Here is a 69,294-nt window from a genome sequence, read left to right as displayed (position 1 = left end):
CGGTATGAATTCCTATTTTGAAAAGGGAAAAGAGAAAGAGGACTCTGTCGTTGTCCTAAACCCCATGGTGAAGGAGTATGAGCCTACATGCAGGCCTGTGCAACAAATTCACTGGGCACAATCATCATTACCACCTGACAAACCAACATCAATGGACGTGAGGCCAAAACAACCTGTGCAATTGTTAGGAAACATCATAGCAACATCACAGCATGCACAGTGCCAGCCTACAGTTGCTCAGTCAAACGATGAACCAAGACAATATGGTAGTCATCAAAATCTTCCTGGCGACATAATTAATATCATGAGCAGACAAAATGAAATTACTGCTGCTCTGGTGCAACAACAGCATTGCTTGTCTCTACCACCGAGAGATATTCCTACCTTTGAAGGACACCCTCTCACATACAGGTCATTCATAAAGGCATTCGAGCAAGGAGTGGAAGGAAAGGCAAGCAAAGCTGATTGTCTATACTATCTGGAGCAATATACGAGAGGACAGCCGCGAGAGTTGGTGCGTAGCTGCCAGCATATGGATCCTGAGAGTGGCTATGGAGTGGCTAAGGGTCTTCTACAAGAACATTTTGGCAACCACTATACGATTGCAACTGCTTATATGGAGAAAGTTTTGGCCTGGCAATCAATTAAACCTGAAGATGTGGATGCACTCCAAGCCTATTCATTGTTTTTGCGTGGTTGCTGCAATGCCATGGAGGACCTCCAGTACTTGCAAGAACTTGATATGCCAGTTAACATGAGGGCCATTATTTCCAAACTACCATTTAAAATGAGAGATCAGTGGAGAGCCAGAGCTCATGATGCAATGGAAAGAACAAATGACAGAGCACTATCAAAGACCTAGTGTCGTTTGTTGAACGCCATGTTAGAATTCTGTCAGACCCATTGTTTGGTAACATACAGGATCCCGGTTTTGGAGCTGCAGGGCCAAAGACTTTCACCAGGTTTACCTCACAGCCTAGGAACAGAGTTAAGGAAAGTATTACTGCCACCACAGTAGCTTCTACAAACGTCACTGAAAGAATTAAAGAACAAACAAAAATGGAGAAAGCTGGATGCCTCTGCTGTTCTCGTGGGCATTCATTGGACGAGTGTAAGGAGCTCATTGGAAAAGGACACAAAGACAAAATTCAATTTTTGCGTGAAAAAGGAGTTTGTTTCGCATGTTTATGCGTGGGTCACATGAGCCGTGACTGCGAGAGGCGCATGATATGCAAGATCTGTGGTCAAACTCACCCTACCTTGCTTCATATAAAACGGCAACCAGCTCTGGACCAGCAAGAGGAACCTTCCAATGAACAGCCTGCTATAGTTACAACATGTGGACATACAGGGGCCGGTAGAGACCAGTGCGCTTTGTCTATCCTTCCTGTAAGGGTGAAAGCTTCAAAGGGAAATAACATCATAACAACATACGCCTTTCTGGATCCCGGCAGCTCAGGCACCTTTTGTTCGGAAAATCTAATGAAGAAACTGAATGCTGCGGGCAACAAAATCAGCTTCCTGTTACGCACAATGGGGCAAGAAACAGTGAAGACTGCTTACTGCTTAGCTGGGTTGGAGGTTGCGGGGCTTGACAGCAGTGATTTCTATGCACTTCCAGATGTTCTCACACAAGAGAAGATGCCAGTGACTGACGATGACATAGTGACACAGGAAGATCTGTCTCAGTGGCCATACCTAGAAAAGGTACACATCCCAAGCATCAAGGCAAATGTTGATCTACTGATTGGAACTAATGCTCCAAGGTTATTGGAACCATGGCAGGTCGTCAACAGCTGTGGGAATGGCCCATATGCTATTAGAACTGTGCTAGGATGGTCAGTAAATGGTCCACTAAATCGAAACTGTGGCACCATGGAGGAAAAATTTCCCTCTGCTACGGTTAACAGGATTGCTGTGCATAAACTGGAGGAAATGCTGGCTGCTCAGTACAACCATGACTTCAACGACAAGAATCTTGAGGACGAACAAATGTCAAGAGAAGAAATTAGGTTCAGCCATTCAGCAAAGCTGGTTGACGGGCATTACAGCCTGAAAATGCCTTTCAGGAAAGAGCAGCTCATGCTCCCAAATAATTTGTTGGTGGCCAAGCAAAGGATTTTGGGACTCAAGAGAAGGTTTGAGAAGGATGAGCAGTTTCATCAGGAGTATGCAAGCTTCCTCACTGACGTCATTGACAGAGGTTATGCAGAGAAAATACCTCCGCACCAGTTGTGTTGTGAAGAAGGAAAGGTGTGGTATATCCCCCATCATGGCGTCTACCATCCTAGAAAAAAGGCCCTGCGAGTGGTGTTTGACTGTGGCGCAACATTTAAAGGAAGATCATTAAACAACGAGCTCTTCCAGGGTCCCAACCTTACAAGCGGTCTGCTCGGAGTGCTCATTCGGTTCAGACAGGAGCCTGTAGCGTTAATGGGAGATATCCAACAGATGTTCTATCAGGTAAATGTTGCAGAAACAGACAAAAACTTCCTCCGTTTCTTGTGGTGGCCTGAGGGTGACCTGAGTCAAGAAATTGCAGAGCACAGGATTACGGTCCACCTATTTGGGGCGGTTTCATCACCCAGCTGCGCTTGCTACGCACTCAGGAAGACGGCAGAAGACAATCAGGCGTCATTCCCTGCTGAGGTGATTAAGACGGTCAGGCAAAACTTCTATGTCGATGATTGCTTAAAAAGCACATCCTCAGAAGAAGAAGCCATTCAGGCAATTAAAGATCTCACAGCTCTCTGTCAAAGGGGAGGATTCCATCTGACTAAGTGGGTCAGTAACAGCAGGACGGTGCTGCGTACAGTGCCAGAGGAACACAGAGCAAAGGACTTAAAGGCATTGGACTTGGATAGAGACAATCTTCCCTTGGAGAAAGCCCTTGGTCTCCAGTGGTGCATCAAGAGGGACTCCTTTCAGTTCAGGACGCTGATGAAAAACGGTCCTGACACTAGACGTGGCATGCTGTCCATGCTTAGTACAGTGTACGATCCTTTGGGGTTTATTGCACCAGTCACATTGCCTGGCAAAATCTTGTTGCAGGAGCTGTGCAGGAGAAACTCTGGATGGGATGCCAGCTTACCTGGTGACATACTGCAGCAGTGGACTAAGTGGCTGGAAGAGCTTAGCAGGTTGTCAGAATTTATTATCAGAAGGTGCATCAAGCCAACAGAGTTTGGACAGCCTACACTTGCCCAGCTGCATCACTTCTCCGATGCAAGTGAAGGAGGATACGGTATCGTTAGTTACGTAAGGTTGGAGAATAACAGGAACGAGGTTCACGTGGCATTCCTGCTTGGCAAAGCACGGGTAACACCAATAAAGCCGATCACCATTCCACGTTTGGAGCTTACTGCCGCAGTTCTTGCTGCTCGTGTGGACAGATTGTTGAGAGCGGAGCTGCAGCTGCAGTTGGAAGACTCGTGCTTCTGGACAGATAGTACTTCAGTACTGAAGTACATAAGGAATGAGGACCGGCGCTTTCATACCTTTGTAGCAAACAGGGTGACAACTATCAGAGACGCTACAAAGGTGTCACAGTGGAAGTATGTAAACACAAAAGATAACCCAGCTGATGACGCATCCAGAGGTATGAAAGTCGAAGATCTACTGACTCGCAGCAGGTGGATCGAAGGGCCCAACTTTCTTTGGAAGCCAGAAAGGTATTGGCCAGAAAATATCATAGAAATCAGCATCCCACTGGACGACCCTGAAGTTAAGAAAGACTTCATGGTGAATGCTGTTATCACCAAGGAATCAACGAATGCGACTAACCAACTAATTACATACTTCTCAGACTGGAGGAAGCTCAAGGTTGCAGTTGCCTGGTTCCTGAAGGTGCAAAATACCCTCTTGAAATTAAGCCAAAGGAGAAAGGAGCTGCAGGCCTCTGATGCAAACAACCAACCCGCTCATGTACAGTTGGAGATGAGGAAGGCAAGAGGTGCAGTTGGGGATCAGAGCATAACGTTGGAGGATCTTGTGGAGGCAGAGATTGTGATTGTTCGCTTCGCTCAGCAGCAGCGGTTTAAGGCGGAAATCGATGCACTCTCATCAGGAAAGTCGGCAGTCCGCAAAGAAAGTCCTATTTACAAACTGGATCCTTGTCTGGAGGACGACCTGCTTCGAGTTGGAGGAAGGCTCAGTAGGGCAGCACTGCCAGAAGAAGTCAAGCATCCACTCATCCTCACTAAAGACCAGCATATTTCGACTCTTATTCTCAGGCATATTCACCAGCAACTGGGTCATAGTGGTAGAAACCACACACTATCCAAACTCAGGAGGAAATACTGGATCACAAAGGCTCCTTCAGCAATAAGAAAGGTTATAAATGATTGTTGGACGTGCAGACTCCACGCTGCAAGAGCAGGTGAACAAAAAATGGCAGACTTGCCTTTAGAAAGTACTTTGCCTGACCTACCTCCTTTCACAAGTGTTGGTGTAGACTTTTTTGGACCTATCGAGGTGAAGAGGGGAAGAAGCCTCTGTAAACGCTACGGGGTGATTTTTACCTGTTTGGCAAGTAGAGCTGTGCACCTGGAGGTTGCAAACTCGCTGGATACTGATGCGTGCATTAATGCTTTGCGGCGCTTCATAAGTAGAAGAGGCCAAGTTTCTCATATGCTATCCGACAATGGTACCAATTTCGTTGGAGCAAAGGAGCAAAGGAGGCTCACGCTGCACTTAATCATGACCAGATTCAAAGATCTCTCATTCCAGCAGGAGTGGACTGGAAATTCAATCCTCCAGGGGCATCTCATTTTGGCGGAATTTGGGAGCGCATGATTCGTACAATAAGGTGTGTTCTCAAATCTGTATTGCACCAGCAGCAATTGGACGACGACGGCCTCCACACGGTTCTCTGTGAAGTTGAGGCCATAGTAAATGACCGGCCCATCACCCAGCTGTCCGAGGATGCCAATGATCTTGAACCTCTCACACCAAACCATATCCTCCTCCTGAAAGGCAAACCTGCATTACCACCTGGGCTGTTTGTGAAACAAGACCTGTATGCAAAGAGAAGGTGGAGACAGGTTCAGTATATATCTGATCTGTTCTGGAAACGGTGGGTTCAAGAGTACCTCCCTCTGCTGCAAGAACGGCAAAAATGGAACAGAGAAAAAAGAAATCTTGTGCCAGGAGACATTGTCATAGTCATGGATTCGGCTGCCCCTCGTGGCTCTTGGCTGCTCGGACGAGTAGTGGAGACCTTTCCCGACAAAAACGAGTTTGTACGGTCCGTTCGTCTTAAGACGAAGTTTAACACTGTGGTAAGACCAGTGACCAAATTGTGTCTGTTAAACGCAGCTCAAGATATCTGATGATAATGCAGTAATGCATGATGGGTATTAATGGCTCTTTGTTTGTTTTGGTTTAATTGTTGGCTCCATCTGTCGCTTACATTTAGGGGCCGGAGTGTAAGAGCCATTTTCCTGTTTTCCATTTATGTTGTAATGTCTGTGTTGACCACTGAGTGGTGCTGCCGTATTGTGGGTACAGGTATAAAGGGTACGTCATTTGGGTTACCTCTGTTGTTTGACCCCGGAAGGGCATACGGTTTTTGACCGCTAGAAATACCAAATACTACCAGTTGTTGTTATGTCACTGAGGATCTATATAAATGTATTCCGTATTCCCATGCAATTGGTGTCATGGTGAGAAAATAAACGGGTTGTAAACCGGAGACGATCGCACGGATCAATCATTGCTTCACGTAGCTGCATAGTACTGGAAACATCAACACAGCGCGTCAACCAGGTCACCCGGGAGTCAAACCACACGGAGCACATCCATGGATGTGGCTCCTATATTGCTAATGCGAATGGATTGATTTGAAGACCAATATGGACAATGAGAGTGAGTCGTGTCTACTGAAATGCGACTACTCGCCCTAACACAAACAACCACAATCTAATCTGCATTCCAGCCCCTCGCGGCAGCTGCCCTGGCCAAGGTCGCTGCTGGAACAATTCCTCCAGGAGATGCTTGCTGTGAGAGGCTCTGCAATACTGCGTTAATATTCCTCCCTCCCTTCCTACATGGACACCTGTTGATTGTTGACTCTGTCTGGGATCAAGGACTTCTCCATGGCAACTTGCTGTGTTATTTCGATGGGCGAGGCAACTCTTCAGGCTTATGAATCACACACACATTCATGGACACGTTACACACATGGACATTTGCAATACACCCCCCCTAGCCAGCCCTCCCAAGCACTCGCAGCTTTCACCCCCCGGTGCGTCAGGCGGGGTCCGCTGGCGCCGCCTTATGGCTGCGGCTGGCCGCCTGTCTGCGTTGGTACACCTCCCTCCCCCTTACCCCCTCCCGTCGCTGAGTCCCACACTGTGCTCCCCCACAGGAACACAGTCTGGGAGCTGCCTTTTTTTCCTCCTCCCCTTTCCTGTTGTTCTACCCACTTTTACTGTGGTGTCATCCCGTTATGTCTGTCTACTATATGTACTGTATGCTGTATATGTATGTATACGGACGGGGTGATTCTGTAATTTCGCTGTATTCGTATAGTGACAATAAAGTTATACCATACCATTCAAGGATAAGTTGCTGTGTAATAAAATAACATCAGACTTATCATTTGAAGAGTCCCCTTATCTAATTACCCAAATTCGTTGACCTAGCTATAAAGACACGTTGAACCTTGAATGACGGGGCGGACGTAGAAGTAGTGTTCATCCACTTTATTTGTATCAATACAAATACACTGTTTCTACTTCTACCAACCAGACAACAATTATGTGATCATATTATAGCACAAATACAGACGTTAAATACATCACATGTCAAATGTATGTAATGAATCTCATTAGCCATCCAAAATATATCATGAAACTTATTGTACAAATACATAGAAAAAGTATAGAAATAGAAACTATGACAAAATATGGGCCACATTAGTGTTTCTAGGAATACAGGCTGATTCAAGCAGGCAATTAACCAGAATGTGTCTTGATACTTATAGCATAGAAATGAAAATTGAATCAATGGATATAATCTTTTGGAAGGATGATCCCAGCTGATATTGGGCAAAGGCATAGGACACCTTGGTCAGGTCACCAGACCATCAATGGGCTGTCACAAAACTTGGCCTCATTGCTCCAGTTGTTTCACCGTCAGTGAGAAGACTCTTAACTGAAAGGTTTCTCTCCTGTGTGAATTCTCATGTGTTTCTTTAACGCTCCACTATATCTAAAACATTTCTTACAAACTGAGCAACTGAAAGGTTTCTCTCCTGTGTGAATTCTCATGTGTTTCTTTAATGCTCCATTATATCTAAAACATTTGTTACAGACTGAGCAGCTGAAAGGTTTCTCTCCTTTGTGAATTCTCATGTGTTTCTTTAAATGTCCACTATCTGTAAAACATTTCTTACAAACTGAGCAGCTGAAAGGTTTCTCTCCTGTGTGAATTCTCATGTGTTTCTTTAAATCTCCACTCTGTCTAAAACATTTGTTACAGACTGAGCAGCTGAAAGGTTTCTCTCCTGTGTGAATTCTCATGTGTTTCTTTAAATGTCCACTATCTGTAAAACATTTCTTACAAACTGAGCAGCTGAAAGGTTTCTCTCCTGTGTGAATTCTAATGTGTTTCTTTAAATGTCCACTTTCTCTAAAACACTTCTTACAAACTGAGCAGCTGAAAGGTTTCTCTCCTGTATGAGATCTCATGTGGACCAGTAAACTTGAACGTTGTGTAAAATATTTCATACAAACTGAGCAGCTGAAAGGTTTCTCTCCTGTGTGAATTCTCATGTGTTTCTTTAAAGGAGTCATCACCTGGAAATCGCAATTTCTCTTGTTAAAACATGCATATCTGTGTTTGACCTCAGTTGAAACTTGCCTGAAAGGCTGGAGTTTGAAAGTGGCGCCGTTTTTTCGCTTCTGCTCTTTTTCCGAACAGGAATAGCACACAAGGGTGTGCATTCCTAAAGCACGAGATTTTGATTCTGCGCCTTCGGTGACGTCACCGTGGCGGCTACTTGCATAAGCCCACCCGTCTTTCACCACCCAACCCCGCCCCGTCCGCTACCTGAAATCGCCGAAGCGCCGCCATTATGTTTTGGAGTCTGCATGCAGGCAAGCCCCCCCGGCTCTGTCCTTCCTGCGGCGAATCAACGCGCGCCTCATTACATATTATACAATGCACATCCGGACCAGTCAAAACCTCGCGCGTAATCTCGCGTGATAAAATCGCGGTACGAAAAAGGGTCAGAACAAGCTCAATGTTTGATTAAAATTTTTTTTTTTTTTTTAATAAGTTTTACGAATTGATCCAAAGCGATCCAAGGGGGGCTGGATACGTATAAAACCAGGTGATGACTCCTTTAAATGTCCACTATCTGTAAAAGATTTCTTACAAACTGAGCAGCTGAAAGGTTTCTCTCCTGTATGAGTTCTCATGTGTCTTTTCAGATTTCCACGGATCGTAAATGTTTTCCTACACTCAGAGCATGTAAATGGTTTCTCAGTAGAACTACATCTAAAATCATTGTCAGGGATTTCGTCATTATTCAAAGCCCTTAAAGTTAACAGAGATTCTCGGTTCTCCTGCCAATCAGCACTGTCATCAGTCTCAGGATCAGAAGAGTCTCCAGTCTTGTCATCAGTATCTGGTTGTAAATATGAATGAGAGTTCCTGGCTGATTCTAGTCCTCCACAGTCCTCTTCATCAGCGTCTGTTTCCATGTGTTCAGTTGAGCTGTTGGTTGCAGCTGAAGGCAGCCCTGAGGACTGAGGCTTCTCTTCATCAGCATCTTCTTCACTCTTCACAGGGACAAGAGTCAATGGGAACTTGCTATCAGCCTCCTCCAGTCCTTGAAGTTTCTCTCCCTGCTGACTGGTCAAGAGTTCCTCCTGGTCCTCTTTAATGTGTGGGGGTTCAGGGTCCTCCTGGTCCTCTTTAATGTGTGGGGGTTCTGTCTGGCCCTCCTGGTCATCTTTAATGTGTGGGGGTTCAGGGTCCTCTTTAATGTGTGGGGGTTCTGTCTGGCCCTCCTGGTCCACACTGGAGCTCCAGTCCTGCTGCTCTAAGGGAACCTCTTCTTTTCTCACCAACAGCTGCTGAACATCTGTGGAGAGTAATGAAATTCATACATGTCTTAAAAACCTGTCATATCATCATTTCAACACTTCAGCTACATGATTTAATAGCAATAAACAGATCAAAAGTATGCCAAAATAACTACATGATTATGGTGATTAGTAAAACGGATTAAGTCATGATTTTTAAGTTCTGTCTTCAAGACAACAAGCTGACAACTTTTAAAATGCTTGTTTTATGAATGAAGTTTGGATCGATGGGGTGTCGGCTGTTACAGGACATTCAGTTTGGTATCAGACATAGGCGTAATTTATGGGGGGGATGGGTGGGTTGCAACCCACCCAATAATCCAAACCAGCCACCACAACCCACCCAATATGATATCATAATTATTGATATTGAATGTTAAGCATTATAATCACAACAGTGTGGTAGATTTTCACAATTTACCAGTAAAAAATAGCGACGTTTGTCTGTGCCCCCTCCCGCTCTGAGATTTGGTTTCGCCCACCTTGCTCGGACCTGCGCTTCTCTATTGTCTCTCCCTGTCTCTCCCCGTACGTGTACGAAGCATCAGCGGTGGTTTGAAGAAAGCACGCGAAAAAAAGCAAAAGAATAAGAGTATCAACAGGAGTTACGCTACTGCTAGGGCTCCAGTGCCACCACTCACGAGTCAAATCATGTTACTGAACAAAAGTTACCCCTCCCAGCCGGTGAGTATGACAGTGCGTGCGCGTAAAGCCCCGTTCACATACGTCGCTACTCGCCCGTCACTCGCTTTCTCGCTGAATTCTACTCGCTGGCAAAAAAGATTCACTGCCGCCGGCGGCGACTTCAAGCGGCAACTCTCTGTGGAACTCTCTGTTGACGGCAACTGTCAATCATCTCTATTCTACATTGTGATTGGTACCCACTTCACTCGCATCGCAGAAAGTTAAAATGATTCTATCTCCGATCGACCACATCGCATCGCCTGTGCTGGCCGCATTCCACTAGAACACATTCACATTCATTGACAGCTGTCGCTCAGAGATGGGCGAGTGGCGACGTATGTGAACGAGGCTTTAGTCAAAACCAAAACACCAAGGAAGGCTGAGGAAAAGTCACCCACTTATATTAATATTATTGTTATTAATAATATGAATATGAATATGAATAATAAACTAATTGTGTTTTAGTCATTTTTGTTCTCATCTTTTCTTGAATGCTTAAACTCCTCAACCCCATTTAGTATGTCAGCATTTGTATCAGTACCAGCAGTTTGTAAGAAATTGGTCAGTAATTGATATGTCATATTTTGTTTCTCAGAATTCACCAAATTGATGCATTAAAATGAAATTATTCAAAATTTTCTCCCGGGGGGGTATGCTCCCAGACCCCCCTAGAGGATCACAAGCCCCCCCACCATAGCCTCCAAAGATCCTGTGGGAAACACTACAAACCCATTTGTAATCGGGACAAAATACTTAAAGTTAGAGGCAATTAAGGACCACAAGTCCTAAAAAGAACACTTGCACACGCTTTAATGTGTATTCTGTACAAGTTCAAGAACCATTCTTAGGCATTTTCTGAGTCGATCACCTTTATTTTAGGGACAAACTATTTGGGCTGGTAAACCCAACCTGCCACAGTGGCTGGTGGCCAAATAATTTAACTTCAGGCCCTGTGTGTGTGTGCGTGTGTGTGTGTGTGTGTGTGTATATATTTTAATCTTGAATCAGATTTATGTTTTGTTAGATATAGAACAAAGGAAATTGACAAATGAAAGTTATTATTATTGTTATTATTAATATACTGATAAAAGGCAAAATACTTCAGTAGTATTATTTATTACAAGGGGGTGGACTAAAATAAGTTTATACTTCCTCCCACTCCCTTTCGGATATGTAAACAGAATTTATAGTTTTTAGTTTATGTTTACTCTGTTATATATTTTTATTTTTTTCTTTATGATAATTTTGTTTTTGATTTTTTACATGTTCGACATAAACTATCTATCTATATATTTTTATCTTTTCATATTTTTATCGTTTTATCCCTTTATCCCATTATTTGTCTTTCTTTGCAAGCACCTCACATTAATTTACAAGCTAATAATAATTTCCTCTGTCCTCTGTACATTTTGTTGTTGTTTTGCTTTTATTGTATTTGTGTGTACTGTGTCAAAGCACCTTGTTAAGTGCTGTTTTTAAAGGTGGTATACAAATAAAGTTATTATATATATATATATATATATATATATATATATATATATATATATATATATATCTGCTTCACAGGCGGAAATCTGTTTAGGTCGGTTAGTCGAACACAATGGACGTCGATTTGAGTTCAAACTGTATGCCGACATGTTCAGGTGAAGAAGACGAATACGTCTCTGGATTCAAGCTTTTTATCTACGTTTAAATGCGTCACAAACCATTTAATGTTGAAACACTTGACGTCATGTAGACGCTGAGAAACCCGGATGTGTTGATGAACGAACCTGCTCTATGAATCCGGACTTCCGGGAGGAAAACAGCGTCTAAGAGTCTCCGCTGTCGCTCGTTCTCCTCTTTAGAACGAGAAAGTTCCTCCTCGTACTCTGCTATCGTTCCTTCAAACAGCCCAAATATCTCTTCAGCAGCCGCAGCTAGTCGCTGCTCCACCAACGCTCTCAGCATTTGGACTTTACTCATTTTCTCTACAAACTCCGTTAAAACCGTCTACAGCTAGCATGCTAAGCTAACTAGCTTCGTATGCTACCGGGAGATGAGTCAGAGGTCAAACCTTCAGAATAAAAGGTGAAGAGTACAAAGTCCATCCAGACGGGTTTATCCAGACACACAGAGACTCTGATGGATCAGTACTGGTGAAGCTAACAGACACTTTCTCAACACCACGAAGACGCGCTGCTGGTTCTAATAAGGCCGGGCGCCATGTTGCTAAAAGAGTACTACATCCGGGTCCTCTGGAACTTCGTCATCGGGATTTTTAGCGGGAAGCAAACAACGAATCGTCGCATTACCGCCACCAGGTGTTCTGGAGTGTGGACCGGGCTGTTTACTTACATTATGTGATAAAATAATAATAAGAAAACATTTTCCAATAATATGTAATACGTTGAAGCCATTTGTATGAACATTATCATTCATTTGTTATTGAAATAATTTAAGTTATATAATATTTTCTAGAATTAAGAAATCCTGTGTTGCATTTGTTATGTTGAGATTAGAATACAATAGTTGACCAGTGATAAAATAACATAATTTGATTGGCTGTTAGATTTGGTATAAATGTGAAGAAACCCGTGAAGCAGCCAGAAGCCACTGGACCTCGGAGCAATCCAGTCTTTTTACCTACACTTAATTTCAGTTAATTTATCCAGAAAAGTAAAGATCCTAAGTGTTTTGTACACTGTATGTTTTGCAGCTCATAAATAAACAGACAAAAGAAGAACTTTGGATTGAAGACTTCTATTTTCTGATTTTCTGTGTTGAGTAACACTAAGCTAGTGAGGCAGCTGCGCTGCTGCACCCAGTTATTATAAAACACTGAAGTAGTATTCATACCACTTACTTCTGGGTAACCTCCAAAAAAAGCCTTCAACTTATGAAATATATTTTTATATGTAACAAATGTGGGTATGGTATGGACAGAGACAACTCAAGGAACTATTTTACAGCATTGACTTGCTCGGAGAGAAAACAAAATAAAACCCATTGGTTGAATCGTTCTTTAGATCAAACAGCCGACTTCATGATGATGTGAGTCAGTCAGAGCTGTTAAGAAGCCGACGGCAGAGTTAGAACAGAAGGAGCTGCAGGTGTGAGGGTGAACGATGATCATACAGTGATGAAGGTGCCGTGATGATGGTCAAAAAAACAGGTGGTGTTATGACTTGGTGGTAACTGAAGCCAGGTCCACTTAAGGGTGTTTATTAGAGGAAACCAAAATTATCTTTGTTTCAATGGTTATTTATTGACACATGGTCATTCTTTGAAGGAATTGAGGATGTACAAACTGGGAAATTATGAGAAAGGCCGAATGCCTGGCATTACCAGGATATGCTGGTGTTTCCTGGCTTATAGCTCCTCCATCTTCACTCTGCGTGTTATATTTTAGAAAATCATTTTGTCCTTCAAGATGAAGCACTGAGATCAATTCCCAGGTCACAAGCTGGGTGAGCGAGGAGACAAGGAGATGCAAAAATGGGAAGTAGAAAGGAATTTGTCAACACAACTTGCCTTCAGCAAAGCAAAAAGGCAGTGTGAGGGGCAGAAGAGGCTACGGAAGCTTAGGAGGTCCAGAACATGGATGTGATATTAGAACATGTGTGGTACAGAAGAGGTTATGTGCAGCAACATAATATTCATAACAAACATGGATGAAAACAACATTAACTGCTCTCAACGAAGGCGGACGCATCTCTCTCTCTCCCACTCACTTATCTTCCCTGATTGCTTGTCTTGGCTTTTCTCATACTTTGGGAGCCTCTGTCTGCATTTTTCTCCCAAATTAAATCATGGAATTGGTCAACTGGTCCCTCAATGCAATTGACAGAATCTCCTCGACGAGAAGCTCGGGTTCGGGGGAACCTGCCTGCCCTGACAGGACGTTCGCCACTGGTTACACCATCGACTCTTGGGAGCAGTGGAGGGTCATTTGTACATAGCTGGAACCATGATAACGGGCTTTTTGCTGTTTGGATTAGGACTGCCCTGGTGTATTGGACAATTCGGAAGACGGTGTCAGCAGTCCAAAGCCCAGTGAAGCTGCCCGGCATGATTGATGGAGTGAGTGGAGCCGCTAGTGCTCAGACTGTGGCTATAAACCACAACATGGATAACATCTTGGACAAAGCTGTCAGCACTCTGACTGTGGTTATTGACTTGGAGAAGCTTTCAGCTTTGCTAATGCGAATGGATCGATTTGAAGACCAATATGGACAATGAGAGTGAGTCGTGTCTACTGAAATGCGACTACTCGCCCTGACCCAAACAACCACAATCTAATCTGCATTCGAGCCCCTCGCGGCAGCTGCCCTGGCCAAGGTCGCTGCTGGAACAATTCCTCCAGGAGATGCTTGCTGTGAGAGGCTCTGCAATACTGCGTTAATATTCCTCTCTCCCTTCCTACATGGACACCTGTTGATTGTTGACTCTGTCTGGGATCAAGGACTTCTCCATGGCAACTTGCTGTGTTATTTCGATGGGCGAGGCAACTCTTCAGGCTTATGAATCACACACACATTCATGGACACGTTACACACATGGACATTTGCAATACACCCCCGCAGCCCCCCCTCCCACGCCTTCGCTGCTTTCACCCTCCAGTGCGTCAGGCGGGGTCCGCTGGCGGCGCCTTATGGCTGCGGCTGGCCGCCTGTCTGCGTTGGTACACCTCCCTCCCCCTTACCCCCTCCCGTCGCTGAGTCCCACACTGTGCTCCCCCACAGGAACACAGTCTGGGAGCTGCCTTATTTTCCTCCTCCCCTCTCCTGTTGTTCTACCCACTTTTACTGTGGTGTCATCCCGTTATGTCTGTCTACTATATGTACTGTATGCTGTATATGTATGTATACGGACGGGGTGATTCTGTAATTTCGCTGTATTCGTATAGTGACAATAAAGTTATACCATACCATTCAAGGATAAGTTGCTGTGTAATAAAATAACATCAGACTTATCATTTGAAGAGTCCCCTTATCTTATTACCCAAATTCGTTGACCTAGCTATAAAGACACGTTGAACCTTGAATGACGGGGCGGACGTAGAAGTAGTGTTCATCCCCTTTATTTGTATCAATACAAATACACACTGTTTCTACTTCTACCAACCAGACAACAATTATGTGATCATATTATAGCACAAATACAGACGTTAAATACATCACAAGTCAAATGTATGTAATGAATCTCATTAGCCATACAAAATATATCATGAAACTTATTAAATGTACAAATACTTAGAAAAAGTATAAAAAATAGAAACTATGACAAAATATGGGCCACATTAGTGTTTCTAGGAATACAGGCTGATTCAAGCAGGCAATTAACCAGAATGTGTCTTGATACTTATAGCATAAAAATGAAAATTGAATCAATGGATATAATCTTTTGGATGGATGATCCCAGCTGATATTGGGCGAAGGCATAGGACACCTTGGTCAGGTCACCAGACCATCAATGGGCTGTCACAAAACTTGGCCTCATTGCTCCAGTTGTTTCACCGTCAGTGAGAAGACTACATTTAACTGAAAGGTTTCTCTCCTGTGTGAATTCTCATGTGTTTCTTTAAAGCTCCACTATCTGTAAAACATTTCTTACAAACTGAGCAGCTGAAAGGTTTCTCTCCTGTATGAGATCTCATGTGGACCAGTAAATGATCACTCCGTGCAAAGCAATTCTTACAAACTGAGCAGCTGAAAGGTCTTTCTCTTGTGTGAATTCTCATGTGTTTCTTTAAATCTCCACTCTGTCTAAAACATTTCTTACAGACTGAGCAACTGAAAGGTTTCTCTCCTGTATGAGTTCTCATATGGACCAGTAAATGTGAACGGTGTGGAAAACATTTCTTACAAACTGAGCAGCTGAAAGGTTTCTCTCCTGTGTGAATTCTCATGTGTTTCTTTAAATCTCCACTCTGTCTGAAACATTTCTTACAGACTGAGCAACTGAAAGGTTTCTCTCCTGTATGAGTTCTCATGTGGACCAGTAAATGTGAACGGTGTGGAAAACATTTCTTACAAACTGAGCAGCTGAAAGGTTTCTCTCCTGTGTGAATTCTCATGTGTTTCTTTAAATCTCCACTCAGTCTAAAACATTTCTTACAGACTGAGCAACTGAAAGGTTTCTCTCCTGTATGAGTTCTCATGTGGACCAGTAAATGTGAACGCTGTGGAAAAGATTTCTTACAAACTGAGCAGCTGAAAGGTTTCTCTCCTGTGTGAATTCTCATGTGTTTCTTTAAATGTCCACTATCTGTAAAACATTTCTTACAAACTGAGCAGCTGAAAGGTTTCTCTCCTGTGTGAATTTTCATGTGTTTCTTTAAATGTCCACTATCTGTAAAACATTTCTTACAAACTGAGCAGCTGAAAGGTTTCTCTCCTGTGTGAATTCTCATGTGTTTCTTTAAATGTCCACTATCTGTAAAACATTTCTTACAAACTGAGCAGCTGAAAGGTTTCTCTCCTGTGTGAATTCTCATGTGTTTCTTTAAATGTCCACTATCTGTAAAACATTTCTTACAAACTGAGCAGCTGAAAGGTTTCTCTCCTGTATGAGATCTCATGTGGACCAGTAAACTTGAACGTTGTGTAAAATATTTCATACAAACTGAGCAGCTGAAAGGTTTCTCTCCTGTGTGAATTCTCATGTGTTTCTTTAAAGCTCCACTTTCTGTAAAAGATTTCTTACAAACTGAGCAGCTGAAAGGTTTGTCTCCTGTATGAGTTCTCATGTGTCTTTTCAGATTTCCACGGATTGTAAATGTTTTCCTACACTCAGAACATGTAAATGGATTCTCAGTAGAACTAGATCTAAAATCATTGTCAGGGATTTCATCATTATTCAAAGCCTTTAAAGTTGACTGAGGTTCTTTGGTCTTCTGCCAATCAGCACTGTCATCAGTCTCAGGATCAGAAGAGTCTCCAGTCTTGTCATCAGTATCTGGTTGTAAATATGAATGCAAGTTCCTGGCTGGTTCTGGTCCTCCACAGTCCTCTTCATCAGCTTCTGTTTCCATGTGTTCAGTTGAGCTGTTGGTTGCAGCTGAAGGCAGCCCTGAGGACTGAGGCTTCTCTTCATCAGCATCTTCTTCACTCTTCACAGGGACAAGAATCAATGGGAACTTGCTATCAGCGTCCTCCAGTCCATTAAGCTGCTCTCCCTGCTCACCGGTCAAGAGTTCCTCCTGGTCCTCTTTAATGTGTGGGGGTTCAGGGTCCTCCTGGTCCTCTTTAATGTGTGGGGGTTCTGTCTGGCCCTCCTGGTCATCTTTAATGTGTGGGGGTTCTGTCTGGCCCTCCTGGTCATCTTTAATGTGTGGGGGTTCAGGGTCCTCTTTAATGTGTGGGGGTTCTGTCTGGCCCTCCTGGTCCACACTGGAGCTCCAGTCCTGCTGCTCTAAGGGAACCTCTTCTTTTCTAACCAACAGCTGCTGAACATCTGTGGAGAGAAATGAAATTCATACATGTCTTAAAAACCTGTCATATCATCACTTCAACACTTCAGCTACATGATTTAATAGCAATAAACAGATCAAAAGTATGCCAAAATAACCACATGATTATGGTGATTAGTAAAACGGATTAAGTCATGATTTTCAAGTCCTGTCTTCAAGACAACAAGCTGACAACTTTTAAAATGCTTGTTTTCTGAATGAAGTTCGGATCGATGGGGTGTCGGCTGTTACAGGACGTTCAGTTTGGTATCAGACATAGGCGTAATTTATGGGGGGGATGGGTGGGTTGCAACCCACCCAATAATCCAAACCAGCCACCACAACCCACCCAATATGATATAATAATTATTGATATTGAATGTTAAGCATTATAATCACAACAGTGTGGTAGATTTTCTCAATTTACCAGTAAAAAATAGCGACGTTTGTCTGTGGCCCCTCCCGCTCTGAGATTTGGTTTCGCCCACCTTACTCGGACCTGCGCTTCTCTACTGTCTCTCCCTGTCTCTCCCCGTACGTGTACGAAGCATCAGCGGTGGTATGAAGAAAGCACGCGAAAAAAAGCAAAAGAATAAAAGTATCAACAGGAGTTACGCTACTGCTAGGGCTCCAGTGCCACCACTCACGAGTCAAATCATGTTACTGAACAAAAGTTACCCCCCCCAGCCGGCGAGTATGACAGTGCGTGCACGTATAGCCCCGTTCACATACGTCGCTACTCGCCCGTCACTCGCTTTCTCGCTGAATTCTACTCGCTGGCAAAAAAGATTCACTGCCGCCGGCGGTGAGTTCAAGCGGCAACTCTCTGTGGAACACTCTGTTGACGTCAACTGTCAATCATCTCTATTCTACATTGTGATTGGTACTCGCTTCACTCGCATCGCAGAAAGTTAAAATGATTCTATCTCCGATCGACCACATCGCATCGCCTGTCCTGGCTACATTCCGCTAGAACACATTCATTGACAGCTGTCGCTCAGAGATGGGCAAGTGGCGACGTATGTGAACGATGCTTTAGTCAAAACCAAAACACCAAGGAAGGCTGAGGAATAGTCACCCACTTATTATTATTATTATTATTAATAATATGAATATGAATAATAAACTAATTGTGTTTTAGTCATTTTTGTTCTCATCCTTTCTTGAATGCTTAAACTCCTCAACCCCATTTAGTATGTCAGCATTTTGATCAGTACCAGCAGTTTGTAAGAAATTGGTCAGTAATTGATATGTGATATATTGTTTCTCAGAATTCACCAAATTGATGCATTAAAATGAAATTATTCAAAATTTTCTCCCGGGGGGGTATGCTCCCAGACCCCCCTAGAGGATCGCAAGCCCCCCCACCATAGCCTCCAAAGATCCTGTGGGAAACACTACAAACCCATTTGTAATCGGGACAAAATACTTAAAGTTATAGGCAATTAAGGACCACAAGTCCTAAAAAGAACACTTGCACACGCTTTAATGTGTATTCTGTACAAGTTCAAGAACCATTCTTAGGCATTTTCTGAGTCGGTCACCTTTATTTTAGGGACAAACTATTTGGGCTGGTAAACCCAACCTGCCACAGTGGCTGGTGGCCACTGTTTTTTTTTTTTCTTTCTATCTTTTCATATTTTTATCGTTTTATCCCATCATTTGTCTTTCTTTGCAAGCACCTCACATTAATTTACAGGCTAATAATAATTTCCTCTGTCCTCTGTATATTTTGTTGTTGTTTTGCTTTTATTGTATTTGTGTGTACTGTGTCAAAGCACCTTGTTAAGTGCTGTTTTAAAAGGTGGTATACAAATAAAGTTATTATATATATATATATATCTGCTTCACAAGCGGAAATCTGTTTAGGTCGGTTAGTCGAACACAATGGACGTCGATTTGAGTTCAAACTGTATGCCGACATGTTCAGGTGAAGAAGACGAATACGTCTCTGGATTCAAGCTTTTTATTTACGTTTAAATGCGTCACAAACCATTTAATGTTGAAACACTTGACGTCATGTAGACGCTGAGAAACCCGGATGTGTTGATGAACTAACCTGCTCTGTGAATCCGGACTTCCGGGAGGAAAACAGCGTCTAAGAGTCTCCGCTGTCGCTCGTTCTCCTCTTTAGAACGAGAAAGTTCCTCCTCGTACTCTGCTATCGTTCCTTCAAACAGCCCAAATATCTCTTCAGCAGCCGCAGCTAGTCGCTGCTCCACCAACGCTCTCAGCATTTGGACTTTACTCATTTTCTCCACAAACTCCGTTAACCCGTCTCCAGCTAGCATGCTAAGCTAACTAGCTTCGTATGCTACCGGGAGATGAGTCAGAGGTCAAACCTTCAGAATAAAAGGTGAAGAGTACAAAGTCCATCCAGACGGGTTTGTCCAGACACACAGAGACTCTGATGGATCAGTACTGGTGAAGCTAACAGACAATTTCTCAACACCACGAAGACGCGCTGCTGGTTCTAATAAGGCCGGGCGCCATGTTGCTAAAAGAGTACTACATCCGGGTCCTCTGGAACTTCGTCATCGGGATTATTAGCGGGAAGCAAACAACGAATCGTCGCATTACTGCCACCAGGTGTTCTGGAGTGTGGACCGGGATGTTTACTTACATTATGTGATAAAATAATAATAAAAAAAAACATTTTCCAATAATATGTAATACGTTGAAGCCATTTGTATGAACATTATCATTCATTTGTTATTGAAATAATTTAAGTTATATAATATTTTCTAGAATTAAGAAATCCTGTGTTGCATTTGTTATGTTAGAATACAATAGTTGACCAGTGATAAAATAACATAATTTGATTGGCTGTTAGATTTGGTATAAATGTGAAGAAACCCGTGAAGCAGCCAGAAGCCACTGGACCTCGGAGCAATCCAGTCTTTTTACCTACACTTAATTTCAGTTAATTTATCCAGAAAAGTAAAGATCCTAAGTGTTTTGTACACTGTATGTTTTGCAGCTCATAAATAAACAGACAAAAGAAGAACTTTGGATTGAAGACTTCTCTTTTCTGATTTTCTGTGTTGAGTAACACTAAGCTAGTGAGGCAGCTGCGCTGCTGCACCTAGTTATTATAAAACACTGAAGTAGTATTCATACCACTTACTTCTGGGTAACCTCCAAAAAAAGCCTTCAACTTATGAAATATATTTTTATATGTAACAAATGTGGGTATGGTATGGACAGAGACAACTCAAGGAACTATTTTACAGCATTGACTTGCTCGGAGAGAAAACAAAATAAAACCCATTGGTTGAATCGTTCTTTAGATCAAACAGCCGACTTCATGATGATGTGAGTCAGTCAGAGCTGTTAAGAAGCCGACGGCAGAGTTAGAACAGAAGGAGCTGCAGGTGTGAGGGTGAACGATGATCATACAGTGATGAAGGTGCCGTGATGATGGTCAAAAAAACAGGTGGTGTTATGACTTGGTGGTAACTGAAGCCAGGTCCACTTAAGGGTGTTTATTAGAGGAAACCAAAATTATCTTTGTTTCAATGGTTATTTATTGACACATGGTCATTCTTTGAAGGAATTGAGGATGTACAAACTGGGAAATTATGAGAAAGGCCGAAAGCCTGGCATTACCAGGATATGCTGGTGTTTCCTGGCTTATAGCTCCTCCATCTTCACTCTGCGTGTTATATTTTAGAAAATAATTTTGTCCTTCAAGATGAAGCACTGAGATCAATTCCCAGGTCACAAGCTGGGTGAGCGAGGAGACAAGGAGACGCAAAAATGGGAAGTAGAAAGGAATTTGTCAACACAACTTGCCTTCAGCAAAGCAAAAAGGCAGTGTGAGGGGCAGAAGAGGCTACGGAAGCTTAGGAGGTCCAGAACATGGATGTGATATTAGAACATGTGTGGTACAGAAGAGGTGATGTGCAGCAACATAATATTCATAACAAACATGGATAAAAACAACATTAACTGCTCTCAACGAAGGCGGACGCATCTCTCTCTCTCCCACTCACTTATCTTCCCTGATTGCTTGTCTTGGCTTTTCTCATACTTTGGGAGCCTCTGTCTGCATTTTTCTCCCAAATTAAATCATGGAATTGGTCAACTGGTCCCTCAATGCAATTGACAGAATCTCCTCGACGAGAAGCTCGGGTTCGGGGGAACCTGCCTGCCCTGACAGGACGTTCGCCACTGGTTACACCATCGACTCTTGGGAGCAGTGGAGGGTCATTTGTACATAGCTGGAACCATGATAACGGGCTTTTTGCTGATTGGATTAGGACTGCCCTGGTGTATTGGACAATTCGGAAGACGGTGTCAGCAGTCCAAAGCCCAGTGAAGCTGCCCGGCATGATTGATGGAGTGAGTGGAGCCGCTAGTGCTCAGACTGTGGCTATAAACCACAACATGGATAACATCTTGGACAAAGCTGTCAGCACTCTGACTGTGGTTATTGACTTGGAGAAGCTTTCAGCTTTGCTAATGCGAATGGATCGATTTGAAGACCAATATGGACAATGAGAGTGAGTCGTGTCTACTGAAATGCGACTACTCGCCCTGACCCAAACAACCACAATCTAATCTGCATTCGAGCCCCTCGCGGCAGCTGCCCTGGCCAAGGTCGCTGCTGGAACAATTCCTCCAGGAGATGCTTGCTGTGAGAGGCTCTGCAATACTGCGTTAATATTCCTCCCTCCCTTCCTACATGGACACCTGTTGATTGTCGACTCTGTCTGGGATCAAGGACGTCTCCATGGCAACTTGCTGTGTTATTTCGATGGGCGAGGCAACTCTTCAGGCTTATGAATCACACACACATTCATGGACACGTTACACACATGGACATTTGCAATACACCCCCGCAGCCCCCCCTCCCACGCCTTCGCCGCTTTCACCCTCCAGTGCGTCAGGCGGGGTCCGCTGGCGGCGCCTTATGGCTGCGGCTGGCCGCCTGTCTGCGTTGGTACACCTCCCTCCCCCTTACCCCCTCCCGTCGCTGAGTCCCACACTGTGCTCCCCCACAGGAACACAGTCTGGGAGCTGCCTTTTTTTCCTCCTCCCCTCTCCTGTTGTTCTACCCACTTTTACTGTGGTGTCATCCCGTTATGTCTGTCTACTATATGTACTGTATGCTGTATATGTATGTATACGGACGGGGTGATTCTGTAATTTCGCTGTATTCGTATAGTGACAATAAAGTTATACCATACCATTCAAGGATAAGTTGCTGTGTAATAAAATAACATCAGACTTATCATTTGAAGAGTCCCCTTATCTTATTACCCAAATTCGTTGACCTAGCTATAAAGACACGTTGAACCTTGAATGACGGGGCGGACGTAGAAGTAGTGTTCATCCCCTTTATTTGTATCAATACAAATACACACTGTTTCTACTTCTACCAACCAGACAACAATTATGTGATCATATTATAGCACAAATACAGACGTTAAATACATCACAAGTCAAATGTATGTAATGAATCTCATTAGCCATACAAAATATATCATGAAACTTATTAAATGTACAAATACTTAGAAAAAGTATAAAAATAGAAACTATGACAAAATATGGGCCACATTAGTGTTTCTAGGAATACAGGCTGATTCAAGCAGGCAATTAACCAGAATGTGTCTTGATACTTATAGCATAAAAATGAAAATTGAATCAATGGATATAATCTTTTGGATGGATGATCCCAGCTGATATTGGGCGAAGGCATAGGACACCTTGGTCAGGTCACCAGACCATCAATGGGCTGTCACAAAACTTGGCCTCATTGCTCCAGTTGTTTCACCGTCAGTGAGAAGACTACATCTTAACTGAAAGGTTTCTCTCCTGTGTGAATTCTCATGTGTTTCTTTAAAGCTCCACTATCTGTAAAACATTTCTTACAAACTGAGCAGCTGAAAGGTTTCTCTCCTGTATGAGATCTCATGTGGACCAGTAAATGATCACTCCGTGCAAAGCAATTCTTACAAACTGAGCAGCTGAAAGGTCTTTCTCTTGTGTGAATTATCATGTGTTTCTTTAAATCTCCACTCTGTCTAAAACATTTCTTACAGACTGAGCAACTGAAAGGTTTCTCTCCTGTATGAGTTCTCATGTGGACCAGTAAATGTGAACGGTGTGGAAAACATTTCTTACAAACTGAGCAGCTGAAAGGTTTCTCTCCTGTGTGAATTCTCATGTGTTTCTTTAAATCTCCACTCTGTCTGAAACATTTCTTACAGACTGAGCAACTGAAAGGTTTCTCTCCTGTATGAGTTCTCATGTGGACCAGTAAATGTGAACGGTGTGGAAAACATTTCTTACAAACTGAGCAGCTGAAAGGTTTCTCTCCTGTGTGAATTCTCATGTGTTTCTTTAAATCTCCACTCAGTCTAAAACATTTCTTACAGACTGAGCAACTGAAAGGTTTCTCTCCTGTATGAGTTCTCATGTGGACCAGTAAATGTGAACGCTGTGGAAAAGATTTCTTACAAACTGAGCAGCTGAAAGGTTTCTCTCCTGTGTGAATTCTCATGTGTTTCTTTAAATTTCCACTATCTGTAAAACATTTCTTACAAACTGAGCAGCTGAAAGGTTTCTCTCCTGTGTGAATTTTCATGTGTTTCTTTAAATGTCCACTATCTGTAAAACATTTCTTACAAACTGAGCAGCTGAAAGGTTTCTCTCCTGTGTGAATTCTCATGTGTTTCTTTAAATGTCCACTATCTGTAAAACATTTCTTACAAACTGAGCAGCTGAAAGGTTTCTCTCCTGTGTGAATTCTCATGTGTTTCTTTAAATGTCCACTATCTGTAAAACATTTCTTACAAACTGAGCAGCTGAAAGGTTTCTCTCCTGTATGAGATCTCATGTGGACCAGTAAACTTGAACGTTGTGTAAAATATTTCATACAAACTGAGCAGCTGAAAGGTTTCTCTCCTGTGTGAATTCTCATGTGTTTCTTTAAAGCTCCACTTTCTGTAAAAGATTTCTTACAAACTGAGCAGCTGAAAGGTTTGTCTCCTGTATGAGTTCTCATGTGTCTTTTCAGATTTCCACGGATTGTAAATGTTTTCCTACACTCAGAACATGTAAATGGATTCTCAGTAGAACTACATCTAAAATCATTGTCAGGGATTTCATCATTATTCAAAGCCTTTAAAGTTGACTGAGGTTCTTTGGTCTTCTGCCAATCAGCACTGTCATCAGTCTCAGGATCAGAAGAGTCTCCAGTCTTGTCATCAGTATCTGGTTGTAAATATGAATGCAAGTTCCTGGCTGGTTCTGGTCCTCCACAGTCCTCTTCATCAGCTTCTGTTTCCATGTGTTCAGTTGAGCTGTTGGTTGCAGCTGAAGGCAGCCCTGAGGACTGAGGCTTCTCTTCATCAGCATCTTCTTCACTCTTCACAGGGACAAGAATCAATGGGAACTTGCTATCAGCGTCCTCCAGTCCATTAAGCTGCTCTCCCTGCTCACCGGTCAAGAGTTCCTCCTGGTCCTCTTTAATGTGTGGGGGTTCAGGGTCCTCCTGGTCCTCTTTAATGTGTGGGGGTTCTGTCTGGCCCTCCTGGTCATCTTTAATGTGTGGGGGTTCTGTCTGGCCCTCCTGGTCATCTTTAATGTGTGGGGGTTCTGTCTGGCCCTCCTGGTCATCTTTAATGTGTGGGGGTTCAGGGTCCTCTTTAATGTGTGGGGGTTCTGTCTGGCCCTCCTGGTCCACACTGGAGCTCCAGTCCTGCTGCTCTAAGGGAACCTCTTCTTTTCTAACCAACAGCTGCTGAACATCTGTGGAGAGAAATGAAATTCATACATGTCTTAAAAACCTGTCATATCATCACTTCAACACTTCAGCTACATGATTTAATAGCAATAAACAGATCAAAAGTATGCCAAAATAACCACATGATTATGGTGATTAGTAAAACGGATTAAGTCATGATTTTCAAGTCCTGTCTTCAAGACAAATAGCTGACAACTTTTAAAATGCTTGTTTTCTGAATGAAGTTCGGATCGATGGGGTGTCGGCTGTTACAGGACGTTCAGTTTGGTATCAGACATAGGCGTAATTTATGGGGGGGATGGGTGGGTTGCAACCCACCCAATAATCCAAACCAGCCACCACAACCCACCCAATATGATATAATAATTATTGATATTGAATGTTAAGCATTATAATCACAACAGTGTGGTAGATTTTCTCAATTTACCAGTAAAAAATAGCGACGTTTGTCTGTGCCCCCTCCCGCTCTGAGATTTGGTTTCGCCCACCTTACTCGGACCTGCGCTTCTCTACTGTCTCTCCCTGTCTCTCCCCGTACGTGTACGAAGCATCAGCGGTGGTATGAAGAAAGCACGTGAAAAAAAGCAAAAGAATAAAAGTATCAACAGGAGTTACGCTACTGCTAGGGCTCCAGTGCCACCACTCACGAGTCAAATCATGTTACTGAACAAAAGTTACCCCCCCCAGCCGGCGAGTATGACAGTGCGTGCGCATATAGCCCCGTTCACATACGTCGCTACTCGCCCGTCACTCGCTTTCTCGCTGAATTCTACTCGCTGGCAAAAAAGATTCACTGCCGCCGGCGGTGAGTTCAAGCGGCAACTCTCTGTGGAACACTCTGTTGACGTCAACTGTCAATCATCTCTATTCTACATTGTGATTGGTACTCGCTTCACTCGCATCGCAGAAAGTTAAAATGATTCTATCTCCGATCGACCACATCGCATCGCCTGTCCTGGCTACATTCCGCTAGAACACATTCATTGACAGCTGTCGCTCAGAGATGGGCAAGTGGCGACGTATGTGAACGATGCTTTAGTCAAAACCAAAACACCAAGGAAGGCTGAGGAATAGTCACCCACTTATTATTATTATTATTATTATTATTATTATTAATAATATGAATATGAATAATAAACTAATTGTGTTTTAGTCATTTTTGTTCTCATCCTTTCTTGAATGCTTAAACTCCTCAACCCCATTTAGTATGTCAGCATTTTGATCAGTACCAGCAGTTTGTAAGAAATTGGTCAGTTATTGATATGTGATATATTGTTTCTCAGAATTCACCAAATTGATGCATTAAAATGAAATTATTCAAAATTTTCTCCCGGGGGGGTATGCTCCCAGACCCCCCTAGAGGATCGCAAGCCCCCCCACCATAGCCTCCAAAGATCCTGTGGGAAACACTACAAACCCATTTGTAATCGGGACAAAATACTTAAAGTTATAGGCAATTAAGGACCACAAGTCCTAAAAAGAACACTTGCACACGCTTTAATGTGTATTCTGTACAAGTTCAAGAACCATTCTTAGGCATTTTCTGAGTCGGTCACCTTTATTTTAGGGACAAACTATTTGGGCTGGTAAACCCAACCTGCCACAGTGGCTGGTGGCCAAATAATTTAACTTCAGGCCCTGTGTGTGTGTGTGTGTATGTGTGTGTGTGTGTGTGTGTGTGTGTATATATATATATATATATATATATATATATATTTTTTTTTTTTATCTTTCTATCTTTTCATATTTTTATCGTTTTATCCCTTTATCCCATCATTTGTCTTTCTTTGCAAGCACCTCACATTCATTTACAGGCTAATAATAATTTCCTCTGTCCTCTGTACATTTTGTTGTTGTTTTGCTTTTATTGTATTTGTGTGTACTGTGTCAAAGCACCTTGTTAAGTGCTGTTTTTAAAGGTGGTATACAAATAAAGTTATTATATATATATATATATATATATATATATATATATATATATATATATATATATATATATATATATATATGTGCTGCTTCACAGGCGGAAATCTGTTTAGGTCGGTTAGTCGAACACAATGGACGTCGATTTGAGTTCAAACTGTATGCCGCCATGTTCAGGTGAAGAAGACGAATACGTCTCTGGATTCAAGCTTTTTATCTACGTTTAAATGCGTCACAAACCATTTAATGTTGAAACACTTGACGTCATGTAGACGCTGAGAAACCCGGATGTGTTGATGAACGAACCTGCTCTGTGTATCCGGACTTCCGGGAGGAAAACAGCGTCTAAGAGTCTCCGCTGTCGCTCGTTCTCCTCTTTAGAACGAGAAAGTTCCTCCTCGTACTCTGCTATCGTTCCTTCAAACAGCCCAAATATCTCTTCAGCAGCCGCAGCTAGTCGCTGCTCCACCAACGCTCTCAGCATTTGGACTTTACTCATTTTCTCTACAAACTCCGTTAAAACCGTCTCCAGCTAGCATGCTAAGCTAACTAGCTTCGTATGCTACCGGGAGATGAGTCAGAGGTCAAACCTTCAGAATAAAAGGTGAAGAGTACAAAGTCCATCCAGACGGGTTTATCCAGACACACAGAGACTCTGATGGATCCGTACTGGTGAAGCTAACAGACACTTTCTCAACACCACGAAGACGCGCTGCTGGTTCTAATAAGGCCGGGCGCCATGTTGCTAAAAGAATACTACATCCGGGTCCTCTGGAACTTCGTCATCGGGATTATTAGCGGGAAGCAAACAACGAATCGTCGCATTACTGCCACCAGGTGTTCTGGAGTGTGGACCGGGCTGTTTACTTACATTATGTGATAAAATAATAATAAAAAAACATTTTCCAATAATATGTAATACGTTGAAGCCATTTGTATGAACATTATCATTCATTTGTTATTGAAATAATTTAAGTTATATATTATTTTCTAGAATTAAGAAATCCTGTGTTGCATTTGTTATGTTGAGATTAGAATACAATAGTTGACCAGTGATAAAATAACATAATTTGATTGGCTGTTAGATTTGGTATAAATGTGAAGAAACCCGTGAAGCAGCCAGAAGCCACTGGACCTCGGAGCAATCCAGTCTTTTTACCTACACTTAATTTCAGTTAATTTATCCAGAAAAGTAAAGATCCTAAGTGTTTTGTACACTGTATGTTTTGCAGCTCATAAATAAACAGACAAAAGAAGAACTTTGGATTGAAGACTTCTATTTTCTGATTTTCTGTGTTGAGTAACACTAAGCTAGTGAGGCAGCTGCGCTGCTGCACCCAGTTATTATAAAACACTGAAGTAGTATTCATACCACTTACTTCTGGGAAACCTCGAAAAAAAGCCTTCAACTTATGAAATATATTCTTATATGTAACAAATGTGGGTATGGTATGGACAGAGACAACTCAAGGAACTATTTTACAGCATTGACTTGCTCGGAGAGAAAACAAAATAAAACCCATTGGTTGAATCGTTCTTTAGATCAAACAGCCGACTTCATGATGATGTGAGTCAGTCAGAGCTGTTAAGAAGCCGACGGCAGAGTTAGAACAGAAGGAGCTGCAGGTGTGAGGGTGAACGATGATGATACAGTGATGAAGGTGCCGTGATGATGGTCAAAAAAACAGGTGGTGTTATGACTTGGTGGTAACTGAAGCCAGGTCCACTGAAGGGTGTTTATTAGAGGAAACCAAATGTATCTTTGTTTCAATGGTTATTTATTGACACATGGTCATTCTTTGAAGGAATTGAGGATGTACAAACTGGGAAATTATGAGAAAGGCCGAATGCCTGGCATTACCAGGATATGCTGGTGTTTCCTGGCTTATAGCTCCTCCATCTTCACTCTGCGTGTTATATTTTAGAAAATCATTTTGTCCTTCAAGATGAAGCACTGAGATCAATTCCCAGGTCACAAGCTGGGTGAGCGAGGAGACAAGGAGATGCAAAAATGGGAAGTAGAAAGGAATTTGTCAACACAACTTGCCTTCAGCAAAGCAAAAAGGCAGTGTGAGGGGCAGAAGAGGCTACGGAAGCTTAGGAGGTCCAGAACATGGATGTGATATTAGAACATGTGTGGTACAGAAGAGGTGATGTGCAGCAACATAATATTCATAACAAACATGGATAAAAACAACATTAACTACTCTCAACGAAGGCGGACGCATCTCTCTCTCTCCCACTCACTTATCTTCCCTGATTGCTTGTCTTGGCTTTTCTCATACTTTGGGAGCCTCTGTCTGCATTTTTCTCCCAAATTAAATCATGGAATTGGTCAACTGGTCCCTCAATGCAATTGACAGAATCTCCTCGACGAGAAGCTCGGGTTCGGGGGAACCTGCCTGCCCTGACAGGACGTTCGCCACTGGTTACACCATCGACTCTTGGGAGCAGTGGAGGGTCATTTGTACATAGCTGGAACCATGATAACGGGCTTTTTGCTGTTTGGATTAGGACTGCCCTGGTGTATTGGACAATTCGGAAGACGGTGTCAGCAGTCCAAAGCCCAGTGAAGCTGCCCGGCATGATTGATGGAGTGAGTGGAGCCGCTAGTGCTCAGACTGTGGCTATAAACCACAACATGGATAACATCTTGGACAAAGCTGTCAGCACTCTGACTGTGGTTATTGACTTGGAGAAGCTTTCAGCTTTGCTAATGCGAATGGATCGATTTGAAGACCAATATGGACAATGAGAGTGAGTCGTGTCTACTGAAATGCGACTACTCGCCCTGACCCAAACAACCACAATCTAATCTGCATTCGAGCACCTCGCGGCAGCTGCCCTGGCCAAGGTCGCTGCTGGAACAATTCCTCCAGGAGATGCTTGCTGTGAGAGGCTCTGCAATACTGCGTTAATATTCCTCCCTCCCTTCCTACATGGACACCTGTTGATTGTTGACTCTGTCTGGGATCAAGGACATCTCCATGGCAACTTGCTGTGTTATTTCGATGGGCGAGGCAACTCTTCAGGCTTATGAATCACACACACATTCATGGACACGTTACACACATGGACATTTGCAATACACCCCCGCAGCCCCCCCTCCCACGCCTTCGCCGCTTTCACCCTCCAGTGCGTCAGGCGGGGTCCGCTGGCGGCGCCTTATGGCTGCGGCTGGCCGCCTGTCTGCGTTGGTACACCTCCCTCCCCCTTACCCCCTCCCGTCGCTGAGTCCCACACTGTGCTCCCCCACAGGAACACAGTCTGGGAGCTGCCTTTTTTTCCTCCTCCCCTCTCCTGTTGTTCTACCCACTTTTACTGTGGTGTCATCCCGTTATGTCTGTCTACTATATGTACTGTATGCTGTATATGTATGTATACGGACGGGGTGATTCTGTAATTTCGCTGTATTCGTATAGTGACAATAAAGTTATACCATACCATTCAAGGATAAGTTGCTGTGTAATAAAATAACATCAGACTTATCATTTGAAGAGTCCCCTTATCTTATTACCCAAATTCGTTGACCTAGCTATAAAGACACGTTGAACCTTGAATGACGGGGCGGACGTAGAAGTAGTGTTCATCCCCTTTATTTGTATCAATACAAATACACACTGTTTCTACTTCTACCAACCAGACAACAATTATGTGATCATATTATAGCACAAATACAGACGTTAAATACATCACAAGTCAAATGTATGTAATGAATCTCATTAGCCATACAAAATATATCATGAAACTTATTAAATGTACAAATACTTAGAAAAAGTATAAAAATAGAAACTATGACAAAATATGGGCCACATTAGTGTTTCTAGGAATACAGGCTGATTCAAGCAGGCAATTAACCAGAATGTGTCTTGATACTTATAGCATAAAAATTAAAATTGAATCAATGGATATAATCTTTTGGATGGATGATCCCAGCTGATATTGGGCGAAGGCATAGGACACCTTAGTCAGGTCACCAGACCATCAATGGGCTGTCACAAAACTTGGCCTCATTGCTCCAGTTGTTTCACCGTCAGTGAGAAGACTCTTAACTGAAAGGTTTCTCTCCTGTGTGAATTCTCATGTGTTTCTTTAAAATTCTACTCTCTCTAAAACATTTCTTACAAACTGAGCAGCTAAAAGGTTTCTCTCCTGTGTGAATTCTCATGTGTTTCTTTAAAACTCCACTGTGTCTAAAACATTTCTTACAAACTGAGCAGCTGAAAGGTTTCTCTCCTGTATGAGATCTCATGTGGACCAGTAAATTTGAACGGTATGTAAAATATTTCATACAAACTGAGCAGCTAAAAGGTTTCTCTCCTGTGTGAATTCTCATGTGTTTCTTTAAAGATCCACTATCTGCAAAACATTTCTTACAAACTGAGCAGCTGAAAGGTTTCTCTCCTGTATGAGTTCTGATGTGGACCAGTAAACGTGAACGCTGTGGAAAAGATTTCTTACAAACTGAGCAGCTGAAAGGTTTCTCTCCTGTATGAGTTCTGATGTGGACCAGTAAACGTGAACGCTGTGGAAAAGATTTCTTACAAACTGAGCAGCTGAAAGGTTTCTCTCCTGTGTGAATTCTCATGTGTTTCTTTAAAGCTACATTATCTGTAAAACATTCCTTACAAACTGAGCAGCTGAAAGGTTTCTCTCCTGTATGAGTTCTCATGTGGGAGCTGGCGGGCTTTCAGCGCAGTCTCAGCGAGGCTTTTTGCCACGAAACTTCCGCTACGCCAAGTTGAATCTGTGACGCCTCCCACTGCTGCGCCGCCACACCCATCTTGGCGCAGGCGATCCACCAAACTGACCGTGCGCAAGGCTGCGCGGGTCGAAACTTGCATTACGCCGGCTCCGCCGCCCTGCGCTGCGCCACGAAACTAGGGCCCAAACTGTTATAAACTTAACTTGTTGAGCGGAACACAGGAAGTAAGACACATTCCTTTACCCAACATTAGCGTATAAAAGGAACAACAAAACAGCTGCTCAAGCTCTTTAAGTGTAACATCGACTGTCTGTAAAAGACGTCTCACAAACTTAGCAGCTGAAAGGTTTATCTCCTGTATGAGTTCTCATGTGGACCTGTAAATGTGAACTCTGTGTAAAATATTTCTTACATACTGAGCAGCTAAAAGGTTTCTCTCCTGTGTGCGCTCTCATGTGGACCTGTAAATGTGAACTCTGTGTAAAATATTTCTTACAAACTGAGCAGCTGTAAGGTTTTTCTCCTGTATGAGTTCTCATGTGTCTTTTCAGATTTCCATTGGTCCTAAATGTTTTCCTACACTCAGAGCATGTAAATGGTTTCTCAGTAGAACTACATCTAAAATCATTGTCAGGGATTTCATCATTATTCAAAGCCTTTAAAGTTGACAGAGGATGTCTGGTCTCCTGCCAATCAGCACTGTCATCAGTCTCAGGATCAGAAGAGTCTCCAGTCTTGTCATCAGTATCTGGTTGTAAATATGAACGTGAGTCCTTGGCTGGTTCTGGTCCTCCACAGTCCTCTTCATCAGCTTCTGTTTCCATGTGTTCAGTTGAGCTGTTGGTTGCAGCTGAAGGCAGCCCTGAGGACCGAGGCTTCTCTTCATCAGCATCTTCTTCACTCTTCACAGGGACAAGAGTCAATGGGAACTTAATATCAGCCTCATCCAACCCTTGAAGCTTCTCTCCCTGCTGACTGGTCCAGAGTTCAGGGTCCTTCTGGTCCTCTTTGATGTGTGGGGGTTCAGGGTCCTCCTGGTCCTCTTCAATGTGTGGGGTTTCTGTCTGGCCCACCTGGTCCACACTGGAGCTCCAGTCCTGCTGCTCTAAGGGACAGTGGCGGTTCTAGACAAATTTTACTGGGGGGGCCAAGGTGGGGCCAATGTTTGATCAGAGGGGCACATTAAAAAATGGAAAGTGCCGTTCTCACTCTCATCTCGCATCCGGCAAGGCAGTGTTTGGGTGCGTCGCTCTAATTATTCCGTGTAGAGCGCTGAGTCACATTAGTTCCGCTTTTGGCGCTAGCGCATAAAATCGTAATAACTTGATCAATTTATTTCATTTTCATTTTATCATTCAGTCAGCTTATTCAGTCAGCTCTGGGGGGGCCACAGGGGGGGCCTGGGACATTTTTACAGGGGCACTGGCCCCTGTAGGCCCCCGTGTAGAACCGCCACTGCTAAGGGAACCTCTTCTTTTCTCACCAACAGCTGCTGAACATCTGTGGAGAGTAATGAAATTCATACATGTCTTAAAAACCTGTCATATCATCATTTCAACACTTCAGCTACATGATTTAATAGCAATAAACAGATCAAAAGTATGCCGAAATAACTACATGATTATGGTGATTAGTAAAACGGATTAAGTCATGATTTTTAAGTTCTGTCTTCAAGACAACAAGCTGACAACTTTTAAAATGCTTGTTTTCTGAATGAAGTTAGGATCGATGGGGTGTCGGCTGTTACAGGACGTTCAGTTTGGTATCAGACATCCTTTCTGGTCGCCCTGTGACCCAAATAGCCGTTTGCATGCTGGTCGGTTTAGGTCGGTTAGTCGAACACAATGGACGTCGATTTGAATCAAACTGTATGCCGACATGTTCAGGTGAAGAAGACGAATACGTCTCTGGATTCAAGCTTTTTATTTACGTTTAAATGCGTCACAAACCATTTAATGTTGAAACACTTGACGTCATGTAGACGCTGAGAAACCCGGATGTGTTGATGAACGAACCTGCTCTGTGTATCCGGACTTCCGGGAGGAAAACAGCGTCTAAGAGTCTCCGCTGTCGCTCGTTCTCCTCTTTAGAACGAGAAAGTTCCTCCTCGTACTCTGCTATCGTTCCTTCAAACAGCCCAAATATCTCTTCAGCAGCCGCAGCTAGTCGCTGCTCCACCAACGCTCTCAGCATTTGGACTTTACTCATTTTCTCCACAAACTCCGTTAAAACCGTCTCCAGCTAGCATGCTAAGCTAACTAGCTTCGTATGCTACCGGGAGATGAGTCAGAGGTCAAACCTTCAGAATAAAAGGTGAAGAGTACAAAGTCCATCCAGACGGGTTTATCCAGACACACAGAGACTCTGATGGATCAGTACTGGTGAAGCTAACAGACACACCACGAAGACGCGCTGCTGGTTCTAATAACGCCGGGCGCCATGTTGCTAAAAGAGTAATACATCCGGGTCCTCTGGATCTTCGTCATCGGGATTATTAGCGGGAAGCAAACAACGAATCGTCGCATTACCGCCACCAGGTTTTCTGGAGTTTGGACCAGGATGTTTACTTACATTATGTGATAAAATAATAATAAAAAAAACATTTTCCAATAATATGTAATACGTTGAAGCCATTTGTATGAAAATTATATTTTATTCGTTATTGAAATAATTTTAGTTATATATTATTTTCTAGAATTAAGAAATCCTGTGTTGCATTTGTTATGTTGAGATTAGAATACAATAGTTGACCAGTGATAAAATAACATAATTTGATTGGCTGTTAGATTTGGTATAAATGTGAAGAAACCCGTGAAGCAGCCAGAAGCCACTGGACCTCGGAGCAATCCAGTCTTTTTACCTACACTTAATTTCAGTTAATTTATCCAGAAAAGTAAAGATCCTAAGTGTTTTGTACACTGTATGTTTTGTAGCTCATAAGTAAACAGACAAAAGAAGAACTTTGGATTGAAGACTTCTGTTTCCTGGCTTATAGCTCCTCCATCTTCACTCTGCGTGTTATATTTTAGAAAATCATTTTGTCCTTCAAGATGAAGCACTGAGATCAATTCCCAGGTCACAAGCTGGGTGAGCGAGGAGACAAGGAGATGCAAAAATGGGAAGTGAGAAAGGAATTTGTCAACACAACTTGCCTTCAGCAAAGCAAAAAGGCAGTGTGAGGGGCAGAAGAGGCTACGGAAGCTTAGGAGGTCCAGAACATGGATGTGATATTAGAACATGTGTGGTACAGAAGAGGTGATGTGCAGCAACATAATATTCATAACAAACATGGATAAAAACAACATTAACTGCTCTCAACGAAGGCGGACGCATCTCTCTCTCTCCCACTCACTTATCTTCCCTGATTGCTTGTCTTGGCTTTTCTCATACTTTGGGAGCCTCTGTCTGCATTTTTCTCCCAAACTAAATCATGGAATTGGTCAACTGGTCCCTCAATGCAATTGACAGAATCTCCTCGACGAGAAGCTCGGGTTCGGGGGAACCTGCCTGCCCTGACAGGACGTTCGCCACTGGTTACACCATCGACTCTTGGGAGCAGTGGAGGGTCATTTGTACATAGCTGGAACCATGATAACGGGCTTTTTGCTGATTGGATTAGGACTGCCCTGGTGTATTGGACAATTCGGAAGAAGGTGTCAGCAGTCCAAAGCCCAGTGAAGCTGCCCGGCATGATTGATGGAGTGAGTGGAGCCGCTAGTGCTCAGACTGTGGCTATAAACCACAACATGGATAACATCTTGGACAAAGCTGTCAACACTCTGACTGTGGTAATGAACCACAACGTGGTACACATCTTGGAGAAGCTTTCAGCTTTGCTAATGCGAATGGATTGATTTGAAGACCAATATGGACAATGAGAGTGAGTCGTGTCTACTGAAATGCGACTACTCGCCCTAACACAAACAACCACAATCTAATCTGCATTCCAGCCCCTCGCGGCAGCTGCCCTGGCCAAGGTCGCTGCTGGAACAATTCCTCCAGGAGATGCTTGCTGTGAGAGGCTCTGCAATACTGCGTTAATATTCCTCCCTCCCTTCCTACATGGACACCTGTTGATTGTTGACTCTGTCTGGGATCAAGGACGTCTCCATGGCAACTTGCTGTGTTATTTCGATGGGCGAGGCAACTCTTCAGGCTTATGAATCACACACACACATTCATGGACACGTTACACACATGGACATTTGCAATACACCCCCCCAGCCCCCCCTCCCACGCCTTCGCCGCTTTCACCCCCCAGTGCGTCAGGCGGGGTCCGCTGGCGCCGCCTTATGGCTGCGGCTGGCCGCCTGTCTGCGTTGGTTCACCTCCCTCCCCCTTACCCCCTCCCGTCGCTGAGTCCCACACTGTGCTCCCCCACAGGAACACAGTCTGGAAGCTGCCTTTTTTTCCTCCTCCCCTCTCCTGTTGTTCTACCCACGTTTACTGTGGTGTCATCCCGTTATGTCTGTCTACTATATGTACTGTATGCTGTATATGTATGTATACGGACTGGGTGATTCTGTAATTTCGCTGTATTCGTATAGTGACAATAAAGTTATACCATACCATTCAAGGATAAGTTGCTGTGTAATAAAATAACATCAGACTTATCATTTGAAGAGTCCCCTTATCTAATTACCCAAATTCGTTGACCTAGCTATAAAGACACGTTGAACCTTGAATGACGGGGCGGACGTAGAAGTAGTGTTCATCCACTTTATTTGTATCAATACAAATACACACTGTTTCTACTTCTACCAACCATACAACAATTATGTGATCATATTATAGCACAAATACAGACGTTAAATACATCACAAGTCAAATGTATGTAATGAATCTCATTAGCCATCCAAAATATATCATGAAACTTATTAAATGTACAAATACATAGAAAAAGAATAAAAATAGAAACTATGACAAAATATGGGCCACATTAGTGTTTCTAGGAATACAGGCTGATTCAAGCAGGCAATTAACCAGAATGTGTCTTGATACTTATAGCATAAAAATGAAAATTTAATCAATGGATATAATCTTTTGGACGGATGATCCCAGCTGACATTGGGCGAAGGCATAGGACACCTTAGTCAGGTCACCAGACCATCAATGGGCTGTCACAAAACTTGGCCTCATTGTTGTTTCACCGTGATTAGTTCTAGAGTCTTACTTACAGTTTCAATCTTGATCAGTTTTGCACCAAACTCCCAGTACTTCAATCCTGCTGGGGGAAAAATTAACCCAACAAAAACCCCTACAGCTACGTCTTTGCCAAAAGACCTATCGGGGTGAATTTTGCATTGCAAACGATAAAACTAAAAGTTTCTCACGCCTCAATTCCTGTTGCTCAAACAGACCCTCTTCTTCATTATACATGTTGAATATTTAAACCTGAAAGACCACATGACATGATGACACCAGGCAAACCTTTTGTGACAAACTGTTACAAACTCAACTCGTTGAACACAGGAAGTAAGACACATTCCTTTACCCAACATTAGCGTATAAAAGGAACAATAAAACAGCTGCTCAAGCTCTTTAAGTGTAACATCGACTGTCTGTAAAAGACGTCTCACAAACTTAGCAGCTGAAAGGTTTCTCTCCTGTATGAGATCTCATGTGGACCAGTAAATTTGAACGTTGTGTAAAACATTTCATACAAACTGAGCAGCTAAAAGGTTTCTCTCCTGTGTGAATTCTCATGTGTTTCTTTAAATCTCCACTCTCTCTAAAACATTTCTTACAAACTGAACAACTGAAAGGTTTCTCTCCTGTATGAGATCTCATGTGGACCAGTAATTGATCACTCCGTGCAAAGCAATTCTTACAAACTGAGCAGCTGAAAGGTCTTTCTCTTGTGTGAATTCTCATGTGTTTTTTGAAATCTCCACTCTCTCTAAAACATTTCTTACAAACTGAGCAGCTGAAAGGTCTTTCTCTTGTGTGAATTCTCATGTGTTTCTTGAAAGTTCCACTCTCTCTAAAACATTTCTTACAAACTGAGCAACTGTATGGTTTTTCTCCTGAATGAGTTCTCATGTGTCTCTTCAGATATCCATTGTCACCGAAACATTTCTTACAAACTGAGCAGCTGAAAGATCTTTCTCTTGTGTGAATTCTCATGTGTTTCTTTAAAGTTCCACTCTCTCTAAAACATTTCTTACAAACTGAGCAGCTGAAAGGTTTTTCTCCTGTGTGAGTTCTCATGTGGATCTGTAAATTTGCTTTCTGTGTAAAACATTTCTTACAAACTGAGCGGCTGAAAGGTTTTTCTCCTGTATGAGTTCTCATGTGTCTTTTCAGACTTCCCCGGGTCCTAAATGTTTTCCTACACTCAGAGCATGTAAATGGATTCTCAGTAGAACTACATCTAAAATCATTGTCAGGGATTTCATCATTATTCAAAGCCTTTAAAGTTAACAGAGATTCTCTGGTCTCCTGCCAATCAGCACTGTCATCAGTCTCAGGATCAGAAGAGTCTCCAGTCTTGTCATCAGTATCTGGTTGTAAATATGAATGCAAGTTCCTGGCTGGTTCTGGTCCTCCACAGTCCTCTTCATCAGCTTCTGTTTCCATGTGTTCAGTTGAGCTGTTGGTTGCAGCTGAAGGCAGCCCTGAGGACTGAGGCTTCTCTTCATCATCATATTCTTCACTCTTCACAGGGACAAGAGTCAATGGGAACTTAATATCAGCCTCCTCCAGTCCATTAAGCTGCTCTCCCTGCTGACTGGTCAAGAGTTCCTCCTGGTCATCTTTAATGTGTGGGGGTTCAGGGTCCTCCTGGTCATCTTTAATGTGTGGGGGTTCAGGGTCCTCCTGCTCTTCTTTGATGTGTGGAGGGTCAGGGTTCTCCTGGTCCTCTTTAATGTGTGGGGGTTCAGGGTCCTCCTGGTCATCTTTAATGTTTGGGGGTTCAGGGTCCTCCTGGTCCTCTTTAATGTGTGGGGGTTCAGGGTCCTCCTGCTCTTCTTTGATGTGTGGAGGGTCAGGGTTCTCCTGGTCCTCTTTAATGTGTGGGGGTTCTGTCTGGCCCACCTGGTCCACACTGGAGCTCCAGTCCTGCTGCTCTAAGGGAACCTCTTCTTTTCTCACCAACAGCTGTTGAACATCTGTGGAGAGTAATGAAATTCATACATGTCTTAAAAACCTGTCATATCATCATTTCAACACTTCAGCTACATGATTTAATAGCAATAAACAGAACAAAAGTATGCCGAAATAACTACATAATTATGATGATTAGTAAAACGGATTAAGTCATGATTTTAAGTTCTGTCTTCAAGACAACAAGCTGACAACTTTTAAAATGCTTGTTTTCTGAATGAAGTTAGGATCGATGGGGTGTCGGCTGTTACAGGACGTTCAGTTTGGTATCAGACATCCTTTCTGGTCGCCCTGTGACCCAAATAGCCGTTTGCATGCTAGTCGGTTTAGGTCGGTTAGTCGAACACAATGGACGTCGATTTGAGTTCAAACTGTATGCCGACATGTTCAGGTGAAGAAGACGAATACGTCTCTGGATTCAAGCTTTTTATTTACGTTTAAATGCGTCACAAACCATTTAATGTTGAAACACTTGACGTCACGTAGACGCTGAGAAACCCGGATGTGTTGATGAACGAACCTGCTCTGTGAATCCGGACTTCCGGGAGGAAAACAGCGTCTAAGGGTGCAGTCGAATAGTCAAAAAATAAGGTCCTAACTCCTATTCCTATCTCCTATTCCTTGACCTCTGGGGAAAACGTCACGGGGTCAAGGAAAGGCGATAGGAGAACTCAAAAGGACTTAGGAATAGTCGACCGCGGTGTTCAGAGAATCCGACCGGACTTTCACTAAGCTACGTCATTAAAACGCGGCCGCTGATGATTGACAGCTGATGATCGGCACCGGCGATTGACGTGCGTCTGCGCTGGAGAAACTACAATAATGGACTACAAAAAGCGCATCTTCCACTTCTCCACATGTTGGTTTTATAAACAGCTGGTTCACTGACCGGCTTCAGGTCCAGCAGCTCCTCCTTTCTGTTTGACCGTTGTTTTATTTACTTTTCATTTGTGGTTTTAGTTTCGTTTTTGTCAAACATTTGTAACATGATTGAAATAAATAAATAAAAAAACATTAAATTATTATCACTGTCCACACATTTATCATCACTATTCCAATTACTCTGTCTGCATGAAAGTCATTGTTAAATATGTAAATGCACCTATCGTTTGTTTTCATGAACGGCCGAGGTGTGCGGCACTTTAAATGTTGCTCTCGCAAAGAATTGTGGGTCGGCGTAATCTCCTTTCCTATGGCATAGGAAGGTCCGTTGCATCCTATGCTAAAGGAGCTCTGAAAGGAAGCATTGGAGCTCCTTTCCTATGCATTTAGAGAATTCGAACAGCTCTTATCATGGCGGCCACTTGTTTACTTCCGGGTCACTTCTTCAGTTAGGAACCTTCCTAAGCAAAAAAGACTATTCGACTGCACCCTAAGAGTCTCCGCTGTCGCTCGTTCTCCTCTTTAGAACGAGAAAGTTCCTCCTCGTACTCTGCTATCGTTCCTTCAAACAGCCCAAATATCTCTTCAGCAGCCGCAGCTAGTCGCTGCTCCACCAACGCTCTCAGCATTTGGACTTTACTCATTTTCTCTACAAACTCCGTTAAAACCGTCTCCAGCTAGCATGCTAAGCTAACTAGCTTCGTATGCTACCGGGAGATGAGTCAGAGGTCAAACCTTCAGAATAAAAGGTGAAGAGTACAAAGTCCATCCAGACGGGTTTATCCAGACACACAGAGACTCTGATGGATCAGTACTGGTGAAGCTAACACACACTTTCTCAACACCACGAAGACGCGCTGCTGGTTCTAATAACGCCGGGCGCCATGTTGCTAAAAGACAAATACATCCGGGTCCTCTGGAACTTCGTCATCGGGATTATTAGCGGGAAGCAAACAACGAATCGTCGCATTACCGCCACCAGGTGTTCTGGAGTGTGGACCAGGATGTTTACTTACATTATGTGATAAAATAATAATAAAAAAAACATTTTCCAATAATATTTAATACGTTGAAGCCATTTGTATGAAAATTGTAATTTATTTGTTATTGAAATAATTTAAGTTATATATTATTTTCTAGAATTAAGAAATCCTGTGTTGCATTTGTTATGTTGAGTTTAGAATACAATAGTTGACCAGTGATAAAATAACATAATTTGATTGGCTGTTAGATTTGGTATAAATGTGAAGAAACCCGTGAAGCAGCCAGAAGCCACTGGACCTCGGAGCAATCCAGTCTTTTTACCTACACTTAATTTCAGTTAATTTATCCAGAAAAGTAAAGATCCTAAGTGTTTTGTACACTGTATGTTTTGCAGCTCATAAGTAAACAGACAAAAGAAGAACTTTGGATTGAAGACTTCTATTTTCTGATTTTCTGTGTTGAGTAACACTAAGCTAGTGAGGCAGCTGCGCTGCTGCACCCAGTTATTATAAAACACTGAAGTAGTATTCATACCACTTACTTCTGGGCAACCTCCAAAAAAAGCCTGCAAGCTTATGAAATATATTTTTATATGTAACAAATGTGGGTATGGTATGGACAGACAACTCAAGGAACTATTTTACAGCATTTACTTGCTCTGAGAGAAAACAAAATAAAACCCATTGGTTGAATCGTTCTTTAGATCAAACAGCCGACTTCATGATGATGTGAGTCAGTCAGAGCTGTTAAGAAGCCGACGGCAGAGTTAGAACAGAAGGAGCTGCAGGTGTGAGGGTGAACGATGATCATACAGTGATGAAGGTGCCGTGATGATGGTAAAAAAAAACAGGTGGTGTTATGACTTGGTGGTAACTGAAGCCAGGTTCTATGAAGGGTGTTTATTAGAGGAAACCAAATGTATCTTTGTTTCAATGGTTATTTATTGACACATGGTCATTCTTTGAAGGAATTGAGGATGTACAAACTGGGAAATTATGAGAAAGGCCGAATGCCTGGCATTACCAGGATATGCTGGTGTTTCCTGGCTTATAGCTCCTCCATCTTCATTCTGCGTGTTATATTTTAGAAAATCATTTTGTCCTTCAAGATGAAGCACTGAGATCAATTCCCAGGTCACAAGCTGGGTGAGCGAGGAGACAAGGAGACGCAAAAATGGGAAGTGAGAAAGGAATTTGTCAACACAACTTGCCTTCAGCAAAGCAAAAAGGCAGTGTGAGGGGCAGGAGAGGCTACGGAAGCTTAGGAGGTCCAGAACATGGATGTGATATTAGAACATGTGTGGTACAGAAGAGGTGATGTGCAGCAACATAATATTCATAACAAACATGGATAAAAACAACATTAACTGCTCTCAACGAAGGCGGACGCATCTCTCTCTCTCCCACTCACTTATCTTCCCTGCTTGCTTGTCTTGGCTTTTCTCATAATTTGGGAGCCTCTGTCTGCATTTTTCTCCCAAATGAAATCATGGAATTGGTCAACTGGTCCCTCAATGCAATTGACAGAATGTCCTCGACGAGAAGCTCGGGTTCGGGGAACCTGCCTGCCCTGACAGGACGTTCGCCACTGGTTACACCATCGACTCTTGGGAGCAGTGGAGGGTCATTTGTACATAGCTGGAACCATGATAACGGGCTTTTTGCTGATTGGATTAGGACTGCCCTGGTGTATTGGACAATTCGGAAGACAGTGTCAGCAGTCCAAAGCCCAGTGAAGCCGCCCGGCATGATTGATGGAGTGAGTGGAGACGCTAGTGCTCAGACTGTGGTAATGAACCACAACATGGAAAACATCTTGGACAAAGCTGTCAACACTCTGACTGTGGTAATGAACCACAACATGGAAAACATCTTGGAGGAGCTTACAGCTTTGCTAATGCGAATGGATTGATTTGAAGACCAATATGGACAATGAGAGTGAGTCGTGTCTACTGAAATGCGACTACTCGCCCTAACACAAACAACCACAATTCCAGCCCCTCGCGGCTGCTGCCCTGGCCAAGGTCGCTGCTGGAACAATTCCTCCAGGAGATGCTTGCTGTGAGAGGCTCTGCAATACTGCGTAAATATTCCTCCCTCCCTTCCTACATGGACACCTGTTGATTGTTGACTCTGTCTGGGATCAAGGACATCTCCATGGCAACTTGCTGTGTTATTTCGATGGGCGAGGCAACTCTTCAGGCCTATGAATCACACACATTCATGGACACGTTACACACATGAACATTTGCAATACACCCCCGCAGCCCCCCCTCCCACGCCTTCGCCGCTTTCACCCCCCAGTGCGTCAGGCGGGGTCCGCTGGCGCCGCCTTATGGCTGCGGCTGGCCGCCTGTCTGCGTTGGTACACCTCCCTCCCCCTTACCCCCTCCCGTCGCTGAGTCCCACACTGTGCTCCCCCACAGGAACACAGTCTGGGAGCTTCCTTTTTTTCCTCCTCCCCTCTCCTGTTGTTCTACCCACTTTTACTGTGGTGTCATCCCGTTATGTCTGTCTACTATATGTACTGTATGCTGTATATGTATGTATACGGACGGGGTGATTCTGTAATTTCGCTGTATTCGTATAGTGACAATAAAGTTATACCATACCTTTCAAGGATAAGTTGCTGTGTAATAAAATAACATCAGACTTATCATTTGAAGAGTCCCCTTATCTAATTACCCAAATTTGTTGACCTAGCTATAAAGACACGTTGAACCTTGAATGACGGGGCGGACGTAGAAGTAGTGTTCATCCACTTTATTTGTATCAATACAAATACACACTGTTTCTACTTCTACCAACCAGACAACAATTATGTGATCATATTATAGCACAAATACAGACGTTAAATACATCACAAGTCAAATGTATGTAATGAATCTCATTAGCCATCCAAAATATATCATGAAACCTATTAAATGTACAAATACATAGAAAAAGTATAAAAATAGAAACTATGACAAAATATGGGCCACATTAGTGTTTCTAGGAATACAGGCTGATTCAACCAGGCAATTAACCAGAATGTGTCTTGATACTTATAGCATAAAAATGAAAATTGAATCAATGGATATAATCTTTTGGATGGATGATCCCAGCTGACATTGGGCCAAGGCATAGGACACCTTAGTCAGGTCACCAGACCATCAATGGGCTGTCACAAAACTTGGCCTCATTGCTCCAGTTGTTTCACCGTCAGCGAGAAGACTCTTAACTGAAAGGTTTCTCTCCTGTATGAGTTCTCATGTGGACCAGTAAATGTGAACACTGCGCAAAATATTTCTTACAAACTGAGCAGTTGAAAGGTTTCCCTCCTGTGTGAATTCTCATGTGTATCTTTAAATCTCCACTATCTGTAAAACATTTCTTACAAACTGAGCAGCTGGAAGGTCTTTCTCCTGTATGAGATCTCATGTGGACCAGTAAATGTGAACTCTGTGGAAAAGATTTCTTACAAACTGAGCAACTGAAAGGTCTTTCTCCTGTATGAGTTCTCATGTGTCTTTTCAGATTTCCACGGATCGTAAATGTTTTCCTACACTCAGAGCATGTAAATGGATTCTCAGTAGAACTACATCTAAACACACTGTCAGGGATTTCATCATTATTCAAAGCCTTTAAAGTTAACAGAGGTTCTCTGGTCTCCTGCCAATCAGCACTGTCATCAGTCTCAGGATCAGAAGAGTCTCCAGTCTTGTCATCAGTATCTGGTTGTAAATATGAATGCAAGTTCCTGGCTGGTTCTGGTCCTCCACAGTCCTCTTCATCAGCTTCTGTTTCCATGTGTTCAGTTGAGCTGTTGGTTGCAGCTGAAGGCAGCCCTGAGGACTGAGGCTTCTCTTCATCAGCATCTTCGTCACTCTTCACAGGGACAAGAGTCAATGGGAACTTAATATCAGCCTCCTCCAGTCCATTAAGCTGCTCTCCCTGCTGACTGGTCAAGAGGTCCTCCTGGTCATCTTTAATGTGTGGGGGTTCAGGGTCCTCCTGGTTATCTTTAATGTGTGGGGGTTCAGGGTCCTCCTGCTCTTCTTTGATGTGTGGAGGGTCAGGGTTCTCCTGGTCCTCCTTAATGTGTGGGGGTTCTGTCTGGACCACCTGGTCCACACTGGAGCTCCAGTCCTGCTGCTCTAAGGGAACCTCTTCTTTTCTCACCAACAGCTGTTGAACATCTGTGGAGAGTAATGAAATTCATACATGTCTTAAAAACCTGTCATATCATCATTTCAACACTTCAGCTACATGATTTAATAACAATAAACAGATCAAAAGTATGCCGAAATAACTACATGATTATGGTGATTAGTAAAACGGATTAAGTCATGATTTTTAAGTTCTGTCTTCAAGACAACAAGCTGACAACTTTTAAAATGCTTGTTTTCTGAATGAGGTTAGGATCGATGGGGTGTCGGCTGTTACAGGACGTTCAGTTTGGTATCAGACATCCTTTCTGGTCGCCCTGTGACCCAAATAGCCGTTTGCATGCTAGTCGGTTTAGGTCGGTTAGTCGAACACAATGGACGTCGATTTGAGTTCAAACTGTATGCCGACATGTTCAGGTGAAGAAAACGAATACGTCCCTGGATTCAAGCTTTTTATCTACGTTTAAATGCGTCACAAAACATTTAATGTTGAAACACTTGACGTCATGTAGACGCTGAGAAACCCGGATGTGTTGATGAACGAACCTGCTCTGTGAATCCGGACTTCCGGGAGGAAAACAGCGTCTAAGAGTCTCCGCTGTCGCTCGTTCTCCTCTTTAGAACGAGAAAGTTCCTCCTCGTACTCTGCTATCGTTCCTTCAAACAGCCCAAATATCTCTTCAGCAGCCGCAGCTAGTCGCTGCTCCACCAACGCTCTCAGCATTTGGACTTTACTCATTTTCTCCACAAACTCCGTTAAAACCGTCTCCAGCTAGCATGCTAAGCTAACTAGCTTCCTATGCTACCGGGAGATGAGACAGAGGTCAAACCTTCAGAATAAAAGGCGAAGAGTACAAAGTCCATCCAGACGGGTTTATCCAGACACACAGAGACTCTGATGGATCAGTACTGGTGAAGCTAACAGACACTTTCTCAACACCACGAAGATGCGCTGCTGGTTCTAATAACGCCGGGCGCCATCTTGCTAAAAGAGTAATACATCCGGGTCCTCTGGAACTTCGTCATCGGGATTATTAGCGGGAAGCAAACAACGAATCGTCGCATTACCGCCACCAGGTGTTCTGGAGTGTGGACCAGGATGTTTACTTACATTATGTGATAAAATAATAATAAAAATACATTTTCCAATAATATTTAATACGTTGAAGCCATTTGTATGAAAATTATAATTTATTTGTTATTGAAATAATTTAAGTTATATATTATTTTCTAGAATTAAGAAATCCTGTGTTGCATTTGTTATGTTGAGATTAGAATACAATAGTTGACCAGTGATAAAATAACATAATTTGATTGGCTGTTAGATTTGGTATAAATGTGAAGAAACCCGTGAAGCAGCCAGAAGCCACTGGACCTCGGAGCAATCCTGTCTTTTTACCTACACTTAATTTCAGTTAATTTATCCAGAAAAGTAAAGATCCTAAGTGTTTTGTACACTGTATGTTTTGTAGCTCATAAGTAAACAGACAAAAGAAGAACTTTGGATTGAAGACTTCTATTTTCTGATTTTCTGTGTTGAGTAACACTAAGCTAGTGAGGCAGCTGCGCTGCTGCACCCAGTTATTATAAAACACTGAAGTAGTATTCATACCACTTACTTCTGGGAAACCTCGAAAAAAAGCCTGCAAGCTTATGAAATATATTTTTATATGTAACAAATGTGGGTATGGTATGGACAGAGACAACTCAAGGAACTATTTTACAGCATTGACTTGCTCGGAGAGAAAACAAAATAAAACCCATTGGTTGAATCGTTCTTTAGACCAAACAGCCGACTTCATGATGATGTGAGTCAGTCAGAGCTGTTAAGAAGCCGACGGCAGAGTTAGAACAGAAGGAGCTGCAGGTGTGAGGGTGAACGATGATGATACAGTGATGAAGGTGCCGTGATGATGGTCAAAAAAACAGGTGGTGTTATGACTTGGTGGTAACTGAAGCCAGGTCCACTGAAGGGTGTTTATTAGAGGAAACCAAATTTATCTTTGTTTCAATGGTTATTTATTGACACATGGTCATTCTTTGAAGGAATTGAGGATGTACAAACTGGGAAATTATGAGAAAGGCCGAATGCCTGGCATTACCAGGATATGCTGGTGTTTCCTGGTTTAAAGCTCCTCCATCTCCACTCTGCGTGTTATATTTTAGAAAATCATTTTGTCCTTCAAGATGAAGCACTGAGATCAATTCCCAGGTCACAAGCTGGGTGAGCGAGGAGACAAGGAGATGCAAAAATAGGAAGTAGAAAGGAATTTGTCAACACAACTTGCCTTCAGCAAAGCAAAAAGGCAGTGTGAGGGGCAGGAGAGGCTACGGAAGCTTAGGAGGTCCAGAACATGGATGTGATATTAGAACATGTGTGGTACAGAAGAGGTGATGTGCAGCAACATAATATTCATAACAAACATGGATAAAAACAACATTAACTACTCTCAACGAAGGCGGACGCATCTCTCTCTCCCACTCACTTATCTTCCCTGCTTGCTTGTCTTGGCTTTTCTCATACTTTGGGAGCCTCTGTCTGCATTTTTCTCCCAAATTAAATCATGGAATTGGTCAACTGGTCCCTCAATGCAATTGACAGAATCTCCTCGACGAGAAGCTCGGGTTCGGGGGAACCTGCCTGCCCTGACAGGACGTTCGCCACTGGTTACACCATCGACTGTTGGGAGCAGTGGAGGGTCATTTGTACATAGCTGGAACCATGATAACGGGCTTTTTGCTGATTGGATTAGGACTGCCCTGGTGTATTGGACAATTCGGAAGACGGTGTCAGCAGTCCAAAGCCCAGTGAAGCTGCCCGGCATGATTGATGGAGTGAGTGGAGCCGCTAGTGCTCAGACTGTGGTAATGAACCACAACATGGAAAACATCTTGGACAAAGCTGTCAACACTCTGACTGTGGTAATGAACCACAACGTGGTACACATCTTGGAGAAGCTTTCAGCTTTGCTAATGCGAATGGATTGATTTGAAGACCAATATGGACAATGAGAGTGAGTCGTGTCTACTGAAATGCGACTACTCGCCCTAACACAAACAACCACAATCTAATCTGCATTCCAGCCCCTCGCGGCAGCTGCCCTGGCCAAGGTCGCTGCTGGAACAATTCCTCCAGGAGATGCTTGCTGTGAGAGGCTCTGCAATACTGCGTTAATATTCCTCCCTCCCTTCCTACATGGACACCTGTTGATTGTTGACTCTGTCTGGGATCAAGGACGTCTCCATGGCAACTTGCTGTGTTATTTCGATGGGCGAGTCAACTCTTCAGGCTTATGAATCACACACACATTCATGGACACGTTACACACATGGACATTTGCAATACACCCCCCATAGCCAGCCCTCCCACGCCTTCGCCGCTTTCACCCCCCAGTGCGTCAGGCGGGGTCCGCTGGCGGCGCCTTATGGCTGCGGCTGGCCGCCTGTCTGCGTTGGTACACCTCCCTCCCCCTTACCCCCTCCCGTCGCTGAGTCCCACACTGTGCTCCCCCACAGGAACACAGTCTGGGAGCTGCCTTTTTTTCCTCCTCCCCTCTCCTGTTGTTCTACCCACTTTTACTGTGGTGTCATCCCGTTATGTCTGTCTACTATATGTACTGTATGCTGTATATATATGTATACGGACGGGGTGATTCTGTAATTTCGCTGTATTCGTATAGTGACAATAAAGTTATACCATACCATTCAAGGATAAGTTACTGTGTAATAAAATAACATCAGACTTATCATTTGAAGAGTCCCCTTATCTAATTACCCAAATTCGTTGACCTAGCTATAAAGACACGTTGAACCTTGAATGACGGGGCGGACGTAGAAGTAGTGTTCATCTACTTTATTTGTAATAATACAAATACACACGGTTTCTACTGCTACCAACCAGACAACAATTATGTGATCATATTATAGCACAAATACAGACGTTAAATACATCACAAGTCAAATGTATATAATGAATCTCATTAGCCATACAAAATATATCATGAAACTTATTAAATGTACAAATACTTAGAAAAAGTATAAAAATAGAAACTATGACAAAATATGGGCCACATTAGTGTTTCTAGGAATACAGGCTGATTCAAGCAGGCAATTAACCAGAATGTGTCTTGATACTTATAGCATAAAAATGAAAATTGAATCAATGGATATAATCTTTTGGATGGATGATCCCAGCTGATATTGGGCGAAGGCATAGGACACCTTAGTCAGGTCACCAGACCATCAATGGGCTGTCATAAAACTTGGCCTCATTGCTCCAGTTGTTTCACCGTCAGTGAGAAGACTCTTAACTGAAAGGTTTCTCTCCTGTGTGAATTCTCATGTGTTTCTTTAAAACTCTACTCTCTCTAAAACATTTCTTACAAACTGAGCAGCTGAAAGGTTTCTCTCCTGTATGAGATCTCATGTGGACCAGTAAATTTGAACTTTGTGTAAAATATTTCATACAAATTGAGCAGCTAAAAGGTTTCTCTCCTGTGTGAATTCTCATGTGTTTCTTTAAAACTCCACTGTGTCTAAAACATTTCTTACAAACTGAGCAGCTGAAAGGTTTCTCTTCTGTATGAGATCTCATGTGGACCAGTAAATTTGAACGGTATGTAAAATATTTCATACAAACTGAGCAGCTAAAAGGTTTCTCTCCTGTGTGAATTATCATGTGTTTCTTTAAAGATCCACTATCTGCAAAACATTTCTTACAAACTGAGCAGCTGAAAGGTTTCTCTCCTGTATGAGTTCTCATGTGGACCAGTAACTGTGAACGGTATGTAAAATATTTCATACAAACTGAGCAGCTAAAAGGTTTCTCTCCTGTGTGAATTATCATGTGTTTCTTTAAAGATCCACTATCTGTAAAACATTTCTTACAAACTGAGCAGCTGAAAGGTCTTTCTCCTGTATGAGTTCTCATGTGTCTTTTCAGACTTCCACGGATCGTAAATGTTTTCCTACACTCAGAACATGTAAATGGTTTCTCAGTAGAACTACATCTAAAATCATTCTCAGGGATTTCATCATTATTCAAAGCCCTTAAAGTTAACAGAGATTCTCTGTTCTCCTTCCAATCAGCACTATCATCAGTCTCAGGATCAGAAGAGTCTCCAGACTTGTCATCAGTATCTGGTTGTAAATATGAATGAGAGTTCCTGGCTGATTCTGGTCCTCCACAGTCCTCTTCATCAGCTTCTGTTTCCATGTGTTCAGTTGAGCTGTTGGTTGCAGCTGAAGGCAGCCCTGAGGACTGAGGCTTCTCTTCATCAGCATCTTCTTCACTCTTCACAGGGACAAGAGTCAATGGGAACTTGCTATCAGCCTCCTCCAGTCCTTGAAGTTTCTCTCCCTGCTGACTGGTCAAGAGTTCCTCCTGGTCCTCTTTAATGTGTGGGGGTTCAGGGTCCTCCTGGTCCTCTTTAATGTGTGGGGGTTCTGTCTGGCCCTCCTGGTCATCTTTAATGTGTGGGGGTTCAGGGTCCTCTTTAATGTGTGGGGGTTCTGTCTGGCCCTCCTGGTCCACACTGGAGCTCCAGTCCTGCTGCTCTAAGGGAACCTCTTCTTTTCTCACCAACAGCTGCTGAATATCTGTGGAGAGTAATGAAATTCATACATGTCTTAAAAACCTGTCATATCATCATTTCAACACTTCAGCTACATGATTTAATAGCAATAAACAGATCAAAAGTATGCTGAAATAACTACATAATTATGGTGATTAGTAAAACGGATTAAGTCATGATTTTTAAGTTCTGTCTTCAAGACAACAAGCTGACAACTTTTAAAATGCTTGTTTTATGAATGAAGTTTGGATCGATGGGGTGTCGGCTGTTACAGGACATTCAGTTTGGTATCAGACATAGGCGTAATTTATGGGGGGGATGGGTGGGTTGCAACCCACCCAATAATCCAAACCAGCCACCACAACCCACCCAATATGATATCATAATTATTGATATTGAATGTTAAGCATTATAATCATAACAGTGTGGTAGATTTTCTCAAGTTACCAGTAAAAAATAGCGACGTTTGTCTGTGCCCCCTCCCGCTCTGAGATTTGGTTTCGCCCACCTTGCTCGGACCTGCGCTTCTCTACTGTCTCTCCCTGTCTCTCCCCGTACGTGTACGAAGCATCAGCGGTGGTTTGAAGAAAGCACGCGGAAAAAAGCAAAAGAATAAAAGTATCTTCCCAACAGGAGTTAGCTACTGCTAGGGCTCCAGTGCCACCACTCACGAGTCAAATCATGTTACTGAACAAAAGTTCCCCCCCTCCCAGCCGGCGAGTATGACAGTGCGTGCGCGTAAAGCCCCGTTCACATACGTCGCTACTCGCCCGTCACTCGCTTTCTCGCTGAATTCTACTCGCTGGCAAAAAAGATTCACTGCCGCCGGCGGCGACTTCAAGCGGCAACTCTCTGTGGAACTCTCTGTTGACGGCAACTGTCAATCATCTCTATTCTACATTGTGATTGGTACTCACTTCACTCGCATCGCAGAAAGTTAAAATGATTCTATCTCCGATCGACCACATCGTCCTGTCCTGGCAGCATTCCACTAGCACACATTCACATTCATTGACAGCTGTCGCTCAGAGATGGGCGAGTGGCGACGTATGTGAACGAGGCTTTAGTCAAAACCAAAACACCAAGGAAGGCTGAGGAATAGTCACCCACTTATATTATTATTATTAATAATATGAATATGAATAATAAACTAATTGTGTTTTAGTCATTTTTGTTCTCATCTTTTCTTGAATGCTTAAACTCCTCAACCCCATTTAGTATGTCAGCATTTTGATCAGTACCAGCAGTTTGTAAGAAATTGGTCAGTAATTGATATGTCATATATTGTTTCTCAGAATTCACCAAATTGATGCATTAAAATGAAATTATTCAAAATTTTCTCCCGGGGGGGTATGCTCCCAGACCCCCCTAGAGGATCGCAAGCCCCCCCACCATAGCCTCCAAAGATCCTGTGGGAAACACTACAAACCCATTTGTAATCGGGACAAAATACTTAAAGTTAGAGGCAATTAAGGACCACAAGTCCTAAAAAGAACACTTGCACACGCTTTAATGTGTATTCTGTACAAGTTCAAGAACCATTCTTAGGCATTTTCTGAGTCGGTCACCTTTATTTTAGGCACAAACTATTTGGGCTGGTAAACCCAACCTGCCACAGTGGCTGGTGGCAAATAATTTAACTTCTAACTAACTGTTTTGTTAGATATAGAACAAAGGAAATTGACAAATGACAAATGGAAGTTATTATTATTGTTATTATTAATATACTGATAAAAGGCAAAATACTTCAGTAGTATTATTTATTACAAGGGGGTGGACTAAAATAAGTTTATACTTCCTCCCACTCCCTTTCGGATATGTAAACAGAATTTATAGTTTTTAGTTTATGTTTACTCTGTTATATATTTTTCTTTATGATAATTTTGTTTTTTTACATGTTCGACATAAACTATCTATATATTTTTATCTTTTCATATTTTTATCTTTTCATATTTTTATCGTTTTATCCCTTTATCCCATTATTTGTCTTTCTTTGCAAGCACCTCACATTAATTTACAAGCTAATAATAATTTCCTCTGTCCTCTGTACATTTTGTTGTTGTTTTGCTTTTATTGTATTTGTGTGTACTGTGTCAAAGCACCTTGTTAAGTGCTGTTTTTAAAGGTGGTATACAAATAAAGTTATTATATATATATATATATATATATATATATATATATATATATATATATATATATATATATATATATATATATATATATATCTGCTTCACAGGCGGAAATCTGTTTAGGTCGGTTAGTCGAACACAATAGACGTCGATTTGAGTTCAAACTGTATGCTAGAGCATGACACAGGAGTGGATTTTCACTCCCGTCCCATCCCACTCCCAGAGAAAAAATCCCATCCCATCCCAATCCCGGGCCGGAGTAAAAAAAAAATCCCATCCCGTCCCACTCCCGTAGAATGACTCCCGCTCCCACTCAAAATTACTCCCACTCCCATCCAACTCCCATCCAACTCCGTTTTTTTTTTTTTTTTCATCACATTCAACTCGCATGAATCTATGCAATATTTGCGACTTCCCAATAAAGTCAGTTAATCTCACCGACGGATCATTGTGTCGGACTTTAAGGTCCGTGTCCACAGGGGCGATTTTAAACGCGTGTGGACGCGCCGCTTCCCAGTATTGCACGCTTGGTGGGCTGCCACTAGAGGATGATTGACAGGCGCTCTCCTTTAAACAACACATTTTTGCGAGCTTTCGCGAGCGTTCCCGAGGCAGCGGGTTACGCGGGGAAACACCGCTGCCTGTGGACACGCACCTTCAGTCTGTAGGGAGGTGGCGCAAGATGGCGACCGTGGCAGACGCATGTTTCAGTGGCTGAGCATTTTTTCGGACCTCTATCCCTTGCCTTTATCCTGCATCTCTTAGAATGACGCTCTAAACACTTACGTGTAAACAATCTCCCAGCTTTTCTAATACTCGTCTTTCAGCTAATAGGAAGTTTATTCCCCTTTTTGCCGACCGGAACACACAAACTCTGCTAAGCTAAAAAGAAAAGAAGCTACATTGCTACTGTGTGTGGAGCTAACGTTACCTCCGTCAACATGACGCAAAACGAACAAGGAAAGAAACGCAAAGACAAAGAACCTCCAGTCCACAACGAAGGTATGATTTTCGGAGTACCATTAAATATTCACAAGACACCAGCAAGCTCTTCGGCTATTACTGCCGCTACCTCAGTCAACATGGACCACGACTATGACATTTCTGAAACTCACGCTTGCAACCAAGACACTGACCTCATTCCTTTGCCTGTATCTGCCCCTGACACACCAGTTAAGCCAAAAGAAAAAAAACAAAAGGCTGAGATGTCTCTAGCAGACTTGCAGGGGAACATTGTCGCCGCAATTAATGTGCGTGCAGATTACTTGGAAGGCATGATCACCAGGAACGCAGTGAGCATTGAGGCCCTGAAAAAGTCAGTTGATTTCGCCTTTGCAGAAGTTGAGTCACTAAAGACTGATATGAAAAAAGTCAAAACTGCCAATGAAAGCCATGAACAGCAAATAGCAGACCTGCAACTCAAGGTCAACGAGGCTGAAAGATATGGTCGGAGATGGAACCTCAGACTCCATGGTATCCCTGAAGGCAATCCAGAAGATATCAAGACCAAGGTTATCAACATCTGCTGTGCTGTGATACCTGGCTCTCAGCAAAAAATTGCAGATGATATTGACATTGTCCACCGCCTAGGGAAACACCAAGGGATGCCAAACAGACCCAGGACCACCATCATCCGCTTCACAAATAGATCTACAAGAGACCTTCTGTGGAGAACAGCAAAAAAAAGTGAATACCTCAAAAACAATAAGCTGAGGTTCGCTGAAGATTTAACTGCTGATGACAAAGCATTGCGAAACAAGTTGTGGCCCATAATTGAAGCTGCAAAGAAAGAAGGAAAGAAGGCTCATTTTGCAGGTACCCGTGTCATCATTGATGGAAAAGAGGTACGTCCAGAGCAACTTGATCGAGCCCAGTTGACCACTTCACCCACTGGTGCGGCTCCCCACACTTAAAAAAATCAAAAAACAAAGCATAGCTTCTTGAAGCATACATCATCCCCTACTTTTACATCTCACACACAAGACTGTTCACGTTGTTCTCCAAGTTGTTTATTATTTTTTGTGTGGTCATCACCCTATTGCATTATTGCTTATACTTGTGACTGTTCGTGTGCTCCCCCAAGAATTCTGCTAGGGGATGCTGAAGATCTATCTCTAAATCCAAGACGATATGACATAGACAATGGCTCATTATTACAATGATGGGGGACAAGGAAAGAAATTAGGAATGTAAAACGTACTTTTTGTAATTGAAAGGTTTTTTTCTTTTCAGTTTCTCCCCCTTAATATTTACCTTTTTCTATCATTTAAAAAAACTGGAAAAATGAAGCCTCTTACTACTGATATTATCTACCTCATGTGGAGATTGTTTAACACTGGATTATACAGTATTGCTGTTCTATTTTATTAAGGGATAGAGACTGTTCCCTATATTTTCCCAGTACTTAAGACCTTTACCTTTTATAGTACTTGTTCCTAGTACTTTTTGTTACATTGTCTTTTTCTGTTTTTTCTCTTAACGCCAGGGGGCTAAGACAGAATATCAAACGAAAAGCTTTATTTCTATTTGCAAAACAGCAAAAAAATGATTTTTCTTTTTTTCAAGAGACACATTCGGTTAAGAATGATGCACAATTATGGAAAGCACAGTGGGGTAATAATATTTGGTTATCACATGGTTCAGAAAGAGCAGCAGGCGCTGCTATTTTGAAGAACTCCTTTAACGGGGACATTTTACATTCTGAAGGTGATCCTAAAGGACATTTCTTTATTTTGATTATTAATATCAATGATACTGTAATTTTGCTAGTTAACTTGTATGGGTACAATTCGAAGGGTGAAAACGATATATTACTTGATGTGTTAGAATCTCGCCTCTTACATTGGCTTTCTAAATATCCAAACGGAATGATAGTGATGGGGGGGGGACTTTAATATTGCTCTGGATGGTCTTCAAGATAGTTGGCCTCCGCGATCCAATTATTATATGGCCTCCAATTTAATACAATTTATGCATAAATTCTATTTAATTGATATATGGAGAGAAAAAAATCCTGGTGTGAGTTCATATACTTGGAGCAATAAAACATGTTCTAGCTTATCCCGCATAGACTTTTGGTTGATTTCGAACTGTTTTGATAGTAATATTATCAATGTCAATATCCTCACTACTCCTTTAACAGACCACAAAGCAATTTCAATACAAATCTCTCTTAATCCTAATATCCACCATAGAAGTTCATATTGGAAACTGAACAGCTCTATTCTAAAACATGACACTGTGTCTAAAACTGTCCAATCATTAATTGAAAGCTTTTGGCAAAAATCTTTATTAGAAAATAATTTTTGTAGTAATTGGGAACTTTTAAAATTTGAATTATCAAAATTCTTGAGAGCATATGGAAGTTCGATTGCTAAGGCCAAAAAAGCTGAAGAAGAAACTCTAATCTCAGAAATTACATTAATAACACAAAAAATTAATGTAAATTTAACTGAAAGTGATTCTCAACGTTTAATTAGTTTACAAAACAAATTAGATGACGTTTATAAATTGAAAGCTGAAGGGGCCTTTGTGAGAAGTAGAAGAAGATGGCTAGAGGAAGGGGAGCAGAATACTGCTTACTTTTTCAGACTTGAAAAATTTTATGCTAAAAATAACACTATACAAAAATTAAATATTGATGGAGACATTATAGATGACCCCCGTAAAATAGTTAAATATTGCTCAGAATTTTATACCAAATTATACGAATCCAAATACTGTGAAGAATCTACCTGTCAATTTTTAGGGTCTCTTACAGAAACAAAATCTATTGATATTGACTTAAAGGAATCTTGCGACAAACCACTAACACTACAGGAAGTTTTATTCGCCATTGAACACCTCAAACTTAATAAATCTCCAGGCACAGATGGTATTACTTCTGAATTTTATAAAGCATTTTCTAAACAACTTGCACCTTTCCTCTTAGGTCTATTCTCAGAATGTAGAAGAAATTAATCGCTTCCTCCTACCTTAACCCAAGGCCTTATATCTCTAATACCAAAACCAAAGAAAGACAAACTTTTTATTGACAATTGGCGCCCAATTTGTTTACTAAACAATGACTTTAAATTATTTGCATTGATTTTTGCTTAAAGAATTAAATTTGTTTTAGACTATATAATTGATGAAACCCAATCCGGCTTCATGAGAAATAGACATTTCTAACAATGTCAGATTAGTGCTTGATTTAATTGATTATTCAGACTGATGCCTTGATGAAAGTTTCATTCTTTTTTTAGATTTCTACAAGGCTTTCGATACAATCGAACATAAATTTATATTTCATGCCCTTAAAAAATTTGGTTTTGGTTCGTACTTTAGCAGTGCCATTAAAACAATGTATACCAATGGAAACTGCTCAATCAAATTGCATAATCAAATTGCATGCTGGTACTTCTCCCCGTTTCTTCCTGAAACGCGGGGTCAGGCAGGGATGCCCTATATCTCCTTACCTTTTTCTCCTATGTACGCAGTTACTCACCGACTCTATAAAGCTTAGTCCATTAAAAGGTATCTCTATGGCGGGGAACGAAGTTATCATCAGCCAACTGGCTGATGATACAACCTTATTCTTAAAAGATAGCTCTCAGATACCTTTAGCCATTGATTTGATAAGTACTTTCTCTATTGCTTCCGGACTTTGCTTGAATGTAAAGAAATGTGAATTGCTTGCTCTTAAATCCTGTAATATCCCTTCCATAAGTAATATACCTGTAAAAGACTCTATTACTTACTTAGGTATCGTCATTACTAAGGATAAGGAAGCCAGATGCGATCTAAATTTTAATTTAATTATTGATAAAACCCAGAAAAAATTAAATCAATGGCTGCAGAGAGATTCGTCATTGAGAGGCAGAATTTTGCTGACAAAAGCTGAGGGATTATCCCGTCTTACATATGTTGCTTTATCTCTTGATGTTAATAAAAAGATCTCAAAAAACATTGACAAGATGCTATTTAACTTTGTATGGCGAAACAAAAACCATTACATAAAAAAATCAGTAATAATGAATTCTTATGATAAGGGCGGTCTTAATTTCTTAGATTTTCACACTTTGAATAATACATTTAAAATTAATTGGCTAAAACAATTCCTCAAGAACCCCTCTTCAATTTGGAATTTCATACCAAACTTTATTTTCTCTAAATTAGGAGGCTTAAATTTCCTTTTATTTTGTAATTACAATATTGTAAAAATCCCCTTAAAACTATCCAACTTCCACAAACAGATGCTTCTCTCCTGGTCATTAATCTATAAACATAATTTTTCCCCACATAGATACTACATATGGAATAATAGAGACATTATATATAGAAACAAATCTTTATTTTACCCCCATTGGTTTATGCACAACATACTTTTGGTTCATCAGTTGTTTAACTCAAACGGATCATTATTTTCATATCAAGAATTTATCCTAAAATACAGAATCCCTGTTCCTATTAGTGAATTTAATATTGTCATAAATGCGATCCCTTCTGGAGCAATTATGTTATTTAGAAGTACATTAGTACAAAACCCAACACTTTTGCCCTTTGATCCAACCGAAGTAGATATAGGCCAAATTTGTTTCTCCTCGACAAGTAGTCGAGTAACCGTAATATACGCTCGTAGTAACCGTAATATACGCTCTTTATTTCAGAAAGAAGTCGTATCAACTCCATATGTAATAGCTTATTGGAATAACTTTGTTAATAACCTTAATTGGAAAAAAAATCTGGAATTTACCTGCTAGATATATAGTTAATAATAAGGTAAAAGAAGTATCTTTTAAAATAATTCACAGAATTTACCCATCAAAAGTTTTTTTACAACGATTTAAAAAAGATATAGATTTAAACTGCTCTTTCTGTGTAGGACACCCTGAAGATATTTTTCATTTATTTTGGTCTTGCCCTCTCTCAACTAAATTATGGGAAGATATTTGTAACCTGATTTGTTTTTCGATTGAACCTCTTTTTTCCCTGTGCTTTGAACATGTATTGTTTGGCTTCACCGACAATCCATCTTCTAAAGAAAAACAATACTATATCATCAATCTTATTATACAATTAGCCAAATGGCACATTCATAAATGTCGTTACACTAATCAAAAACCACTTTTTCTTATTTTTGAAAATGAAGCCAATCAATACATCAAGTCTATTAAAAAATCCATCAACATGAAAGCTATAAAGACTTTGAATTTTTGACTTGCTAAAGCAAGTCAAAATAGTTTTGGCTCACTGAAAGATGACTACAAAAATGGACGTGACTGTCCTTTTGGTTGTTTAACACGGCTGAAAATCATCATCTATTAATGGCGTTCCCGCTCCTGCCCGCTCCCGTTGATTTGTATTCCCATCCCGTCCCAATCACGGGATTAATAAAATTTTGACTCCAATCCCGTGGGAATCACGTGACCCGCGGGAATTCCCGAAAAATGTCATGCTCTACTACTGTATGCCGCCATGTTCAGGTTAAGAAGACGAATCCGTCTCTGGATTCAAGCTTTTTATCTACGTTTAAATGCGTCACAAACCATTTAATGTTGAAACACTTGACGTCATGTAGACGCTGAGAAACCCGGATGTGTTGATGAACGAACCTGCTCTGTGAATCCGGACTTCCGGGAGGAAAACAGCGTCTAAGAGTCTCCGCTGTCGCTCGTTCTCCTCTTTAGAACGAGAAAGTTCCTCCTCGTACTCTGCTATCGTTCCTTCAAACAGCCCAAATATCTCTTCAGCAGCCGCAGCTAGTCGCTGCTCCACCAACGCTCTCAGCATTTGGACTTTACTCATTTTCTCCACAAACTCCGTTAAAACCGTCTACAGCTAGCATGCTAAGCTAACTAGCTTCGAGTGCTACCGGGAGATGAGTCAGAGGTCAAACCTTCAGAATAAAAGGTGAAGAGTACAAAGTCCATCCAGACGGGTTTATCCAGACACACAGAGACTCTGATGGATCAGTACTGGTGAAGCTAACACACACTTTCTCAACACCACGAAGACGCGCTGCTGGTTCTAATAACGCCGGGCGCCATGTTGTTTAAAGAGTAATACATCCGGGTCCTCTGGAACTTCGTCATCGGTATTATTAGCGCTAACAAACAACGAATCGTCGCATTACCGCCACCAGGTGTTCTGGAGTGTGGACCAGGATGTTTACTTACATTATGTGATAAAATAATAATAAAAAAAACATTTTCCAATAATATTTAATACGTTGAAGCCATTTGTATGAAAATTATAATTTATTTGTTATTGAAATAATTTAAGTTATATAATATTTTCTAGAATTAAGAAATCCTGTGTTGCATTTGTTATGTTGAGATTAGAATACAATAGTTGACCAGTGATAAAATAACATAATTTGATTGGCTGTTAGATTTGGTATAAATGTGAAGAAACCCGTGAAGCAGCCAGAAGCCACTAGACCTCGGAGCAATCCAGTCTTTTTACCTACACTTAATTTCAGTTAATTTATCCAGAAAAGTAAAGATCCTAAGTGTTTTGTACACTGTATGTTTTGCAGCTCATAAATAAACAGACAAAAGAAGAACTTTGGATTGAAGACTTCTATTTTCTGATTTTCTGTGTTGAGTAACACTAAACTAGTGAGGCAGCTGCGCTGCTGCACCCAGTTATTATAAAACACTGAAGTAGTATTCATACCACTTACTTCTGGGAAACCTCAAAAAAAAGCCTGCAATCTTATGAAATATATTTTTATATGTAACAAATGTGGGTATGGTATGGACAGAGACAACTCAAGGAACTATTTTACAGCATTTACTTGTTTATTAGAGGAAACCAAATGTATCTTTGTTTCAAAGGTTATTTATTGACACATGGTCATTCTTTGAAGGAATTGAGGATGTACAAACTGGGAAATTATGAGAAAGGCCGAATGCCTGGCATTACCAGGATATGCTGGTGTTTCCTGGCTTATAGCTCCTCCATCTTCACTCTACGTGTTATATTTTAGAAAATCATTTTGTCCTTCAAGATGAAGCACTGAGATCAATTCCCAGGTCACAAGCTGGGTGAGCGAGGAGACAAGGAGATGCAAAAATGGGAAGTGAGAAAGGAATTTGTCAACACAACTTGCCTTCAGCAAAGCAAAAAGGCAGTGTGAGGGGCAGGAGAGGCTACGGAAGCTTAGGAGGTCCAGAACATGGATGTGATATTAGAACATGTGTGGTACAGAAGAGGTGATGTGCAGCAACATAATATTCATAACAAACATGGATAAAAACAACATTAACTACTCTCAACGAAGGCGGACGCATCTCTCTCTCACTCACTTATCTTCCCTGCTTGCTTGTCTTGGCTTTTCTCATACTTTGGGAGCCTCTGTCTGCATTTTTCTCCCAAATTAAATCATGGAATTGGTCAACTGGTCCCTCAATGCAATTGACAGAATCTCCTCGACGAGAAGCTCGGGTTCGGGGGAACCTGCCTGCCCTGACAGGACGTTCGCCACTGGTTACACCATCGACTCTTGGGAGCAGTGGAGGGTCATTTGTACATAGCTGGAACCATGATAACGGGCTTTTTGCTGATTGGATTAGGACTGCCCTGGTGTATTGGACAATTCGGAAGACGGTGTCAGCAGTCCAAAGCCCAGTGAAGCTGCCCGGCATGATTGATGGAGTGAGTGGAGCCGCTAGTGCTCAGACTGTGGTAATGAACCACAACATGGAAAACATCTTGGACAAAGCTGTCAACACTCTGACTGTGGTAATGAACCACAACGTGGTACACATCTTGGAGAAGCTTTCAGCTTTGCTAATGCGAATGGATTGATCTGAAGACCAATATGGACAATGAGAGTGAGTCGTGTCTACTGAAATGCGACTACTCGCCCTAACACAAACAACCACAATCTAATCTGCATTCCAGCCCCTCGCGGCAGCTGCCCTGGCCAAGGTCGCTGCTGGAACAATTGGCGCCGCCTTATGGCTGCGGCTGGCCGCCTGTCTGCGTTGGTACACCTCCCTCCCCCTTACCCCCTCCCGTCGCTGAGTCCCACACTGTGCTCCCCCACAGGAACACAGTCTGGGAGCTGCCTTTTTTTCCTCCTCCCCTCTCCTGTTGTTCTACCCACTTTTACTGTGGTGTCATCCCGTTATGTCTGTCTACTATATGTACTGTATGCTGTATATGTATGTATACGGACGGGGTGATTCTGTAATTTCGCTGTATTCGTATAGTGACAATAAAGTTATACCATACCATTCAAGGATAAGTTGCTGTGTAATAAAATAACATCAGACTTATCATTTGAAGAGTCCCCTTATCTAATTACCCAAATTCGTTGACCTAGCTATAAAGACACGTTGAACCTTGAATGACGGGGCGGACGTAGAAGTAGTGTTCATCCACTTTATTTGTATCAATACAAATACACACTGTTTCTACTTCTACCAACCATACAACAATTATGTGATCATATTATAGCACAAATACAGACGTTAAATACATCACAAGTCAAATGTATGTAAGGAATCTCATTAGCCATCCAAAATATATCATGAAACTTATTAAATGTACAAATACTTAGAAAAAGTATAAAAATAGAAACTATGACAAAATATGGGCTACATTAGTGTTTCTAGGAATACAGGCTGATTCAAGCAGGCAATTAACCAGAATGTGTCTTGATACTTATAGCATAAAAATGAAAATTGAATCAATGGATATAATCTTTTGGATGGATGATCCCAGCTGATATTGGGCGAAGGCATAGGACACCTTAGTCAGGTCACCAGACCATCAATGGGCTGTCACAAAACTTGGCCTCATTGCTCCAGTTGTTTCACCGTCAGTGAGAAGACTACATCTTAACTGAAAGGTTTCTCTCCTGTGTGAATTCTCATGTGTTTCTTTAAATCTCCACTCTGTCTAAAACATTTGTTACAGACTGAGCAGCTGAAAGGTTTCTCTCCTGTGTGAATTCTCATGTGTTTCTTTAAATGTCCACTATCTGTAAAACATTTCTTACAAACTGAGCAGCTGAAAGGTTTCTCTCCTGTGTGAATTCTCATGTGTTTCTTTAACGCTCCACTATAACTAAAACATTTGTTACAGACTGAGCAGCTGAAAGGTTTCTCTCCTGTGTGAATTATCATGTGTTTCTTTAAATGTCCACTTACTCTAAAACACTTCTTACAAACTGAGCAGCTGAAAGGTTTCTCTCCTGTGTGAATTCTCATGTGTTTCTTTAAATTTCCACTTACTCTAAAACACTTCTTACAAACTGAGCAGCTGAAAGGTTTCTCTCCTGTATGAGATCTCATGTGGACCAGTAAACTTGAACGTTGTGTAAAAGATTTCATACAAACTGAGCAGCTGAAAGGTTTCTCTCCTGTGTGGATTCTCATGTGTGCCTTTAATGTTCCACGTTGTGTAAAGCAGGTCTTACAAACTGAGCAGCTGAAAGGTTTTTCTCCTGTATGAATTCTCATGTGTCTTTTCAGATTTCCACGGATCGTAAATGTTTTCCTACACTCAGAGCATCGATATGGTTTCTCAGTAGAACTACATCTAAAATCATTGTCAGGGATTTCATCATTATTCAAAGCCTTTAAAGTTGACAGAGGTTCTCTGTTCTCCTGCCAATCAGCACTGTCATCATTCTCAGGATCAGAAGAGTCTCCAGACTTGTCATCAGTATCTGGTTGTAAATATGAATGAGAGTTCCTGGCTGATTCTGGTCCTCCACAGTCCTCTTCATCAGCTTCTGTTTCCATGTGTTCAGTTGAGCTGTTGGTTGCAGCTGAAGCCAGCCCTGAGGACTGAGGCTTCTCTTCATCAGCATCTTCTTCACTCTTCACAGGGACAAGAGTCAATGGGAACTTGCTATCAGCCTCCTCCAGTCCTTGAAGTTTCTCTCCCTGCTGACTGGTCAAGAGTTCCTCCTGGTCCTCTTTAATGTGTGGGGGTTCAGGGTCCTCCTGGTCCTCTTTAATGTGTGGGGGTTCTGTCTGGCCCTCCTGGTCATCTTTAATGTGTGGGGGTTCTGTCTGGCCCTCCTGGTCATCTTTAATGTGTGGGGGTTCTGTCTGGCCCTCCTGGTCATCTTTAATGTGTGGGGGTTCAGGGTCCTCTTTAATGTGTGGGGGTTCTGTCTGGCCCTCCTGGTCCACACTGGAGCTCCAGTCCTGCTGCTCTAAGGGAACCTCTTCTTTTCTAACCAACAGCTGCTGAACATCTGTGGAGAGTAATGGGTCATTCCGTGTCATTTCATCAAATTTCTGAAAATCTTCCCACCTGACCATCTCAGAATGTCCTGAAAAAATTCAAGTACAAAGACACACTTGTTAATAGGAAAAATCCAAAATATTAGGTCTCTACTGTCAATAGTTTTCTCATGAAACATCATTGAATGAAGGGTAGTTTAGACGGTTTTTGGCATCATGCTCTGAAAAGCCATTTTTAAACAGCAATATCTGGAAAAGTATCTCACCTGTGGCCTTCAAAATTTTTACAGAGTATATCTGTTACTAATAGCCTCCAGACATTTAATATCAGGGATGTAGCTCAATGATAACCTAGTATGGTAGGTACTTAAAATGAGGTGGCTGAGCTCCCATTTTTGCAGATAAAAGACTTCTATCACTTCTGCCTCTATCTCTGGTGTTAGCTTAAACATTCTACAAAATATGGTTTCTCTTAGATTATTAGTTTCACAGATATTAAGGCTCAAAAATGGAAGTAAACACATCTTTGCCCAACTTCAGAGTCATATTCCAAAAAACTGACAACACGTATCAGGTCCAAACTGACTTTTTTTGAAAGATCATATTCTTGTTAAAATCATATCTAAAAATCAGGAGGGTGTTTTGCCTCAATTTGTCGCAGTGATTTTTTAAAATCCTGATATTGGTGGGGTTTTTGTGGTCGTTTTTGGTACTGCATCTCTTATTATCCTACAAGTAAACATCACAGCAGGGCAATTCAAATGTGTTTTTTACCATTTACCAAAGACTTACATGTGACTAAATGCTACTGATAAATTTAGCCTCACGAAAACATTAAAATGTAGCACAGTTGTAGTTACAGAGGCAATAAGTCCTTGAATGTGAGTTGAACATGCTGAGAGCAGCTTTTAATGTCTTATGAACAAATATAGCATAATATTGAAGACTGTACATTTTGTCATACTTTAAGTATATAAATTACACAACTAAATCAAATAATAATCTTAATTTGAGCATAAGATTTTACATTACAGTACAAAAGTCTCCAAAGTTTGATATTGAATAACAGTTTGTCTCTATGCTCACTATGAGACAATATGTGAGTTATGATCAGAAATGGTGGATAGGAAGTATCAGAGATGTTTCAGATCAAGATGAAGATGTACTGGTTCAGTTCATGCACCCACATGGCCCTGCCAAGAGTTTCTACTGGCCAAGAAGAGAAGATGTGCAATGTTCCACTGCAGCATAGAATTGCAAGATTTGACGTTCCCTCTACAGAAACTGGGCGCATGTATGCCATCAAAAAAGATGAGCACAACAGAGCAGAGAGGTACATTAGACAATTTCTAAACTGACTGCCAAATTAATGAATGTGACAAAGGAATTGGATCTAAAAGATGAAAAATGTGTGATCCCTCACAGTGAGCATAGAGACAAACTGTTATTCAATATCAAACTTTGGAGACTTTTGTACTGTAATGTAAAATCTTATGCTCAAATTAAGATTATTATTTGATTTGGTTGTGGTATTTATATAATTAAAGTATGACCAAATGTACAGTCTTCAATATTATGCTATTTTTGTTCATGGTTTAAGACATTAAAAGCTGCTTTCACCATGTTTAACTTACATTCAAGGACTTATTTCCTCTGTAACTACAACTGTCTACATTTGAATGTTTTCGTAAGGCTAAATTTATCACTAGCATTTAGGCACATGAAAGTCTTTGGTAAATGGTAAAAAACACATTTGAAATGCCCTCCTGTGATGTTTACTGGTAGGCTATTAGGACATGCAGTACCAAAACCAGCCACAAAAACCCCACCAATATCAGGATCTTTAAAAAATCACTGCGACAAAATGAGGCAAAACACCCTCCTGATTTTTTTATATGATTTTAACAAGAATATGATCTTTCAAAAAAAGTAAGTTTGGACCTGATACGTGTTGTCAGTTTTTTGGAATATGACTCTGAAGTTGGGCAAAGATGTGTTAACTTCCATTTTTGAGCCTTAATATCTGTGAAACTAATAATCTAAGAGAGACCATATTTTGTAGAATGTTTAAGCTAACCCCAGAGATAGAGGCAAAAGTGATAGAAGTCTTTTATCTGCAAAAATGGGAGCTCAGCCACTCTTCAAATGTACTACTTTATTTCAAAAAGCCTCATTTTAAGTACCTACCATACTAGGTTATCATTGAGCTACACCCCTGATATTTCATGTCTGGAGGCTATTAGTAACAGATATACACTGTAGAAATTTTGAAGGCCACAGGTGAGATAGTTTTCCAGATAATGCCGTTTAAAAATGGCTTTTCAGAGTATGATGCCAAAAAACGTCTAAACTACCCTTCATTCAATGATGTTTCATGAGAAAACTATTGACAGTAGAGACCTAATATTTTGGATTTGTCCTATTAACAAGTGTGTCTTTGTACTGAAATTTTTTCAGGACATTCAAAGATGGTCAGGTGGGAGGCATTTGATGAAATGACACGGAATGACCCTAATGAAATTCATACATGTCTTAAAAACCTGTCATATCATCACTTCAACACTTCAGCTACATGATTTAATAGCAATAAACAGATCAAAAGTATGCCAAAATAACCACATGATTATGGTGATTAGTAAAACGGATTAAGTCATGATTTTTAAGTCCTGTCTTCAAGACAACAAGCTGACAACTTTTAAAATGCTTGTTTTCTGAATGAAGTTCGGATCGATGGGGTGTCGGCTGTTACAGGACATTCAGTTTGGTATCATATATATATATATATATATATTAGGGCTGTCAAAAGATTGATTTTTTTAATCGCGATTAATCGAATTTTGTCCATAGTTAACTCGCGATTAATCGCAAATTAATCGCATTTTTTTAGCACATTTTTTTTTCTTCTAAATGTACTTTAATGAATTTTTTTCATATTCTTAATACTTTTAACAACATAAGGGCAAATATACTTGATTTATGAAAATGTTTATTTAACACTTCAAATATCCCCTTACCAAAACATGGGATCAAAACAGGGTTATAAGAATATATCACAAACAATTAAAGTGAACATGTCACAGGAGATAGTGTAACAGGAGATAAGTACAGTTAGGATATAAGTGCATTGGCTTGCAAGTGATATCTCAGACTGGACGTACTTCTATGGTAGCTCATTTCATACCCACAGTACGCGCAGATGACTTTGGTCTTATCGACTGAACCATCCGGCAGTCTTTTGAAGGTGAATTTGCCGTTCACAAATCGATTTTAAACGCGTGTGGACGCGCCGCTTCCCAGTATTGCACGCTTGGTGGGCTGCCACTAGAGGATGATTGACAGGCGCTCTCCTTCAAACAACATATTTTTGCGAGCGTTCGCGAGCGTTCCCGAGGCGGCGAGTCGAGCCCGGCGCCTCTGATTAGCATAAAGTAGATTCGACTTATACTTGAGGAGCGGCCAACTCGCGCGCCGTCTCTCGACATTCGCCGCAACGCTACCAGAATACAATGAATGGGACGCGGGGAAACACCGCTGACTGCTGACTGGACGCGCACCTTCCCTCTGGATCAAGACTACAGGTGCCACCGACGGCCATAAATCATACAATGCGCGTTTTTTTTTTTTTTTAATACCGAGCGTTAATCGCGCGTTAAAAAAATTAACGCCGTTAAGAGGATGTTGCGTTAACGCGTTATTAACGCGTTAACTTTGACAGCCCTAATATATATATATATATATAATAAATGTATTTGTATACCACCTTTAAAAACAGCACTTAACAAGGTGCTTTGACACAGTACACACAAATACAATAAAAGCAAAACAACAACAAAATGTACAGAGGACAGAGGAAATTATTATTAGCTTGTAAATTAATGTGAGGTGCTTGCAAAGAAAGACAAATAATGGGATAAAGGGATAAAACGATAAAAATATGAAAAGATAAAAATATATAGATAGATAGTTTATGTCGAACATGTAAAAAAAACAAAACCAAAATTATCATAAAGAAAAAAATATATATATATAACAGAGTAAACAAACTAAAAACTATAAATTCTGTTTACATATCCGAAAGGGAGTGGGAGGAAGTATAAACGTATTTTAGTCCACCCCCTTGTAATAAATAATACTACTGAAGTATTTTGCCTTTTATCAGTATATTAATAATAACAATAATAATAACTGCCATTTGTCATTTGTCAATTTCCTTTGTTCTATATCTATACAAAACATAAATCTGATTCAAGATTAATATATATATATATATATATACACACACACACACACACACACACACACACACACACACACACACACACACACACACACACACACACACACAGTTAAATTATTTGGCCACCAGCCACTGTGGCAGGTTGGGTTTACCAGCCCAAATAGTTTGTGCCTAAAATAAAGGTGACCGACTCAGAAAATGCCTAAGAATGGTTCTTGAACTTGTACAGAATACACATTAAAGCGTGTGCAAGTGTTCTTTTTAGGACTTGTGGTCCTTAATTGCCTCTAACTTTAAGTATTTTGTCCCGATTACAAATGGGTTTGTAGTGTTTCCCACAGGATCTTTGGAGGCTATGGTGGGGGGGCTTGCGATCCTCTAGGGGGGTCTGGGAGCATACCCCCCCGGGAGAAAATTTTGAATAATTTCATTTTAATGCATCAATTTGGTGAATTCTGAGAAACAATATATGACATATCAATTACTGACCAATTTCTTACAAACTGCTGGTACTGACACAAATGTTGACATACTAAATGGGGTTGAGGAGTTTAAGCATTCAAGAAAAGATGAGAACAAAAATGACTAAAACACAATTAGTTTATTATTCATATTCATATTATTAATAATAATAATATAAGTGGGTGACTATTCCTCAGCCTTCCTTGGTGTTTTGGTTTTGACTAAAGCCTCGTTCACATACGTCGCCACTCGCCCATCTCTGAGCGACAGCTGTCAATGAATGTGTTCTAGCGGAATGTAGCCAGGACAGGCGATGCGATGTGGTCGATCGGAGATAGAATCATTTTAACTTTCTGCGAAGCGAGTGAAGCGAGTACCAATCACAATGTAGAATAGAGATGATTGACAGTTGCCGTCAACAGAGAGTTCCACAGAGAGTTGCCGCTTGAAGTCGCCGCTGGCGGCAGTGAATCTTTTTTGCCAGCGAGTAGAATTCAGCGAGAAAGCGAGTGACGGGCGAGTAGCGACGTATGTGAATGGGGCTATACGCGCACGCACTGTCATACTCGCCGGCTGGGAGGGGGGGAACTTTTGTTCAGTAACATGATTTGACTCGTGAGTGGTGGCACTGGAGCCCTAGCAGTACACTGTAAAACCCAATCGCTTTCTGACATAAAATGTTAATGTCAAGTCCACACAAATGATCAGAACTGTCAAAATGACATAAAAACTTTATGTTCACTTGACACAAACATTCATCCCATGTAAGGTTGACATCATTTTTTTTGTTAGTTCAACAATTTTAGTTTATTGTGTTCATTTTACTAAAAATTTTAAACTCAATATAGCCTAATTATTTCAAGACCAATTAACAACACATACATTGTTCACTTAACGTATATTTTAAAAGTTAAATAAACTTAAAAAATGGTTGTAAAAATGTGTACTCAATGTTTTTATGTTCAAATAACAGGTTGTCACTTTATTGTTTAATA

General features: G+C 41.7%; 2 protein-coding genes across 2 annotated transcripts; both read right to left on the bottom strand.

The window, feature by feature from the left end:
• Nucleotides 1-15,054: 15,054 nt before the first annotated feature.
• On the bottom strand, nucleotides 15,055-16,503 carry LOC311027378 (uncharacterized protein). The gene has a single exon (XM_084031386.1). The coding sequence runs from the start codon at nucleotides 16,420-16,422 to the stop codon at nucleotides 15,295-15,297; it is 1,128 nt and encodes a 375-aa protein (XP_083887512.1). The 5' UTR covers nucleotides 16,423-16,503; the 3' UTR covers nucleotides 15,055-15,294.
• A 6,184-nt stretch (nucleotides 16,504-22,687) lies between these two features.
• LOC311027506 (uncharacterized protein) lies at nucleotides 22,688-35,403 on the bottom strand (the record flags this gene model as incomplete). The annotated part of the gene is made up of 3 exons (XM_084031528.1): nucleotides 22,688-24,966; nucleotides 32,566-32,689; nucleotides 35,374-35,403. The coding sequence occupies 3 exons, from the start codon at nucleotides 35,401-35,403 to the stop codon at nucleotides 23,009-23,011; spliced, it is 2,112 nt and encodes a 703-aa protein (XP_083887654.1). The 3' UTR covers nucleotides 22,688-23,008.
• Between the last annotated feature and the right edge of the window lie 33,891 nt (nucleotides 35,404-69,294).

This window comes from Eutrigla gurnardus (assembly GCF_963514095.1).
Source record: "Eutrigla gurnardus genome assembly, chromosome: 17".
Classification (NCBI taxonomy): domain Eukaryota; kingdom Metazoa; phylum Chordata; class Actinopteri; order Perciformes; family Triglidae; genus Eutrigla; species Eutrigla gurnardus.
Note: the sequence above shows the minus strand (reverse complement) of the source record. Positions and strands in the feature narration are given on the sequence as shown.

Bases quoted from the DNA above. Each gene is read 5' to 3' on its own strand.
- LOC311027378 (XM_084031386.1), bottom strand. From the start codon at position 16,422: ATGAGAATTCACACAGGAGAGAAACCTTTCAGCTGCTCAGTTTGTATG.